This window comes from Rutidosis leptorrhynchoides, chromosome 3, assembly GCF_046630445.1.
Source record: "Rutidosis leptorrhynchoides isolate AG116_Rl617_1_P2 chromosome 3, CSIRO_AGI_Rlap_v1, whole genome shotgun sequence".
Taxonomy (NCBI): domain Eukaryota; kingdom Viridiplantae; phylum Streptophyta; class Magnoliopsida; order Asterales; family Asteraceae; genus Rutidosis; species Rutidosis leptorrhynchoides.
Window position 1 is genome coordinate 91,617,216 of NC_092335.1, and position 72,089 is coordinate 91,689,304.

General features: G+C 32.8%; 2 protein-coding genes across 2 annotated transcripts; both read left to right on the forward strand.

Annotated features, from left to right (window-relative positions):
• Positions 1-32,203: 32,203 nt before the first annotated feature.
• On the forward strand, positions 32,204-32,884 carry LOC139900193 (uncharacterized). The gene has a single exon (XM_071882985.1). The coding sequence runs from the start codon at positions 32,204-32,206 to the stop codon at positions 32,882-32,884; it is 681 nt and encodes a 226-aa protein (XP_071739086.1).
• A 2,039-nt stretch (positions 32,885-34,923) lies between these two features.
• On the forward strand, positions 34,924-35,934 carry LOC139896471 (receptor-like protein 44). Its single transcript, XM_071879113.1, has one exon. The coding sequence runs from the start codon at positions 35,006-35,008 to the stop codon at positions 35,819-35,821; it is 816 nt and encodes a 271-aa protein (XP_071735214.1). The 5' UTR covers positions 34,924-35,005; the 3' UTR covers positions 35,822-35,934.
• The last annotated feature ends 36,155 nt before the right edge of the window (positions 35,935-72,089 follow it).

Below are 72,089 nucleotides of genomic sequence, written 5' to 3' on the forward strand. Positions count from 1 at the left end.
TACGAGTGAAGCTATCACAAAAGAGTGAAATGAATAAATGCAAGTTCGTCTTAACCGATGATGTAGTCACGGTTGATTTTCGGAATTTAAGGGATTTAGAGAGAATCTTTGTAATAAGATTTAGTTCTTTGGTAATTAAGGAATCTAAGATTTTCTTTGATTAAATGCAATAATCTGTTTTGATTGCTCTGTCTGATACTATAAATCCACCCCCTTCGCTTCTTTTATATTTTGGAGTTCCATCCATTTGTTTTCTTTTCCCGACATTAAGTCAAGAGAATAATGGTCCAGAATTTGTAAATATGGAGTTTCGAATGAACATCATGTTCTAAACAAGAAAGAACATATTAGCACGATTTGATTTTTCAAATTACCAGAATCACTGAGAATAGAACTATCAAGAATATATTTTCTTGATATGTTCAGAAGTTAAGCAGAATGAAAGAATTATGTAACATGGCACGTGATGACGTTATGATCTGTGAATCATCACATCCCTTTAGAAACTCAGCATGACTTACTATAATATAATCATGTTGATCAAGTGTCATTATATTATACTAACTCATGCATCAGTTCCCAACATTACTTTAAAAACATTCATATTTTAATTTTGAAGGTTTACAGAATATAGAAACTAAAACCGTTTCCTTTTATGATATAACACAGATATCGCGGAGAGATAATTAATAACTGACGAGAATATTTATGAAGATATCTTCATAAATATCGAAGATATTTATGATGATATTTTAGAATTTCTAAGATCGAAGGCTGATGAAGAAAGATTTTCCACAATATTTAACATGACTTCGGAGCAAGATATTTGCTGATAATTTCATTGGATCCAGAATTACCTAGATTCTTTGAATATAGAGTTTGGTTCTTGTATTTGTCCTCGGTCTCCTTCAGGGTTAGCTCAATCCGTTTTTCAGTACTAAATTTTTTATCGAGCGTTCTCGACCTTCCATTCTTTATTATCAATTTTTTAGCCGTTTAGACCATCTACAATTTTTGCTGTTTCCTCTACATTTAATGCTACCATATCTGAATCATCGGTTATCAATCCGAGGTGGTTTCAAGAGAATTTTGTTTTTAGATGATTAAACGCTGATGGTAATATGGTGGAATATAAAAGGTTCCCTGGTAATAATAAAAGAGCACGCAGATATATCAAGATTATAATAAGGTTGTTTCGAACGAAAAGTCGAAGTTGACTTGCTGGAGTTGTGACAAAATTGGCTAATTTGAAAAAGGATTGCAATATTATTTTCGGTAATAGCAATACCAAAGGAGCTAGAGTAGATACGTGTTAAACGTTTACTCAGTTTTTGAAAGTTTTTCAGGTGCATAACTATATACATTAATCTTTTCTTCCGTAGATGAAGTGCGGTTGGTTCATCCTCTCGATTGAGGTGTTTTCAAGAATCATGAAAGGTTTGAACGCAGATTGTAATCGTCAAGATACAAATGAGGTTTAAGATGAAATCAAGTGGAAAACTTAAAGAAATGTTTAGTTTCATATGTTATAATCAATATTTTAATTCATTTTAATTGTCCAATGTTATTAGTCCACAGTCGATAGTTCACAGTTAACAGTCCAATAATTCATATATAGTTTAATATATAATATTTGAATTAATTAATACGTATCGTGACCTGTGTACATGTCTCAGACTCGATCACAACTAAAAGTATATATATTATTTTAGAATCAACCTCAACCCTGTATAGCTAACTCAATCATTACTGTATATAGAGTGTCTATGGTTATTCCAAATAATATATATAGATGTGTCGATATGATATGTCGAAACATTGTATACGTGTCCCGATATTTAAAATTCGTAAATAACAGTATTTAAATGACGATAAATAAAGTGCGTAAAATAAATAACAGAAATTAAATGACGATATATAAATTTGCGAGAATTAAATTGCGATAAATAAAATGTAAAATGTAATTAGCTAGGAACAGTTAGCTAGGATTTTGTTAGCGTGGATTCTTAACAAAATTTCTCATAGTTAATTTGTTTGTTTCTAACAAATTTTATTTTGTCCAATGTTTTTCTTCATTATGCCACTTGTTGGATTCTGATAGATCAAAATCCAAATATGAAATTGAATGAAAAGGGTTATTCTGCGGTGAACGGATACGTATATCGGTGGTTGTAAATAGGATAGTAAATGAATGTTGAATTAGATTTGAAAGAATGTACAGTGTACTTATTAATGAGAAATCTAAATATTCCTCGGGTATTACCTACCCGTTAAAATATTTTCACCATTAATAGTTTGTACGAAAGAATTTTTAATTACAATCTTTATGAAAATATATATACATATATAATTTCTTCAGATGTAATCATGGATTTAATGAGTCAATATGATATTAAACTCATTTGATTTACCGTTAGAACAAGAATATATAATCTCTAAAACATTAGAGATTACATAATCGCCATGTCGAACGAAGATAAATGATGTAGAACGATTTGCAGATTGATGATTATGCTCGAGGTACATAATGAGATGTTGAGGTATGCGATGTTGAGGCTTATGTTATTGGTGGTACTGGTGTTGCCGGTGCTGTTGCTGAAATTGGTAGGTTTTGCACCATGTTTTCCAAATTGATTACTCGAGAACGAAGCTCGTTGACTTCTTCGATTACTCCGGGATGATAGGTTTAGAATCTGAGTTATGATATAGTCGTGGTGAGATACTCTTGAAATGAGAGAGAAAATGGTGTTTCGAACAGGTTCGCAGGTAAGTGCTTCAGGTTCTTTGCCAAGAGAGCAATTTGGTTGGTGGAAATGATCGCCTTCTTCGCTCTCCATTGATTAAGTCGATTACGAACCCATCAGATGAATTGGGGATGGCTGATTGGTTGATTCATTTTGGTGACGCTGCTTCCGGAGCTTAGGTGAACATTCATGTCGGAATAGCTGTTGGGTTCCGAAGATCTTGAACTAGTGACGAGTTCTATTTCGTACGATTGAGTAAAGGATTTTTTGATATGAAATGATTTTCGGCTATCGAATGGTATCCTAATTACATAGGATATCCGTATATATAGAACAAAAGATTTCGTAGACTATGGAGGAATTTACGACATATGTCAGGCAAGTCTACAGTAACAGATACGCTAAGATATGAATTATCAGATACGCTAAGATATGAATTTTGTCTATACACTATTCATGCAATCAATGTAGTAAGATGTGTCTAGACTAGGAATGATAAGCAGGTAATTTCCTAAGGATGATAAGTAGATGATTTTCGACACGAAATGATAAGCAAAACTTTTGACATGCAGATACGGTCGAAGTCCAGACTCACTAATGCATCTAAATAACTATCAGTTAGACACACTAATGCAAGACCTGGTTCCCTAAGACCACTGCTCTGATACCAACTGAAATGCCCCGTTCATACCGATTATAAACGATTCACAATAGTTGATTTCATTGCGAGGTATTTGTAACGACCCGGATTTTTCCGCTAATATATATAACATTAATATTTACATAATTAAATATTTCCAACATTTTAAGTAATTCAACTTGTTAAGACTTGTCTATTTGAAATGAATTTCATACAAACATTTGGCCACCCAGTTTGTCTGACAATTCACGAACGTCATAACGTGTAATAATTATTTAATGGAATATATATATGGATATATATATTTATGAATTGTTAAAATGATATTTAAGTATTTCATTAAGTATATTAACAATTGGCTATATATATAAAATGAGACTACTAACTTAAATACTTCGAAACAATATACATATATGTAACGTTTTTCGACGTCTTAAACCCTAATTTAAACTAAATGTATATGTATTGTATTAATATGTATTAATACACTTTTGAAAGACTTAAATACATATATCAACATAATTATACTCAACAAAGATAGCTATACTCATAATCTCATTCAATTCTATCAAGAATTCTACTCGTATTCATTCGGTATTTATACTCGTATCATACCCAGCTTCTAAACGTATTTACTATTGGTATATATATACCAAATCATTGATCTTAACGGCCCTCAATCAGTTGTTAGACATGTATGAACATGATGGAGACTTGTGGGAACCATCCTTTGTCATTAACCATGACTTATTTGTAACAAAACAAAACTATACATATCATATATCTATATTCACGTATGTATGTATGTGTATATATACACATCTCATTTCATTTACATCTTCATTTTAACTCACTATTAAACACATACTCAAAGTATTCAGCAACCTTTCATCATATATCTCATAAACCACTTCAAGAACAAGCTTAAAACATCATAACAAGAATCATTCAAGAACATATCAAGATAACCTTCTAACATGAAGAAGTTTACTTCCAATCTTTCAAGCTAACTCAACAACTCTTTAGGATCACTAATTCTACTTTCTTTCCAGTAGCTTTTCATCTTATAATCAAGATAAGAATCATATATAAGCTTTAGTTCAATTCATATACTTATAACTATCTTATTTCAAGATAGAATTCTTATTCGAACTTTTGTTCATTTCATGATTTTACTTCAAGAATTCCAAGCCATCAAGGATATCTTTGAACTCAAGATATTCTCCTTATTTTTTCAGAAACTTTGTTCATTTGATTTGAGGTAGTAGCCTTATTCATAATCTTATTCGATTCATATTCACATAGCTATCTTATTTTGAGTTATAACTAATAACAACAAGAACATAGTTTAGATTATTTCTAAACTTGTTTGCAAATAAACTTAATCCTTCTAACTTGACTTTTAAAATACTTCAACACATGTATTATGACTATATGTCAAGCTAACATAAGGATATAAAACTTGTAAACACGAAGAACACCTTAAAATCGAATATACGCCGTCTTAGTTGAACGGGGGCTGTTTTGGGTTTAATTTTAAAAACCTATCTTAAACTTTGAATTAAAAGATCTCCTTTGGTGAAAAATCTTATTTTATATGGATATGAAATATATCCAAAATCCATGGTTAAAATCTAAGTGGAAGTATGTTTTTCAAAAGGGTCATCAAGATGTCGTTCTTACGACGGATATGACTATCTTCTCTTATTTGACACCTAAGCTGTATTTTCGACTATAAACCTATACTTTTTCTGTTAATATTAATAATGTTGAGTTCGATACGAAACCATGGCAACTCGAATCACTCAAAACGGATTTGTAACGAAGAAATTATGGGTAAAACAAAATTGGATATTTTTCATAATTTTTAGCTACGGACATGATTCATAAAAATGGATGCTAACCTTATCCTAGCTAATTTACCTTGTATCCTACATGTATTTATACATGTCTTGTTCCCGAACTTATGGAAATACAATTTATAATAGTTGTGATTAAGTTCTACGGCAATATATTATAATCTTAATAAAGATCGTAAGGCACCATATATATATATGACTTAATCACCGTGGATCCGTATACAGCGTTTTGACATATCATTTTGATTTCTTCTATATATATTATTGGAATGAACTATAAGACACCATTGGCAGTAATTTCGAGTTAGCTGTGGGTCGAAGTGGATTCCAAACTATTATATACTTTGAGTTGTGATCGAGCCTGAGACATGTATACAATGGGTCGCGGATTGCTTCAGACAATATACATATTATGTGTCTTATTATATTAAGACAATATATTATAGTGTTAGTGAATTCTAACACAATATACGCATTTATATATATATATATATATATATATATATATATATATATATATACTATTGAACTATTGGACTATTGGATTACGAACGTTGGACTACTAACAATGGACAATTAAAATTATCACAAGTATCATAAGTATGGAATATTAATTATATATATATATATCTTGACACAAGAATATTATTATTAGGTTCGTGAATTTGTCAAAGGCCAAGTCTTACCACCATCTATTCGGAAATCATCACAAGTAGTTATAGTCCCATTTTTACTATCTAAATTATTTTGGGATGAGAATACATGCAAAATTTATAAATGTTTTACAAAATAAGCACAAGTTCATGGAACTACATTCTACGATTGTTTTGTTATACCGGATATCTGTACTTATTATTATTATTATGCTTGGTAACCTAAGAATTAGTGAAAAACACTAATTGACGAATCCTAAAGGTAGATCTACGGGCACCAACCACCCCCATTTTTGAATAGTGGAAATGCTTTAGTACTTCGAAGGGTCCTTGTCATACATTTAAATAGTGGAATGTATGATGCCAGATATCTTAAGCGCTCTATGTTAAGGTCGGTTACCAGGCGACTCATCGTATGAATGATTTTTGCAGTTGTAATGATCCTGCGCATTTAATTAAATGAAATCTTGTGGCTTATTAAATATTATGATTATTAATTAAAAATTAAAGCTATGACTCACCAACATTTTTGTTGACATTTTAAGCATGTTTATTCTCAGGTGAATATTAAAAACGCTTCCGCTGTCGTATGCCAACCCAAGGTCAAGATTTGAAGTCGGCATAATTGTTTATATTGTTTAAACTTGTATTCGGAGTGTTGTTGTAATATATTTGATCATATTGTAATGGGTTGTGTAAAAACTTATTTATTTGTGGAGATTGTCTTTGATAGACAATCTAAATTATGTTATTAAGACCTTTATTCAATAATAAAGGTTATGGTTATTTTTAAAAACGAATGCAAGATTTGAAAAATGTCTCATATAGAGGTCAAAACCTCGCAAAGAAACCAATTAATATGAAACGTTTATAATTAATATGAACGGGGCATTTCAGTTGGTATCCGAGCATTGGTCTTAGAGAATCAAAAATTTTTTCATTAGTGTGTCTAACTGATTTTTGATGCATTAGTGAGTCTGGACTTCGACCGTAATTGTTTTAAAAATGATTGCTTAATATAATTGTTGGAAACATAAGATTATTAACATATAAATATTATAAGATATATCATTCTCTTAACGTGCCTGCTATTATGTGATAGATGACTTCATCCGATCATATAAGCATCTCTAGTGATTCAGATTTCATTTACTTATCAAGTGATTCAGAGGCTGAGTCAAAGCATACGACTTATGAACCAACGGAAAAGTTAACTTTTGGTGCTACCATTAAAGTGGAAAATTGTTGGGAAAATTGGGAAGATTCAAAATTGCCAGTAGAGGTTCCAGAAGAGGATCCAGAAGAAGATCCCGAAGAGGAACCCGAAGAAGAGGATCCTGAAGAAGTTGTGGAAATTACCGAACCGCAACATGATTTGGGAAAATCTTTGGCTGTTATACCCGATCCCAAACCCGATGAACCTATTATGATCCAAAATGTTTGTGATCATCCACCTGAACTACCTAAGAGACCAGTTTATAAAATGATCGCTCGTATAACGACTGTTGGTTTTGCTCCCAAACAATTAGCCAAAAGAACCTATTGGGAGGAATTGTAAAAAGAACTATCCAAACGAAAATCCAAACGTTTGGCCGAGAAAGAAACAACGTCAACATCTAAGAAATCTCGCCGTTCTTGAACCATAGGCAGCTATCCTGTATTCCATGCATTGTGAAATATGTATTATATTGTGTGTTTAAGTTTGTAAGAAAATCCGCAATGTAATTTTCCTTATGATTGTATAATAATAAGAATAAGCATGGAAGGTTTATTATTATTATTACAACTTATTATTACGTAGTAACGTAATAACTTACCATAGTTTTTCATATTAGAATTTTAGTAGTTAATTTGTGTGTTAGCTGCAAAATATGAACATTATTACAGTTATAAAACGCTAATATGAAGAAAAGGCATTTATAATAATAAGTTCATATTAAGCTACAAAATACATTTTGGCTACTTCTAAAAATTCTATATGATTAACTCATTCGGCTATTTTTGAAGGAAATGGCTCCTCCAGCTACTAGACAACAACAATTAAACACAGAAGAACTTCAAGCTTTCGCTGCAAATGTGGCTGCAGTGGTGAATGCAATGAACAACAATAACCAATCGGGTTCCAGCAGTGGAGGAAACAATGGCAACCGGATAGGATGTTCCTACAAAGCTTTTATGGCCTGCAAACCTAATGAGTGTGAAGGAACCAAAGGACCCGTTGGACTAAAGCGGTGGACAGAGAAGGTTGAAGCTGTGTTCGCAATCAGCAACTGCTCAGAAGAGGATAAAGTTAAGTATGCCACACATACTTTCAGGGGTACTGCTTTGACATGGTGGAATACCTACATGGATTACATAGGACAGAATACCGCCTACGCACTTCCATGGTCCGCTTTCAAGCACATGATGACGGAAGAGTACCGTCCCAGAACCAAAATCAACAAGCTCAAGTTAGAGCTTAAAGCACTGACAACCCAAGGGTTAGATGTCACTACCTACGAACGACATTTCAATGAACTGGCTTTAATGTGTCATGGAGCATTTGAGGACGAAGAAGCAAAAATTGAAGCATTCATAAAAGGGTTGCCAGAACGAATCCAAGAGCATGTAGGTGCTAACGACCCTGCAATAATGCAGAAAGCAAGCCGTATAGCCCACAAATTGATAGGCCAAATTACAGGAAGGATAAAGAAAGAAGCGGCCGAGGAGGCCATAATGAAACAGGGGAAAAGAAAGTGGGAGGAAAGCGGTGATCAGGGTCACCAGTACAACAACAACAATCAAAACAACAATTACAACAACAATCGCAACCACCCCAACAACAACAATAATCGCCACAACAACCGCCACAATAACCGCAACAACCATCGCAATAATAATAACAACAACAACAACAATCCCAATCACAACAATAACAACAACAAACGTCTCAATAACAATAACCCTAACAACAACAACAACAACAACAACAACAACAACAACAACGACAACAAAAAACAAAGAACTATATGCCTAAGGTGTGATACGTTTCATCCAGAGTGGTTTTGTAGAGAGTTATGTACCAAGTGCAATAGAAATGGCCATATTGCGGCAAAGTGTGACGTCTACGGACCAAATAGAAACAGAGGAGCAAATAATGCCAGAACAAATAATAACGGCGTTGATTGCTATGGATGTGGAAAACCGGGCCATACCATAAACCAGTGCTGGAATGGAAATAAGCAAGGCCGTGGGAGAGCTTTCCACATTAATGGGGAGAAAGCACAGGAAGACCCGGAACTTGTTACGGGTACGTTTCTTATCAACAATACACCTGCTTATGTTTTATTTAATTCGGGTGCCGATAGAAGTTATATGATTAGAGAATTTTGTGCCAAATTAAATTGCCCATTAACGCCTTTGGATAAAAAGTGTATAGTTGAAGTAGTAAACGGTATACTATAAGACACCATTGGCAGTAATTTTGAGTTAGTTGTGGGTCGAAGTGGATTCCAAACTATTATATACTTTGAGTTGTGATCGAGCCTGAGACATGTATACAATGGGTCGCGGATTGCTTCAGACAATATACATATTATGTGTCTTATTACATTAAGACAATATATTATAGTGTTAGTGAATTCTAACACAATATACGCATTTATATTTATATATATATTTATACTATTGGACTATTGGACTAGTGGACTACGAACGTTGGACTACTAACAATGGACAATTAAAATTATCACAAGTATCATAAGTATGGAATATTATATATATATATATATATATATATATATATATATATATATATATATATATATATATATATATATATATATATATATATATATATATATATATATATATCTTGACACAAGAATATTATTATTAGGTTCGTGAATTTGTCAAAGGCCAAGGCTTACCACCATCTATTCGGAAATCATCACAAGTGAGTTATAGTCCCATTTTTACTATCTAAATTATTTTGGGATGAGAATACATGCAAAATTTATAAATGTTTTACAAAATAAGCACAAGTTAATGGAACTACATTCTACGATTGTTTTGTTATACCGGATATCTGTACTTATTATTATTATGCTTGGTAACCTAAGAATTAGTGAAAAACACTAATGGACGCGAATCCTAAAGGTAGATCTACGGGCACCAACCACCCCCATTTTCGAATAGTGGAAATGCTTTAGTACTTCGAAGGGTCCTTGTCATACATTTGAATAGTGGAATGTATGATGCCAGATATCTTAAGCGCTCTATGTTAAGGTCGGTTACCAGGCGACTCATCGTATGAATGATTTTTGCAGTTGTAATGATCCTGCGCATTTAATTAAATGAAATCTTGTGGCTTATTAAATATTATGATTATTAATTAGAAATTAAAGCTATGACTCACCAACATTTTTGTTGACGTTTTAAGCATGTTTATTCTCAGGTGAATATTAAAAATGCTTTCGCTGTCGTATGCCAACCCAAGGTCAAGATTTGGAGTCGGCATAATTGTTTATATTGTTTAAACTTGCATTCGGAGTGTTGTTGTATCATATTTGATCATATTGTAATGGGTTGTGTAAAAACTTATTTATTTGTGGAGATTGTCTTTGATAGACAATCTAAATTATGTTATTAAGACCTTTATTCAATAATAAAGGTTATGGTTGTTTTTAAAAATGAATGAAAGATTTGAAAAACGTCTCATATAGAGGTCAAAACCTCGCAAAGAAACCAATTAATATGAAACGTTTATAATTAATATGAACGGGGCATTTCAGTTGGTATCCGAGCATTGGTCTTAAAGAATCGGAAAATTTTTCATTAGTGTGTCTAACTGATTTTTGATGCATTTGTGAGTCTGGACTTCGACCGTAATTGTTTTAAAAATGATTGCTTAATATAATTGTTGGAAACATAAGATTATTAACATATAAATATTATAAGATATATCATTCTCTTAACGTACCTGCTATTATGTGATAGATGACTTCATCCGATCATATAAGCATCTCTAGTGATTCAGATTTCATTTACTTATCAAGTGATTCGGAGGCTGAGTCAAAGCATACGACTTATGAACCAACGGAAAAGTTAACTTTTGGTGCTACCATTAAAGTGGAAAATTGTTGTAAAAAAATGAAAAGATTCACAATTGCCAGTAGAGGTTCCAGAAGAGGATCCAGAAGAAGATCCCGAAGAGGAACCCGAAGAAGAGGATCCTGAAGAAGTTGTGGAAATTACCGAACCACAACGTGATTTGGGAAAATCTTTGGCTGTTATACCCGATCCCAAACCCGATGAACCTATTATGATCCAAAATGTTTGTGATCATCCACCTCAACCACCTAAGAGACCAGTTTATAAAATGACCGCTCATATAACGACTGTTGGTTTTGCTCCCAAACAATTAGCCAAAAGAACCAATTGGGAAGAATTGGAAAAAGAACTATCCAAACGAAAATCCAAACGTTTGGCCGAGAAAGAAACAACGTCAACATCTAAGAAATCTCGCTGTTCTTGAACCATAGGCAGCTATCCTGTATTCCATGCATTGTGAAATATGTATTATATTGTGTGTTTAAGTTTGTAAGAAAATCCGCAATGTAATTTTCCTTATGATTGTATAATAATAAGAATAAGCATGGAAGGTTTATTATTATTATTACAACTTATTATTACGTAGTAACGTAATAACTTACCATAGTTCTTCATATTAGAATTTTAGTAGTTAATTTGTGTGTTAGCTGCTAAGTATGAACATTATTACAGTTATAAAACGTTAATATGAAGAAAAGGCTATTATAATAATAAGTTCATATTAAGCTACAAAATACTTTTTGGCTACTTCTAAAAATTCTATATGATTAACTCATTCGGCTATTTTTGAAGGAAATGGCTCCTCCAGCTACTAGACAACAACAATTAAACACAGAAGAACTTCAAGCTTTCACTGCAAATGTGGCTGTAGTGGTGAATGCAATGAACAACAATAACCAATCGGGTTCCAGCAGTGGAGGAAACAATGGCAACCGGATAGGATGTTCCTACAAAGCTTTTATGGCCTGCAAACCCAATGAGTTTGAAGGAACCGAAGGACCCGTTGGACTAAAGCGGTGGACAGAGAAGGTTGAAGCTGTGTTCGCAATCAGCAACTGCGCAGAAGAGGATAAAGTTAAGTATGCCACACATACTTTCAGGGGTACTGCTTTGACATGGTGGAATACCTACATGGATTACATAGGACAGAATACCTCCTACGCACTTCCATGGTCCGCTTTCAAGCACATGATGACGGAAGAGTACCGTCCCAGAACCGAAATCAACAAGCTCAAGTTAGAGCTTAAAGCACTGACAACCCAAGGGTTAGATGTCACTACCTACGAACGACGTTTCAATGAACTGGATTTAATGTGTCCTGGAGCATTTGAGGACGAAGAAGCAAAAATTGAAGCATTCATAAAAGGGTTGCCAGAATGAATCCAAGAGCATGTAGGTGCTAACGACCTTGCAATAATGCAGAAAGCAAGCCGTATAGCCCACAAATTTATATGCCAAATTACAGGAAGGATAAAGAAAGAAGCGGCCGAGGAGGCCATAATGAAACAGGGGAAAAGAAAGTGGGAGGAAAGCGGTGATCAGGGTCACCAGTACAACAACAACAACAACAACAACAATAACAACAATAACAACAACAATCAAAACAACAATTACAACAACAATCGCAACCACCCCAACAATAATAATAATCGCAACAACAACCGCAATAATAACCGCAACAACCATCCCAATAATAATAACAACAACAACAATCCCAATCACAACAATAACAACAACAAACGTCTCAACAATAATAACCCTAACAACAACAACAACAACAACAACGACAACAAAAAACAAAGAACTATATGCCCAAGGTGTGATACGTTTCATCCAGAGTGGTTTTATAGAGAGTTATGTACCAAGTGCAATAGGAATGGCCATATTGCGGCAAAGTGTGACGTCTACGGACCAAATAGAAACAGAGGAGCAAATAATGCCGGAACAAATAATAACGGCGTTGATTGCTATGGATGTGGAAAACCGGGCCATACCATAAACCAGTGCCAGAATGAAAATAGGCAAGGCCGTGGGAGATCTTTCCACATTAATGGGGAGAAAGCACAGGAAGACCTGGAACTTGTTACGGGTACGTTTCTTATCAACAATACACATGCTTATGTTTTATTTGATTCGGGTGCCGATAGAAGTTATATGATTAGAGAATTTTGTGCCAAATTAAATTGCCCATTAACGCCTTTGGATAAAAAGTGTATAGTTGAAGTAGCAAATGGTAAACTAATTAAGGTCGATAAAATTTGCCGAAATCGAAAAATTAGTTTAGTTGGCGAAACGTTTGCAATTGATTTAATACCGGTGGAATTGGGAAGCTTCGACGTAATTATTGGAATGGACTGGATGTCCAAGGTGAAAGCCGAAATTGTTTGTCATGAGAAGGCGATTCGTATTCCGAGAGAAGACGAATTACCCTTAATGGTGTACGGGGAAAGGGGTAATGCCAAATTAAATATTATTAGTAGTTTGAAGGCGCGCAAACTAATAAGAAAAGGTTGCTATGTCGTACTAGCACATGTCGAGAAGGTTGAAAAAGAAGAAAAGAAAATCAATGACGTTCCCGTTGCAAGAGAATTACCTGGACTACCTCCACACCGATCCATTGAATTCCAAATAGATCTTGTATCAGGAGCCGTACCAATAGCTCGTGCTCCATATAGACTTGCGCCCACCGAAATGAAAGAATTACAAAGTCAGCTACAAGAATTATTAGAACGTGATTTTATCCGACCGAGTACGTCACCATGGGGAGCTCCAATTTTGTTCGTTAAAAAGAAAGATGGGTCTTTTTACATGTGTATCGATTACTGTGAGCTGAACAAAGTAACCATCAAAAACCGATACCCTTTACCCTGAATCGACGATCTATTTGATCAACACCAAGGTTCGAGCGTATACTCTAAAATTGACTTAAGGTCGGGTTATCATCAACTGAGGGTTAAAGAAGCCGATATACCAAAAACAGCCTTCAGAACTCGTTATGGCCATTATGAATTCATGGTTATGCCATTCGGTCTAACCAATGCACCCGCAGTTTTCATGGATCTCATGCACCGAGTATGTAGTCCATATTTAGATAAGTTTTTTATTGTCTTTATTGATGACATTCTAATCTATTCGAAGAATAACCAATAACACGAACAACACTTGAGACTTGTGTTAGAATTGTTAAGAAAAGAACAGTTTTATGCAAAATTCTCTAAGTGCGCTTTTTGGTTAAATGAAGTACAATTTCTTGGCCACGTAGTCAGTAGTAATGGAATCAAAGTTGATCCGGCCAAGATCGAAGCCATCAAAAATTGGGAAACCCCGAAAACTCCAACGCAAATACGTCAATTTTTGGGTTTAGCCGGTTATTATAGGAGATTTATTCAAGATTTCTCCCTAGTAGCCAAACCTTTAACTGCCTTGACACATAAGGGGAAGAAGTATGAATGGACTTTCGAACAAGAGGATGCCTTCCAATTGTTGAAAAAGAAGTTGACTACGACACCTATTTTATCGTTACCTGACGGAATGAAAGATTTTGTTATCTACTGCGACGCATCAAGAATGGGTTTTGGGTGTGTTCTTATGCAACGGAAGAAGGTGATTGCATATGCTTCTCGACAACTCAAAATTCATGAACAAAACTACACCACACACGATCTGGAATTGGGCGTCGTTATTTTTGCATTAAAGATGTGGAGACATTATCTATATGGGGTCAAGTTTATCGTATACACCGACCACAAAAGTCTCCAACATATTTTAAATCAAAAGCAACTAAACATGAGGCAGCGTAGATGGGTTGAGCTGCTAAATGATTATGATTGTGAAATCCGTTACCACTCGGGAAAAGCAAATGTGGTAGCTGATGCCTTGAGTCGAAAGGAAAGAGAACCTATTCGAGTAAAAGCTATGAACATGATTATTCATACTAATCTTACTACTCGAATAAAAGAGGCACAACAGGAGGTTTTGAAGGAAGGAAGTTTTGAAAGGGAAATACCCAAAGGATTAGAAAAACAGCTTAATATTCTGGAAGACGGAACCATGTATTTAGCTGAAAGAATTTGGGCACCAAAGAATGGGGCTTTGAGGAAAGTGGTACTAGATGAAGCACATAAAACCAGATATTCAATACATCCTGGAGCGGGGAAAATGTACCAAGACCTCAAGAGAAACTTTTGGTGGCCAGGAATGAAGGCCGATATAGCCACATATGTAGGAGCATGTTTAACTTGTTCTAAAGTCAAAGCTGAACATCAGAAACCATCGGGTCTACTCCAACAACCTGAAATCTCAGAATGGAAATGGGAAAACATTACCATGGATTTCATTGCTAAGTTACTGAGAACCGCAGATGGTTATGATATGATTTGGGTAATAGTCGATCATCTTACTAAGTCAGCACACTTTCTGCCAATAAAAGAAGAGGATGGTATAGAGAAATTAGCACGGTTATACCTGAAAGAAGTTGTTTCTAGACATGGTATACCAATCTCTATTATCGCTGATTGTGATAGCAGATTTACTTCCAGATTTTGGCAGGCATTACACGAAGCGTTGGGAACTCGTCTAGATTTAAGTACTGCCTATCATTCACAAACTGATGGGCAGAGTAAAAGGACGATTCAGACACTCGAAGACATGCTACGAGCATGTGTTATTGATTTTGGAAGCAGTTGGGATCGACATCTACCGTTAGCTGAGTTTTCCTACAACAACAGCTATCATTCTAGTATTGAGGCGGCACCATTCGAGGCACTTTATGGTAAGAAGTGCAGGTCTCCGATTTTTTGGAGTGATGTGGGGGATAAACAGATTACAGGTCCAGAAATTATCCAAGAAACCACCGATAAAATCATTCAGATTTAGCAACGATTGAAAACAGCCCGGAGTCGACAAAAGAGCTATGCGGATGTTAGAAGAAAACCTTTAGAGTTTGAGGAAGGTGATATGGTTATGCTTAAGGTATCACCTTGGAAAGGTGTTATTCGTTTTGGAAAGCGGGGGAAATTGAGCCCAAGATACATTGGGCCATTCAAGATTGAAAAACGCATTGGGCCGGTGGCCTATCGACGTGAGCTACTCCACAATTAGAAAAGATTCACAACACCTTTCATGTTTCAAACCTGAAGAAATGCCTAGCTACTGAAGATCTCATTATTCCTTTAGACGAGATTAAAATTGATGAGAAACTAAATTTCATTGAAGAACCCGTCGAAATTATGGATCGTGAGGTCAAACGACTCAAACAAAGTAAGATACCAATCGTTAAGGTTCGATGGAATGCTCGTAGAGGACCTGAATTTACTTGGGAACGAGAAGACCAAATGAAGCTGAAGTACCCACATTTGTTTTCCGATATCGCACGTTAACTAGGTACTATTCTAAATTTCGGGACGAAATTTAATTTAACGGGTGTGTAATGTAATGACCCGGATTTTTCCGCTAATATATATAAGATTAATATTTACATAATTAAATGTTTCCAACATGTTAAGCAATCCAACTTGTTAAGACTTGTCTATTTGAAATGAATTTCATACAAACGTTTGGCCACCCAGTTTGTCTGACGATTCACGAACGTCATAACGTGTAATAATTATTTAATGGAATATATATATATATGGATATATATATATATATATATATATATATATATATATATATATATATATATATATTTATGAATTGTTAAAATGATATTTAAGTATTTCATTAAGTATATTAACAATTGGTTATATATATAAAATGAGACTACTAACTTAAAGACTTCGAAACAATATACATATATGTAACGTTTTTTGACGTCTTAAACCCTAATTTAAACTAAATGTATATGTATTGTATTAAGATGTATTAATACACTTTTGAAAGACTTAAATACATATATCAACATAATTATACTCAACAAAGATAGCTATACCCATAATCTCATTCAATTCTATCAAGAATTCTACTTGTATTCATTCGATATTTATACCCGTATCATACCCAGCTTCTAAACGTATTTACTATTGGTATATACATACCAAATCATTGATCTTAGCAGCCCTAAATCAGTTGTTAGACATGTATAAACATGATGGAGACTTATGGCAACCATCCTTTGTCATTAACCATGGCTTATTTGTAACAAAACAAAACTATACATATCATATATCTATATTCACGTATGTATGTATGTGTATATTTACACATCTCATTTCATTTACATCTTCAATTTAACTCACTCTGAAACATATACTCAAAGTATTCAGCAACCTTTCATCATATATCTCATAAACCACTTCAAGAACAAGCTTAAAACATCATAACAAGAATCATTCAAGAACATATCAAGATAACCTTCCAACATGAAGAAGTTTACTTCCAATCTTTCAAGCTAACTCAACAACTCTTTAGGATCACTAATTCTACTTTCTTTCCAGTAGATTTTCATCTTATAATCAAGGTAAGAATCATATATAAGCTTTAGTTCAATTCATATACTTATAACTATCTTATTTCAAGATAGAATTCTTATTCGAACTTTTGTTCATTTCATGATTTTACTTCAAGAATTCCAAGCCATCAAGGGTATCTTTGAACTCAAGATATTCTCCTTATTTTTTCAGCAACTTTGTTCATTTAATTTGAGGTAGTAGCCTTATTCATAATCTTATTCAATTCATATTCACATAGCTATCTTATTTTGAGTTATAACTAATAACAACAAGAACATAGCTTAGATTATTTCTAAACTTGTTTGCAAATAAACTTAATCCTTCTAACTTGACTTTTAAAATACTTCAACACATGTATTATGACTATATGTCAAGCTAACATAAGGATATAAAACTTGTAAACACGAAGAACACCTTAAAATCGAATATACGCCGTCTTAGTAGAACGGGGGCTGTTTTGGGTTTAATTTTAAAAACCTATCTTAAACTTTGAATTAAAAGATTTTATTTGGTGAAAAATCTTATTTTATATGGATATGAAATATATCCAAAATCCATTGTTAAACTCTAAGTTGAAGTATGTTTTTCAAAAGGGTCATCAAGATGTCGTTCTTACGACGGATATGACTAACTTCACTTATTTGACACCTAAGCTATATTTTCGACTATAAACCTATACTTTTTCTGTTAAGATTAATAATGTTGAGTTCGATATGAAACCATGGCAACTCGAATCACTCAAAACGGATTTGTAACGAAGAAATTATGGGTAAAACAAAATTGGATATTTTTCTTAATTTTTAGCTACGGACATGATTCATAAAAATGGATGCTAACCTTATCCTAGCTAACTTATCTTGTATCCTACATGTATTTATACATGTTTTGTTCCCGAACTTATGGAAATACAATTTATAATAGTCGTGATTAAGTTCTACGACAATATATTATAGTCTTAATAAAGATCGTAAGGCATCATATATATATATGACTTGATCACCGTAGATCTGTATACAGCGTTTTGACATATCATTTTGATTTATTCTATATATATTATTGGAACAAACTATAAGACACCATTGGCAGTAATTTCGAGTTAGCTGTGGGTCAAAGTGGATTCCAAACTATTATATACTTTGAGTTGTGATCGAGCCTGAGACATGTATACAATGGGTCGCGGATTGCTTCAGACAATATACGTATTATGTGTCTTATTATATTAAGACAATATATAGTGTTAGTGAATTCTAATTGACGCGAATCCTAAAGGTAGATCTACGGGCACCAACCACCCCCATTTTCGAATAGTGGAAATGCTTTAGTACTTCGAAGGGTCCTTGTCATACATTTGAATAGTGGAATGTATGATGCCAGATATCTTAAGCGCTCTATGTTAAGGTCGGTTACCAGGCGACTCATCGCATGAATGATTTTTGCAGTTGTAATGATCCTGCGCATTTAATTAAATGAAATCTTGTGGCTTATTAAATATTATGATTATTAATTAGAAATTAAACCTATGACTCACCAACATTTTTGTTGACATTTTAAGCATGTTTATTCTCAGGTGAATATTAAAAATGCTTCCGCTGTCGTATGCCAACCCAAGGTCAAGATTTGGAGTCAGCATAATTGTTTATATTATTTAAACTTGCATTCGGAGTGTTGTTGTAATATATTTGATCATATTGTAATGGGTTGTGTAAAAACTTATTTATTTGTACAGATTGTCTTTGATAGACAATCTAAATTATGTCATTAAGACCTCTATTCAATAATAAAGGTTATGGTTGTTTTTAAAAAACGAATGCAAGATTTGAAAAACGTCTCATGTAGAGGTCAAAACCTCGCAAAGAAACCAATTAATATGAAACGTTTATAATTAATATGAACGGGGCATTTCAGTATTTGACCTCTAAATGATACATTTTACAAACATTGCATTCGTTTTTAAAAGACAAACTTTCATCACATCGAAAGTTGACGGCATGCATACCATTTCATAATACATCCAACTATAATTGAGTTAATAATAATCTTGATGAACTCAACGACTCAAATGCAACGTCTTTTGAAATGTTCCATGAATGACTCCAAGTAATATATCTAAAATGAGCAAATGCACGGCGGAAGATTTCTTTCATACCTGAGAATAAACATGCTTTCAAGTGTCAACCAAAAGGTTGGTGAGTTCATAGGTTTATCATAAAACAATAAAATACATCATTTTAATAGACCACAAGATTTAAATACAGTACACCTATCTCGTGTACAAAACCATATTTCATAATGCTTAGCAGAGTAGGTTCGTATCCTTTTCTTCCCCGTAGGTTGCCTCGCGATTTTTAATATCTCTCATAAACATAATCTCATATCAGGCATTTCGCACGCCATAGAGATAAAAGTCATTCATACAAACTACAAACACCTGGTAATCGATCTTAACAAGATGCATATAGAATATCCCCCGCATACCGGTATTCCGTACGGTCATGCAAAAAGCATACAATCAGGCCACTCTTTTAAATATGATGGTTTTGTACACCTCACAAACAGATCATATCTTTTAAAGCCGGCGGTTGTATACCAATTTCGAAGTACTAAAGTAGTTTAAATTCTCTGACTGGGGCTTGTTAGTGCCCATAGATCTATTTTTAGGATTTGCGTCAATTTGGAGCTCGGTTTCCAAATTCTCAAATTACCAGACTAAAAGGGGTGATATCCGGTGTACTCATAATAACTCATTCGTAGAATGTTTTTAAGTACTTGTGTCTATTTCGTCAAACATTTATAAAAGCATTTCATGCATTCGCAGTTCAAAATATATTTCAAACATTTAATAAAGCAGTTGTAAAAACAGCGCATGTATTCTCAGTCCCAAAAATATAAAGAGTAAAAGGGAATCAAATGAACTCACAATACTGTATTTTGTAGTAAAAATACATATGACGACATTGAATAAGTGTAGGGTTGGCCTCGGATTCACGAACCTATATTATTCATATATATATTAAAACATATAATCGTAGAATCACATAATTTTTTTATTTATTAATATATAATATTTATATATTATTAGTTTTATAGAATTTTTATAATAACTTCCATTTAAAAATGTATGTTTATATTATATATTAGATTATATATTATATATATATTTATTTTATATATTTAGAATAATTAATATCTATACATTTCGTTATGTTAATATATATATATATATATATATATATATATATATATATATATATATATATATATATATATATATATATATATATATATATATATATATATATATATATATATATATATATATATATATATATATATATATATATATATATATATATATATATATATATATATTTATATATATGATTAGTGTTATATTTAAAAAATATCATTAGTTTGTTATATGTAAGTGTTTATATAAGTAATGTTAATATTTGTTGTTATATAATTGTATGAAATATTAATATAATTCTAGTATATGTAATATATATACATGATATCTATTTGTTAAAAAAAAATGATAGTTTTGATAATAATGATTTATCAACAATAATAGTAATAAATTTATTAATTATGATAATACTAATAACCAAAAATGATAATAATATTTTGTAATAATAATGATACTAAAAATGTTATTAATAATACTAATGATAACAATCATAATAATACTAAAATGATAAGATTACTACTAACAATAATATTATTAATACTTATAATGATTATAATACTCATGATATTAATAATAATAATAATAATAATAATAATAATAATAATAAAAATAATAATAATAATAATAATAATAATAATAATAATAATAATAACTTTAATAATAACAATAATACTAATAATAACAATAACAATAACCACAATAACAATAACAATAACAATAACGAAACAATAATAATAATAATAATAATAATAATAATAATAATAATAATAATAATAATAATAATAATAATAATAATGATGATGATGATAATGATAAGATAATAATAATAATAATAATATAAATATAAATACTAATAATAATATACCTATATATAAGCTCATTACGATTCCTGATGAAGCCCGAAATGTTAAGCCCAACGAAACAAAATGTTCAGCCCAGCTTGAATTGGCCCGCTAGTAACCAGTATTTGTTCGATGATTTTCTGGGACTCGATCATAACAGGAAACAAAAGTAGGTGCGTAACCCTACTTCTAATAGAAGAATCTAAACCAGAAAAAAAAATCGAATGGGTCTTGCAGCTTCAGTCGACAGAGAACGAAGATTTATATAGCATCAGAAGTCTGATTGATCAACAGCTCCTCATCTTCTTCCTCCCATCTTAATTTACAGGTTCGTATTAACAAAATTTCCAGTTGATCAAATTTGAACGAATTAACCTTTGAAATCAATCATAATACATTCCTTATGTAGCAATTTACAACTTTGTGAAAGAATCTGGATCCAAAACATCACGAGATTCAAAGAAAATTGAAGAATAGTAGCGACAGTGATGTTGAACATGAAATTCAGAAACTAAAATTTAATGCGTATCAGGTATAGATTTCTTCTTGAGAAGTGTTTAGAATCTCCCATAGAACACTCATGATTTTTAATTTGTTCCAGGAACAGTTTATTTATCATGAATTTAAAGTTTGACCGAAAACGATTTATTTGTTGACTTGGATCTGCAATTTAGGAGTGTAAATTAATTAAGGTTAATACCTTACAAGGCACAAATAAGCATCCAGAATTTGAAATAAGTCATTAATTTAATTTGATATTAAATCATTTGTCTTTTGGGGTTTGTATAGAAACAGGTGCACTAGCAGCTACTGTTGCAGCAGTAGTAGTTGATGATGGTTTTGGTGAAGAAGGGTGGCGATGGTTGATGAGAATGGTGGTTGTTATTGTTTGTCGATGGGGGTGATGTTGGTGTTCAAACAAATCAGAAGACATAAATTAAATGATAGCAACTTGTGAGGGTTTCGAGTTTAGTAGCAGAAGAGATTGAAGATGTGATGTTGGCTTTCGATGGTGAGGTTATAAGATGATGGTTGTTTGAGTTGGATACTTAAGATAAAAATAGCAAACATTAGAAAATAAATTGTGGAGTGGGTAGTTTGATGCAGGGATATGTATATGTGTATATAATGTGCCAGCGAAATTTATGTACAATGGAATCAAATGCAGTTGTTTGTAGTGGATGTAATGGTCGACACATTCCATCAGGAGCAGAGAAGAAAACAAATTAAGGAAGAAAAGAAAATTAAAAAAAATTATATGTCAACCAAAATGAGAAATCGATGGGTAACTAATTCTTGTCTTGTAACTGGGATTTGATTCAATTAAGTAGACAAATTAGATAGATTAGATAACGACATCAAACAAAATTCTGATCCTAAATCTAATTGTGCGATTTTATATGAATATTATAAATAATTAATAATTATAATTATATTAATAATAACTCAATACTAATATTACTAATAATAATAATAATAATAATAATAATTATATTGATAATAATATTTATATATATCAAATTTCATATTTATTTTTAACATAATAATATTAATAATATTTAATAATAGTAATGATAAACATAATAATAAGAATTATAATTTTAAAGATAATAATAACTAACAATTTATTTAAATCACAACCAATTTGTAATTTCAATCTTTCTCATAAAAATAAATAAAAATCTTTATTATGATAACCCTAAAACTATTAGAATTTATTAATTACAATCATAACAATAATAATAATAATATAATTAATACTAGTATTGATATTAGTATTATTAATAATAATGAAAGTAATAATAATTTTATGATACTATATCCTTAACTTGTAATTATATCTAATATATAATATTTCATATTGTTAATTATGTACTATTAAATAATTATATAATATTTATTAACTATTATATATATTCCAATATACATCTAATATTTATGTATAAAATTCATATATATCTATACATAGATTTATTTTAATAACAATTTCCTTATCTTATATTTTGTTTTACATATTGAGTTCTAATGATTATTTTATATTTTGATAGTCCGAGTTGATACATATACCCTTATATTTATATTTATATATATTTATATATTTATTTTCAACAATTGTTCGTGAATCGTCGAGATTAGTCAAAGGTTAAATGAATCCATTTAAACTGTTCAAAAAATTTTGAGACTCAACATTACAGACTTTGCTTATCACGTCGGAATCATATAAAGATTAAGTTTAAATTTGGTCGGAAATTTTCGGGTTGTCACAGTACCTCCCCGTTAAAGAAATTTCGTCCTGAAATTTGATTAGGATGGTCATGGCTGACAAATAGTATATTTTTATGACGCATACGAGCTAGAAATTAGAATTTTTATCATCAGTGAGTAATATGGATAAAACAATTTGATTTCGTTAAGAGTACGAGTGAAGCTATCACAAAAGAGTGAAATGAATAAATGCAAGTTCATCTTAACCGATGATGTAGTCACGGTTGATTTTCGGAATTTAAGGAATTTAGAGAGAATCTTTGTAATAAGATTTAGTTCTTCGGTAATTAAGGAATCTAAGATCTTCTTTGATTAAATGCAATAATCTGTTTTGATTGCTCTGTCTGATACTATAAATCCACCCCCTTCGCTTCTTTTATATTTTGGAGTTTCATCCATTTGTTTTCTTTTCCCGACATTAAGTCAAGCGAATAATGGTCCAGAATTTGTAAATATGGAGTTTCGAATGAACATCATGTTCTAAACAAGAAAGAACGTATTAGCACGATTTGATTTGTCAAATTACCAGAATCATTGAGAATAGAACTATCAAGAATATATTTTCTTGATATGTTCATAAGTTAAGCAGAATGAAAGAATTATGTAACATGGCACGTGATGACGTTATGATCTGTGAATCATCACGTCCCATTAGAAACTCAGCATGACTTACTGTAATATAATCACGTTGATCAAGTGTCATTATATTATACTAACTCATGCATCAGTTCCCAACATTACTTTAAAAACATTCATATTTTAATTTTGAAGGTTTATAGAATATAGAAACTAAAATCGTTTCCTTTTATGATATAACACAGATAGCGCGGAGAGATAATTAATATCGGACGAGAATATTTATGAAGATATCTTCAGAAATATCGAAGATATTTATGATGATATTTTAGAATTTCTAAGATCGAAGACTGATGAAAAAAGATTTTCCACAAGATTTAACATAACTTCGGAGCAAGATATTTGCTGAAGATTTCATTGGATCCAGAATTACCTAGATTCTTTGAATATAGAGTTTGGTTCTTGTATTTGTTCTCGGTCTCCTTCAGGGTTAGCTCAATCCGTTTTTCAGTACTAAATTTTCTATCGAGCGTTCCCGACCTTCCATTCTTTATTATCAAACTTTTGGCCGTTTAGACCATCTACAATTTTTGCTGTTTCCTCTGCATTTAATGCTACCATATCTGAATCATCGGTTATCAATCCGAGGTGGTTTCAAGAGAATTTTATTTTTAGATGATTAAACGCTGATGGTAATATGGTGGAATATAAAAGGTTCCCTGGTAACAATAAAAGAGCACGCAGATATATCAAGATTATAATAAGGTTGTTTCGAACGAAAAGTCGAAGTTGACTTGCTGGAGATGTGACAAAATTGGCTAATTTGAAAAAGAATTGCAATATTATTTTCGGTAATAGAAATACCAAAGGAGCTAGAGTAGATACGTGTTAAACGTTTACTCAGTTTTCGAAAGTTTTTCAGGTGCATAACTATATACATCAATCTTTTCTTCCGTAGATGAAATGCGGTTGGTTCATCCTCTCGATTGAGGTGTTTTCAAGAATCATGAAAGGTTTGAACGCAGATTGTAATCGTCAAGATACAAATGAGGTTTAAGATGAAATCAAGTGGCAAACTTAAAGAAATGTTTAGTTTTATATGTTATAATCAATATTTTAATTCATTTTAATTGTCCAATATTATTAGTCCACAGTCGATAGTTCACAGTTAACAGTCCAATAATTCATATATAGTTTAATATATAATATTCGAATTAATTAATACGTATCGTGACCCGTGTACATGTCTCAGACTCGATCACAACTCAAAGTATATATATTATTTTAGAATCAACCTCAACCCTGTATAGCTAACTCAAATATTACTGCATATAGAGTGTCTATGGTTATTCCAAATAATATATATAGATGTGTCGATATGATATGTCAAAACATTGTATACGTGTCCCGATATTTAAAATGCGTAAATAACAGTATTTAAATGACGATAAATAAAGTGCGTAAAATAAATAACAGAAATTAAATGACCATATATAAAATTGCGAGAATTAAATTGCGATAAATAAAATGTAATAATGAATTAACAGTTAGCTAGGAATAGTTAGCTAGGATTTTGTTAGCGTGGATTCTTAACAAAATTTCTCATAGTTAATTTGTTTGTTTCTAACAAATTTTATTTTGTCCAATGTTTTTCTTCATTATGCCACTTGTTGGATTCTGATATATCAAAATCCAAATATGAAATTGAATGAAAAGGGTTATTCTGCGGTGAACGGATACGTATATCGGTGGTTGTAAATAGGATAGTAAATGAATGTTGAATTAGATTTGAAAGAATGTACAGTGTACTTATTAATGAGAAATCTAAATATTCCTCGGGTATTACCTACCCGTTAAAATATTTTCACCATTAACAGTTTGTACGAAAGAATTTTTAATTACAATCTTTATGAAAATATATATACATATATAATTTCTTCAGATGTAATCATGGATTTAATGAGTCAATAGGATATTAAACTCATTTGATTTACTATTAGAACAAGAATATATAATCTCTAAAATATTAGAGATTACATAATCGCCATGTCGAACGAAGATAAATGATGTAGAACGATTTGCGGATTGATGATTATGCTCGAGGTACATAATGAGATGTTGAGGTGTGCGATGTTGAGGCTTATGTTATTGGTGGTACTGGTGTTGACGGTGCTGTCGCTGAAACTGGTAGGTTTTGCACCATGTTTTCCAAATTGATTACTCGAGAGCGAAGCTCGTTGACTTCTTCGATTACTCCGGGATGATTGTCGGTAGGAACGAGCGAATGAATAAGGTTTAGAATCTAAGTTATGATATAGTCGTGGCTAGATACTCTGGAAATGAGAGAGAAAATGGTGTTTCGAACAGGTTCACAGGTAAGTGCTTCAGGTTCTTTGCCAAGAGGGCAATTTGGTTGGTGGAAAGGATCGCCTTCTTCACTCTCCATTGATTAAGTCGATTACAAACCCATCAGATGAATTGGGGATGGCTGACTGGTTGATTCATTCTGGTGATGCTGCTTCCGGAGCTTAGGTGAACATCCATGTCGGAATAGCTGTTGGGTTCCGAAGATCTTGAACTAGTGACGAGTTCCATTTCGTACGATTGAGTAAAGGATTTTTCGATATGAAATGATTTTTGGCTATCGAATGGTATCCTAATTACATAGGATATCCGTATATATAGAACAAAAGATTTCGTAGACTATGGAGGAATTTACGACATATGTCAGGCAAGTCTATAGTAACAGATACGCTAAGATATGAATTATCAGATACGCTAATATGTGAATTTTGTCTATACACTATTCATGCAATCAATGTAGTAAGATGTGTCTAGACTAGGAATGATAAGCAGGTAATTTCCTAAGGATGATAAGTAGATGATTTTCGACACGAAATGATAAGCAAAACTTTTGACATGCAGATACGGTCGAAGTCCAGACTCACTAATGCATCTAAATAACTATCAGTTAGACACACTAATGCAAGACCTGGTGTGCTAAGACCACCGCTCTGATACCAACTGAAATGCCCCGTTCATACCGATTATAAACGATTCACAATAGTTGATTTCATTGTGAGGTATTTGACCTCTAAATGATACATTTTATAAATATTGCATTCGTTTTTAAAAGACAAACTTTCATCACATCGAAAGTTGACGGCATGCATACCATTTCATAATACATCCAACTATAATTGACTTAATAATAATCTTGATGAACTCAACGACACGAATGCAATGTCTTTTGAAATGTGCCATGAATGACTCCAAGTAATATCTCTAAAATGAGCAAATGCACAGCGAAAGATTTCTTTCATACCTGAGAATAAACATGCTTTCAAGTGTCAACCAAAAGGTTGGTGAGTTCATAGGTTTATCATAAAATAATAAAATTCATCATTTTAATAGACCACAAAATTTAAATACAGTACACCTATCTCGTGTACAAAACCATATTTCATAATGCTTAGCAGAGTAGGTTCGTATCCTTTTCTCCCCCGTAAGTTGCCTCGCGATTTTTAATATCTTTCATAAACATAATCTCATATCAGGCATTTCGCACGGCATAGAGATAAAAGTCATTCATATTAACTACAAACACCTGGTAATCGACCTTAACAAGATGCATATAGAATATCCCCCGTATACCGGCATTCCGCACGGTCATGCAAAAAGCATACAATCAGGCCACTCTTTTAAATATGATGGTTGTGTACACCTCACAAACAGATCATATCTTTTAAAGCTGGCGGTTGTATACCTATTTCGAAGTACTAAAGCAGTTCAAATTCTCTGAATGGGGCTTGTTAGTGCCCATAGATCTATCTTTAGGATTCACGTCAATTTGGAACTCGGTTTCCAAATTCTCAGATTACCAGACTAAAAGGTGTGATATCCGGTGTACTCATAATAACTCATTCGTAGAATGTTTTTAAGTACTTGTGTCTATTTCGTCAAACATTTATAAAAGCATTTCATGCATTCACAGTTCAAAATATATTTCAAACATTTAATAAAGCAGTTGTAAAAACAGCGCATGTATTCTCAGTCCCAAAAATATAAAGAGTAAAAGGGAATCAAATGAACTCACAATACTGTATTTTGTAGTAAAAATACATATGACGGCATTGAATAAGTGTAGGGTTGGCCTCGGATTCACGAACCTATATTATTCATATATATATTAAAACATATAAGCGTAGAATCGCATAATTTTTTATTTATTAATATATAATATTTATATATTATTAGTTTTATAGAATTTTTATAATAACAAAATGTATATGTATATTATATCTTAGATTATATTATATTATATTATATTATATATATATATATATATATATATATATATATATATATATATATATATATATATAAAATATAATCTAAGATATAATATAAACATACATTTTGTTATTATAAAAATTCTATAAAACTAATAATATATAAATATTATAAATTATTTATAATATTATTAGTTTTATATTATATCTTAGATTATATTATATATATATATATATATATATATATATATATATATATATATATATATATATATATATATATATATTATATGTTTAGAATAATTAATATCTATGCATTTCGTTATGTTAATAAATCTATATATATATATATATATATATATATATATATATATATATATATATATATATATATATATATATATATATATATATATATATATGATTAGTATTATATTTAAAAAATATCATTAGTTTGTTCTATGTAAGTATTTATATAAGTAATGTTAATATTTGTTGTTATATAATTGTATGAAATATTAATATAATCCTAGTATATGTAATATATGTACAAGATATCTATTTGTTAAAAAAAAATGATAGTTTTGATAATAATGATTTAACAACAATAATAGTAATAACTTTATTAATTATGATAATACTAATAACCAAAAATGATAATAATATTTTGTAATAATAATGATACTAATACTGTTATTAATAATACTAATGATAACAATCATAATAATACTAAAATGATAAGATTACTACTAACAATAATATTATTAATACTTATAATGATTATAATACTCATGATAATAATAATAATAATAATAATAATAATAATAATAATAATAATAATAATAATAATAATAATAATAATAATAATAATAATAATAATAATAATAATAATAATAATAATAATAATAATAATAATTATAACTTTAATAATAACAATAATACTAATAATAACAATAACCACAATAACAATAACAATAACAATAACGAAACAATAATAATAATAATAATAATAATAATAATAATAATAATAATAATAATAATAATAATAATAATAATAATAATAATAATAATAATAATAATAATAATAATAATGATGATGATGATAATGATAAGATAATAATATAATAATAATAATAATATAAATATAAATACTAATAATAATATACCTATATATAAGCTCATTAAAATTCCTGATGAAGCCCGAAATGTTAAGCCCAACGAAACAAAATGTTCAGCCCAGCTTGAATTGGCCCGCTAGTAACCAGTATTTGTTCGATGATTTTCTGGGACTCGATCATAACAGGAAACAAAAGTAGGTGCGTAACCCTACTTCTAATCGAAGAATCTAAACCAGAAAAAAAAAGAAATCGAATGGGTCTTGCAGCTTCAGTCGACAGAGAACGAAGATTTATATAGCATCAGAAGTCTGATTGATCAACAGCTCCTCATCTTCATCCTCCCATCTTAATTTACAGGTTCGTATTAACAAAATTTCCAGTTGATCAAATTTGAACGAATTAACCTTTGAAATCAATCATAATACATTCCTTATGTAGCGATTTACAACTTTGAGAAAGAATCTGGATCCAAAACATCACGAGATTCAAAGAAAATTGAAGAATAGTAGTGGCAGTGATGTTGAACATGAAATTCAGAAACTAAAATTTAATGCGTATCAGGTATATATTTCTTCATGAGAAGTGTTTAGAATCTCCCATAGAACACTCATGATTTTTAATTTGTTCCAGGAACACTTTATTTTTCATGAATTTAAAGTTTGAACGAAAACGATTTATTTGTTGACTTGGATCTGTAATTTAGGAGTTTAAATTAATTAAGGTTAATACCTTACAAGGCACAAATAAGCATTCAGGATTTGAAATAAGTCATTAATTTAATTTGATATTAAATCGTTTGTCTTTTGGGGTTTGTATAGAAACAGGTGTACTAGCAGCTGCTGTTGCAGCAGTAGTAGTTGATGATGGTTTTGGTGGAGAAGGGTGGCAGTGGTTGATGAGAATGGTGGTTGTTATTGTTTGTCGATGGGGGTGATGTTGGTGTTCAAACAAATCAGAAGACAGAAATTAAATGATAGCAGCTTGTGAGGGTTTCGAGTTTAGTAGCAGAAGAGATTGAAGATGTGATGTTGGCTTTCGATGGTGAGGTTGTAAGATGATGGTTGTTTGAGTTGGATACTTAAGATAAAAATAGCAAACATTAGAAAATAAATTGTGGAGTGGGTGGTTTGATACAGGGATATGTATATGTGTATATAATGTGCCAGCGAAATTTATGTACAATGGAATCAAATGCAGTTGTTTGTAGTGGATGTAATGGTCGACACATTCCATCAGGAGCAGAGAAGAAAACAAATTAAAGAAGAAAAGAAAATTAAAAAAATTATATATCAACCAAAATGAGAAATCGATGGGTAACTAATTCTTGTCTTGTAACTGGGATTTGATTCAATTAAGTAGACAAATTAGATAGATTAGATAAAGACATCAAACAAAAATCTGATCCTAAATCTAATTGTGCGATTTTATATGAATATTATAAATAATTAATAATTATAATTATATTAATAATAACTCAATACTAATATTACTAATAATAATAATAATAATAATAATAATAATAATAATAATATTGATAATAATATTTATATATATCAAATTTCATATTTATTTTTAACATAATAATATTAATAATATTTAATAATAATAATGATAAACATAATAATAAGAATTATAATTTTAAAGATAATAATAACTAACAATTTATTTAAATCACAACCAATTTGTAATTTCAATCTTTCTCATAAAAATAAATAAAAATCTTTATTATGATAACCCTAAAACTATTAGAATTTATTAATTACAATCATAACAATAATAATAATATAATTAATGCTAGTATTGATATTAGTATTATTAATAATAATGAAAGTAATAATAATTTTATGATACTATATCCTTAACTTGTAATTATATCTAATATATAATATTTCATATTGTTAATTATGTACTATTAAATAATTATATAATATTTATTAACTATTATATATATTCCAATAAACATCTAATATTTATGTATAGAATTCATATATATCTATACATAGATTTATTTTAATAACAATTTCCTTATCTTGTATTTTGTTTTACATATTGAGTTCTAATGATTATTTTATATTTTGATAGTCCGAGTTGATACATATACGCTTATATTTATATTTATATTTATATATATATTTATATATTTATTTTCAACAATTGTTCGTGAATCGTCGAGATTAGTCAAAGGTTAAATGAATCCATGTAAACTGTTCAAAAAATTTTGAGACTCAACATTACAGACTTTGCTTATTATGTCGGAATCATATAAAGATTAAGTTTAAATTTGGTCGAAAATTTTCGGGTCGTCACAGTAATACACCAGATGCGTTCGATGAGTATTTGCAAATTTCGGAGAGTGTCACGGGACACTCTACATAATTTCTGTAGTTGTATAATTGATTTGTATACAAATGTGTACATGAGAGAGCCTACGTATCGTGACATTGTACGTTTGTACGAAGCTCATGAAAGACTCCATGGATTTTCGGAATGGGGAACATTGATTGTATGCATTGGGCTTGGGAAAAATGTCCACTCGCATGGAGAGGCCAATATACACGTGGTGATCACGGGTATCCAACTATAATGCTTGAAGCCGTTGCCTCTTGTGACAATTGGATTTGGCATGCTTACTTTGGTGTGACGGGCTCAAACAACGACATTAATATTTTAGACAGTAGAGATTTATTCAAGTCAATGCTTAATGAGGAGATGCCAGACGTTCCTTATATTGTAAACAACTTAGAATACAAAAGAGGATACTATTTAGCTGACGGGATTTACCCAACATGGTCGGCATTCGTTAAGTCGTATTCAAGTGTAGTTGATCCAAAGCGTACTTACTTTTCAATGAAACAAGCTGGTGCTCGAAAGGATGTCGAGAGGACTTTCGGAATTCTACAAGGACGGTGGCATATTCTTCAACAACCTGTAAGAGCCTACGAAGTAGTTATTATGCGACGATTAATGTACACGTGCATCATATTACACAACATAATTGTCAAAGACAACGGTTATAACATAGCAGATAATGAGTTAATGTATGAACCAGTTCATAATATGCAACGCACTTGGATCGATAGGTGTGATGCATACAATCGGAGAAACAAGGAACTACGTGATCGAGAAGTACACGAAGAATTGCGGCATGATTTGGTTGAGCATTTTTAGTCTCTTCGAGAAGCAGATGATTTATGATTTGTATTTTAAGTTTTATGTAATTGTAGTTTAATTAATGTAAGCGTAATTTTAAATTAATGTAAGCCTAATTTAATTTAGTTACATATGTATTCCGGTATCATATTGCTTTATTAAAACTAACTCAAAATATTTATAATTAAAAATTGAATAAAAATGAAGTAAATATTAAAATAGACACTTGGAATTAGGGATGGCAAAATGACCCGTACCCGATGGGGAAATCCGAATTCCGTTATAATTGGGTCAGGTCTGACCCGATTCCGTCGGGTCATGGCCGGGTATGGGGATAGTTATAAAAAAATTTCCGGGTTCGGGTTCGGGTTCGAGTATGGTTTTGGATACAAACCCGTTTACCCGACCCGCATATCCGTATACCCGGTTCGAGGAATTTTAGTAATAATATTTATGTAAAATTTTAGTATTAGTATTTAATGTATGAAAGAGTTCTCTAATTTTTTTTTAAATGAGTATAATTTTATTCAATATAATCATATACAACAAGTTTTCGAGATGTGATATTTTATATATTTTGTGTATTTGAGTATTTTAGAAATTTTTCAATCAACATTTTGTATGTGATATTTTATATTACTTTAAACATAAAGTAATTAAGTTATTTTTCGATATTTTGATTTGGTAACTTATTGAAAAATAGATACAGAATGACTAATCGGGTATACCCGTTTACCCGTGGAGAAACCCGAAACCCGATAGTATGTAAGTAAATGGGGACCCGACGGGTTTCGGGCCGGGTTTGGGGCGGGGTTTCTTAATCCGGTTCGGGTCCGGGATTAACTAAACCCGACCCAAACCCGACCCGATGTCATCCCTACTTGAAATGAACACTGAACGACACCCCATGTTTCTTTCTCCTCGATCACTTTCAGTGTCTTTCAAAGACACTGAAAATAAACACCGAACGGCACCATGTGCTCTGTAGTACTTTTATATATGGTACAATTCACAATATTAGTAAATTCATGGTCGTCCTGATAATTTTATGGGTCCTGTTCGAAAAATAAAAATGGACCCTTTTTATATACATGTAAGTGTAATTTTTAAATTATTACCTATAAATTTATGGAATCGATGTCGGAGAATTGGAGCCAAACGAGGAGTATTGGATTAAGGAGTATTCGATATTGATTACATGTACTATCTTTTCTAATTATTAGTTAATAAATGGACCTGTGTATGCAAAATGAGCCTAGGTATGTAGTATTAAGATATAATTTTTAGGCCCCTATAGATATTGAGCCATGTGCGACTGCACGTCTTACACACCCCAATTTCCGACCCTGAGTAAATTTGTGAGAATAATTCTTAATTGTTATCTAGAACTAGAAAACTATACGGCCGTAATAAAGTTTAGTTTGATACTCCTACAAGCCATCTTTCCACATGACTCTAAATACCCAATTTTATTTTTATAATTTTTAATTTTAATTTTAATTTTAATTTTAATTTTTACTCTCGTATTACCTCTATATACTAATAAGTAAAGTGGATACTCCCTTCCTATCTCTATATACTAATAAGCAAAGTGGATACTCCATTCCTATTGGTCGGTCACTATTCATCAATAGTAGCCGACTACTATTCCTCATTTTTTTTCCAGGCTTTTTTTTTCGTTCTTTCTTTTATTCTTTTTTTTTTCTCCGTTTCTTACTTTACTTTTCATTATTTCTTTCAACACATTTTTTCCGTTACCATGCCTTTACCATTATAGGCAAGCGAGTGCCATAACATAACATATCATTTGGAGAAAGTTGATAGGATAGTGTACATGAATACATACACTACCTATTACACGGTTTAAAATATATAATATTTTTTAATTTTTTTTAGTTAAATCGCTAGCACTTTTCAAGCAGTAGCGCGCGAACCGCACTTTTTTTTTTTTTTTTAATCAAAAATCAAAACTTTACCAAACATTTACTCATTTTCCATTTTACATCATTACATGCGCACGCCACTCCCCCACCCCCACCTCCCCTTTCAAACCCAAAATTCATACCAATTTTACACACTTTTGCTTCATCCCCAAATCAACCAACTCCTAATTTCATCCCAAATTCTTTCAATTTTGTCATGAAGTTTCCAACACTTACAATGTTAATACTAATATCTTCATTTTCAATACCTCCATCTTCATCAGATCCCAATGACCAATCTTGTTTGACCAAACTATTTGAATCCATATCCGACCCGAATCATAACCTCATGAACTGGACCAAACCCACTTTCTCAAACCCATGTTCCGGCATGTTATCAAACCTCGCCGGAGCAACATGCAACAACGGCCGGATCTATAAACTCTCACTTCCCAACCTCAATCTTCACGGTTCAATCTCACCCTTCATTTCAAACTGCACAAATCTTCAATCTTTAGACCTCTCAAACAACTCACTCACCGGAAAAATCCCACCGGAGATTCAATACTTAGTCAACCTCGCCGTACTCAACCTCTCATCCAACCGTATCTCCGGCAACATCCCGCCGGAGCTCTCCATGTGTGCGTACCTCAACGTAATTGATTTGCACGACAACGAAATTAGTGGTTCGATTCCGCCGCAGGTTGGGGGGTTGGTGAGATTGTCGGTTTTTGATGTTTCGAATAACAAATTGTCCGGTCCAATACCTGGGAGTTTATCGAACCGGACCGGGACCTTGAACCGGTTTAATGCGAGTTCGTATTTGGGTAATAAAGGTCTGTACGGGTACCCGTTGGGTCCGATGAAAAGTAAAGGGTTATCGGTTGTAGTAATTGTGGGAATTGGGTTAGGAAGTGGGTTGTTAAGTTTGTTATTGAGTTTTACGATTGTTTGTGTTTGGTTAAGAGTTGCGGAACATAAAATGGCTATTGAACAACAAGGCAAAATCAGTCAGTTAATGCCTGAATATTAGTACGTAATTCGTTAACAACATGTGTTTTTGTAATGTAAATGTAACCTTAGGGGAATGTATATTTGATTGTGAGTGGTTAATGTATGTTTATTAATTAAATTTAGTCATATGAATTCAGCTAAATTTTATGAATATGTACGTTTTGATTTGACCACCATCACTATCATATGTTCTCAAACAAAACCATTAATTTGTGGCTGTTATAATTCAGTAGGCTTATAACTACCTTTAGTGGTTTGATTCTTGATTAAGAATGCTAATAATGAAGTGTAAGAACAAAGATGATAATGGAGAGAAAGAAAGAAACACTTTGTAAGTGTGAGAAAATGGTGCAAGTTTAATGCTTGCATTCATGGCTATTTATAGCAAAAATATCACAAGTTTAGGTAATACAATAATATTACTTTTGTGTATCAATAATTGACTATCCATTTATATATATATATATATATATATATATATATATATATATATATATATATATATATATATATATATATATATATATATATATATATATATATATTATAACACTCCCCCTTGGATAGCAATTTTGTTTGTTGAAGATCAACTGTAAGTTACTGCCTCGTTAAAAACCTTGCTAAAGAAAACCAGTGGGAAAAAAACTTTAGCTAAGGGAAAAAGAGTGCAGCATGGAGTTGACTCCCCCTCAAGTAGACATCGCTTCAGTTGTTACATCTTTTGAACATGTCTCATACCAATGTTATGAACGTGTGTTCTGAAAATAGCAGTTGGAAGTGCTTTCGTGAAAAGATCAGCAGAGTTTTTGCTGGATTGAACATATCTCATTTCAATCTCGTTGTCCTTAATGAGATTTTGAGTGTATGAGAAGAATCTAGGAGGTATGTGTTTGGTTCGGTCACTTTTGATATACCCTTCTTTCATCTGTGCTATGCAAGCTGCATTATCTTCATAGATAATTGTTGGACTTTTATCGCGTTCTAGTCCACAAGAATCAGTAATGATTTGTGTCATTGATCTCAACCAAAAACATTCCCGAGTAGCTTCATGTAATGCAATCACTTCGGCATGATTTGATGATGTAGCAACAAGTGTTTGTCTTTGAGAACGCCATGATATTGCAGTACCTCCATTTAGGAATACATATCCAGTTTGAGATTTAGCTTTATGTGGATCAGATAAATAACCTGCATCAGCATAACCAACCAAATCTTGTTTTGATTCGTTAGAATAAAATAATCCTAAATCAGTAGTTCCTCGAAGGTATCGAAATATGTATTTGATCCCATTCCAGTGTCTTTTGGTAGGAGCAGAGCTGAACCTTGCCAACAAATTAACTGCAAAAGAAATGTCAGGTCTTGTACAATTTGTAAGATACATAAGAGCTCCAATTGCACTAAGATATGGTACTTCTGGTCCTAGAATATCTTCATGATCTTCACATGGACGAAATGGATCAGTTTTAACATTGAGTGATCTAACAACCATAGGAGTACTTAATGGTTTTGCCTTGTCCATATTGAAACGTTTCAGAATCTTTTCAGTATATGTTGTTTGATGTACAAGTAAACCATTAGGCATATGCTCAATTTGTAAACCAAGGCAATACTTGATTTTTCCGAGATCTTTCATTTCAAATTCTTTCTTTAGAAGTTGAATGGCTTCATGGATCTCTTTATTTGTACCTATGATGTTAAGATCATCAACATAAACAGCTATGATCACATATCCGGATGTTGTTTTCTTAATGAAAACACAAGGACAAGTAAGGTTATTTGCTTATCAAGTAATCACTTAATCGGTTATACCACATACGTCCCGATTGTTTTAACCCATATAAAGATCTTTGTAATTTAATCGAATACATTTCTTTGGGTTTTGCATTTGATGCTTCTGGTACCTTAAATCCTTCAGGTATCTTCATATATATATCACTATCAAGTGATCCATATAGATAAGCAGTCACAACATCCATGAGATGCATTTCTAAATTTTTAGAAACTGCCAGGCTGATTAAGTACCTAAAAGTAATTGCATCCATAACAGGGGAATAAGTTTCTTCATAATCAATTCCCGGTCTTTGAGAAAAACCTTGAGCTACAAGTCTAGCTTTATACCTTGTAACTTCATTTTTCTCATTTCTTTTTCGGACAAAAATTCATCTATATCCTACAGGTTTCACATCTTTAGGAGTGAGAATGATGGATCCGAAAACTTTTCTTTTATTGAGTGATTCTAATTCAGCTCGTATTGCTTCTTTCCATTGAGCCCAATCATATCTATTTTGACATTCAACCATAGATGTTGGTTCTAGATCATCATCATTATTCATGATGTCATATGCAACATTAAATGAAAATTTCTCATCAAGATTTTTCATTTCATTTCGGTTCCATAATATTTTTGAATGTGCATAATTGATTGCAATTTCTGTATTGACATCATCAATCTCCTCTGCAGTAGGAGTACTAATTTGTGGTTCTTCTTGAACACTTTCTTTTACCTTATTATCAGCTGATTTTCTTTTTCGAGGATTTTTATCTTTGGAACCAACTGGTCTCCCACGTTTCAGACGTGACATAGATTCTTGAGTGACTACATTATCAGTTTTCCGATTTGGAATCTCAACTCGAGCTGGAGTATTAACTGCTGGTATATATGATTTAGTCACCCTTTTTGTATCTGTGAATGCATCAGGCAATTGATTTGCAAGTTTCCTGTATATGCATTATCTTTTGAACTTCTATCTCGCATTCTTTTGTGCGAGGATCAAGATACTTTAATTGAGGTTCACACCATGAAACATCATTTTCTTTATTTTTTATTTCTCCCCCTAATCTAGGAAACAATGTTTCATTAAAATGACAATCAGCAAAACGTGCTGTAAAAACATCACCTGTCATAGGTTCAATATACCTTATGATTGAAGATGTTTCATATCCAACATATATTCCCAACCTCCTTTGAGGACCCATTTTTGTACGTTGTGGTGGCGCAATTGGAACATATACTGCACAACCAAATGTTCTAAGGTGGGAAATATTTGGCTCTTGACCAAAAGCAAGTTGTAGGGGGGAATATTTATGACTTGCACTTGGTCTGATGCGAATCAATGCAGCAACATGTAAAATTGCATGACCCCATATAGATACAGGGAGTTTTGTTCTCATTATCAATGGTCTAGCGATTAACTGTAAACATTTAATCAGTGACTCGGCTAAACCATTTTGTGTATGCACATGAGCAACAGAATGTTCAACAACAATTCCTAGAGACATGCAATAGTCATTAAATGCTTGAGATGTAAACTCACCAGCATTATCAAGTCTCACCTTTTTAATGATGTAATCAGGAAAATGTGCTCTCAATTTAATAATTTCGGCAAGAAATTTTGCAAATGCCACATTACGGCTTGATAACAGACAAACATGAGACCATCTACTAGATGCGTCTATTAGGACCATGAAATATCTAAATGGTCCACATGGTGGATGAATTGGTCCACAAATATCACCTTGAATTCTTTCAAGAAACATTGGTGATTCTTTCTCAACCTTAAGTGGTGAGGGTCTAGTTATCAATTTTCCAAGAGAGCAAGATATACATGGAACCATTGTATCATGAAGGATTTTTCTATCCTTCAGTGGATGTCCATGTGTACATTCAATAATTCTTTTCATCATTGTTGATCCTGGATGGCCCAATCTGTTATGCCATAAATTAAATACACCAGGATCAATATACTTTTCTTTAATCACCATATGTGCTTCTGGTACATTTATATGTGTATAATGTAATCCAGAATTAAGTCTTGGCAGTTTTTCAATCACGTGATTCTTGTTAGTGATACTTAAATATTTCTCATTTTCTGCCGTTACTGAATGATAATCATATCCATTAAGGTATATGTCAGAAAAACTCAATAAATTTCTGCTTGACTTAGGAGAGAATAAGGCATTATTAATTAAAAATGTTGTACCGTTTGGTAATATGAATTTTGCCTTTCCTATCCCTTCTATCAAGTTAGCAGCACCTGATATTGTATGTATAGTTCCTTCCGTTGGTTTCAAATCAATGAAATATTTTTCAGATTTAAGTATAGTGTGTGTAGTACCACTATCTGCTATACAGAGATCTCCACTACTTGATTGATGTTGTCTTCCAGCAGAATTCATATTAAACTTTATATATAAGAAACAAACAGTAAGTATATAAATGTTACACAAAATGTTTATTACACACAAATAGATAAAACTGAAACATTTGACATACATAGAATTGAAACATCAAACATAGAACTGGAACATTTGATAAAACATATAGAACTGAAACATTTGAGAAAACATGATGACAAAGGTTAAATCGTTTTATTTATAAAAGAAACATATTAATTTAATTCAAGAAATCTTCATATAAATCAGATGGTTGCTCAGTGACTGTTGGATCAATATTATCCACAAAATTTACTTCCTTTTCTTTACCTTTCAGCGAATCCTGATACATCTTAACAAGATGTTTAGATGTTCGGCAAGTATTAGCCCAATGGCCCATTCTACCACATATGTAACAAGATTCTTCAGAATTTTTAGAAGAATTTTCTTCAACATCTTGTTTAGTGGGCTTGTTTTGTGGTTGATATTTATATTTTCGTGGATTATTATTTCTTTGACCACCACGGCCACGACCACGGCCACGTCCACGCCCATTTCCATTACCATAAGGATGGTTTCTACCATAGTTATGGCTTTTGGCATGATGATGGCGATGGTTATTATAACCACGACCTTGTCCGCGTCCTTGTCCCTGTTTATAATTATTTGCAGTATTTGCTTCAGGGATTGCAAGTGTACCAGTAGGACGGGATTGCTGATTTTTCATTAATAGCTCATCATTTTGCTCTGCAACCAAGAGATATGAATTAAGTTCAGGATATGTGTTGAACTTTAGCATTCTCAAATTTTTTTGCACTGTGATGTTGGCAGCATTCATTGTGGAGAAAGTTTTCTCCAACATGTCTGCATCACTTATTTCATGTCCACAGAATTTAAGTTGTGAGACTGTATTATACATAGCTGAGCTGTATTCATTTACTTTCTTAAAGTTTTGGAACCTTAATGTTCTCCATTGATCCATAGGAGCTGGAAGTAAAATTTCTCTTTGATTATTGAATCTGCTTTTGAGACCTTCCCATAAAACATGGGGATCTTCTACAGTCACATAATTATTTTGTAAGCATTCATCAATATGTTGATGAATAAAGCAACATGCCGTTGCTTGTTCTTTTTCAGAACAAGTGTTGTTTTCATTTATGGTTTCAAGAATGCCCATTGATTTAAGATGCATTTTTACTTTTATAACCCATGGCATGTAGTTGTTTCCCGTTAATTCTAAAGGAGTAAATTTAAGCTTTTTCAGATTCGACATTTTCTATTATCAAAAATTAAAACAAACAACATGATAAATTAGAGTCAATTTATATTCATAAGTATATAAACATTAAACATAAATTTAATATAACATAAATGATAAGTAGGCGACAGTGTCGACCATATGTAAGCAATCATAAATAAATGTTATATAACATAAATGATAATTAGGTGACAGTGTCGGCCATATAAATGTTAGATAATAGAAATATAAATGTTAGTAACATAAATGATAATTAGGCGACAGTGTCGACCATATATTATTCAGGTGGTATAACCGACCATATATCATTTAGGTGGCAGAGCCAACCATAATTAGTATTAAGATTATCTTGCTGATAACGTGTTATAATTCAGTAGGCTTATAACTACCTTTAGTGGTTTGATTTTTGATGTTATAATTCAGTAGGCTTATAACTACCTTTAGTGGTTTGATTCTTGATTAAGAATGCTAATAATGAAGTGTAAGAACAAAGATGATAATGGAGAGAAAGAAAGAAACACTTTGTAAGTGTGAGAAAATGGTGCAAGTTTAATGCTTGCATTCATGACTATTTACAGCAAAAATATCACAAGTTTAGGTAATACAATAATATTACTTTTGTGTATCAATAATTGACTATCCATTTATATATATATATTTATATATTATAACAGTCGCAAGTTTTTTTACGAGTATTATTTTTGTTTTTGGCTGTTTTAAAAATGTTGTGAATTGTGTTAGAGTTGTTATCACTCTTTGTTTAATTGAAATAGGACTGTTTTAAATGATATATATAAGCAATATAAGCAATAGCATTAGGACAGCATGAGATTAGTTAGACTTAAATTATTGTTGGTGTCGTGCAGAAATAGAATAAGTCCATGGTGAAGAATGAAGATACAGATACTAACGAGCAAGGTTGCGAAATTCGCTATTCGGGGATTAATTGCCCGGGACTTTAGAAAGATTAATCGTTAATTCGAGGATTAATCGAGTTGTACTTTATACATTTAAATATTAAATTTTTAAAAATTATACGTGTAAATATAGAAAAAAACCATAATTATAAAAATAAACTTTAACATAATTGAGTCGACAACAATCGTCGATTTATTAGTGACTTGACTGACTCTTATATCCTAAATTAAATTCCAGACAGGATTTAAAACCCATGAAAATTTTGATTCTACCATTTTCATTACGTCTATTATTTATTTTTATTCTGTATTTTTAAGAGTTACGGAACATAAAATGGCTCTTGAACAACAAGGCAAAATCAGTCAGTTAATGCCTGAATATTAGTTAATTCGTTTACAACATGTGTTTTTGTAATGTAAATGTAACTTTAGGGGAATGTATATTTGATTGTTTGAGTGGTTAATGTATGTTTATTACGGAGTAATTTAATTTAATATATATTCATATTCATATGAATTCAGCTAAATTTTATGAATATGTACGTTTTGATTTGACTACCATCACTATCATATGTTCTCAAAACAAAACCATTTTTTTACAAGTATTATTTTTGTTTTTGGCTGTTTTGAAAATGTCGTAATTGTGTTGAGTTGTTATCACTACTTGGTTTAATTGAAATAGGTACTGTTTTAAATATAATAAGCAAATAGCATGATGACAGCAATCACAGCATGAGATTGTTAGGAAGAGGGGATCGTCTGGACGTTGGGAGATATAAATTTGAGAGAAAACAACTCTATTACTCACAAGAATAGATTTACAGAGTATTACAAAACTCTTAAAAAAACTCTCAAACTCACACACACTCTCTAGGTTGTGATTACACTTCTCTGAGTGATTTTTGGATGATTTACAATGAAAGTTTGCATCTCTATTTATAGCAAAAATTCTATGGCGGTGAATGGTGTGAACGAAGAAGGTTGGCGGAAGTTGGCGGCCGTCATCGTGTTCAAGTTTGCTACTTCCGTATGAGTTGTTCAAAGCTGAAAACGTTGAACATCTAGATGGCAGCTGGAACAGAGCCATCTAGATGACGGCTGGAAACCACTGGAAACCATCAATTCTCCCCCTCCAGCCGAATCCACGAACATTCCAGTTATGTCTCTGCATAACTTCAACTTTTCTCGAGTCACCACCTTTGTTAACATATCCGCAGGATTCTCCTTTGTATGGATACTCACTAGTCTCAACAATTGTCGATCAATTACCTCGCGTATCCAATGATAGCGAATATCAATATGTTTTGTACGAGAATGGCACATGGAGTTCTTGCTCAAATCTATAGCACTTTGACTGTCACAATATACCTTGTACTCCTTTTGCTTGATTCCAAATTCTTGAAGATAACGCTTTAACCACAACATTTCTTTTCCAGCTTCTGCGGCAGCAATATACTCTGCTTCAGTTGTGGATAATGCAACACACCTCTGTAGTCTTGACTGCCATGAAACAGCTCCCCCTGCAAAAGTGTAAATGAATCTTGAAGTAGATTTCCTACTATCAAGATCTCCGGCCATATCCGCATCTGTATAGCCTTCCAAGATTGGATCAGCTCTCCCGTAACAAAGACATAGATTCTTTGTACCTTTAAGATATCTGACAATCCATTTTACCGCCTCACAATGCTCTTTCCCGGGGTTCGAGAGAAAACGACTCACTGTTCCCACTGCGTGAGCAATATCGGGCCTTGTACACACCATTGCATACATCAAACTTCCAACTGCTGAAGAATATGGTACTGTCGACATCTCCCTGATCTCTTCCTTGGATGAGGGACAAGAACTTTTGCTTAACTTGAAATGGTTGGCTAATGGAATGCTAACAGGTTTGGCATTGTTCATATTGAAACGTGAAAGCACTCGTTCAATATACTTCTCCTGAGATAGCCATAACCTTTTATTCTTCCTGTCTCGGGTTATCTGCATTCCCAAAATCTGTTGAGCCTGTCCTAAGTCTTTCATGTCAAAAGACTTAGAGAGTTCCTTCTTCAGCTGGTTGATCTTCGTTGTATCTTTCCCTACGATCAAAATATCGTCTACATATAGTAGAAGAGCAACGAAATCTCCTCCAGAAAACTTCTGAATGTAGACACACTCATCTGCTGCAGTTTTCTTGTACCCGTGACTCACCATGCACGAGTCAAACTTCTTGTACCACTGCCTAGGTGTCTGCTTTAAACCGTACAAACTTTTCTTCAGCTTGCATACGAGGTTATCTCCTGAAACCTCAAAACCTTCTGGCTGCTCCATGTAAATTTCTTCATGTAAATCTCCATGAAGAAAAGCTGTCTTTACATCCATCTGTTCAAGCTCCAAGTTCATACTTGCGACCAATCCAAGTATGACTCTAATTGAAGTCATCTTGACTACTGGTGAAAATATCTCGTCAAAATCAATCCCTTTCTTCTGTTGGAATCCTTTGACTACAAGTCGTGCTTTGTATTTCACCACTTTTCCACTACCTTCCTTTTTCAGCTTGAACACCCATTTATTTTTCAGTGCCTTCTTCCCGCGTGGAAGTTCTACAATCTCATAAGTTTGATTTTTATACAGAGAATCCATCTCATCCTGCATTGCGAGCAACCATTTTTCTTTATCCTTATGAGTTACTGCTTCATGAAAACTCTCCGGTTCTCCATCTTCAGTAAGTAGAAGGTACTCGGATTCTGAATATCTACTCGATGGAATCCAACCTCGTTCAGATCTACGAACTTCTGGAACATTCTGAGGAGATCCACCATCATCTTGACCTTGTGATGGTGCTGGAACGTCTGGCATATGGGGTTGTGGCTCCCCCTGCTCAGCACCGTCATTTTCCTCATTATCTTCTACTTCTGGCATTTCTTCTTGTACTGAAAATTCATTTCTCATGAATGATTTCGTTGTTGCCTCTGGCACCTGAGCAGCAACATTTCACTTCTGAGATATTGTGGGCTTTTCAATATCTTCTATTGTCTGGCTTTCATGGAACACCACGTCCCTACTTCTGATCACCTTTTTCTCTTTTGGATCCCATAATCTGTATCCAAATTCTTCATCTCCATAGCCTATGAATATGCATGGAGTGGTCTTTGCATCCAGCTTCTGCCTGAGCTCCTTGGATACATGTGCGTACGCCAAACATCCAAATACTCTTAAGTGAGAATATGATGGATCCTTTCCAGACCAAAGTTTCTCCGGAACTTCAAAATTCAATGGTACTGATGGAGATCGGTTGATCAAATAACAAGCGGCTCTGACTGCTTCTCCCCAGAATGGCTTTGGCAGCTTAGCCATACTGAGCATGCTCCGAACACGTTCCATGATTGTTCGGTTCATTCTTTCTGCTATACCATTATGTTGAGGGGTACGTGGGACCGTCTTCTCATGTCGGATGCCATATGATCTGCAATAGGCATCGAACTGCCTGAAAGAGTATTCACCGCCGTTGTCGGATCGAAGACACTTTAACTTCTTTCCTGTCTCACGTTCTACCATGACATGGAACTGTTTGAAGTAATCGAACACCTGGTCCTTCGTCCGCAAGAAATATACCCACACCTTTCGAGAAGCATCATCGATAAACGTTAGAAAGTATCGGTTGCCGCCAATTGATTCAACCTCTAAGGGACCGCAAACATCAGAGTGTACCAGACTGAGTAACTCTGATCTTCTCGTTGAAGAGGAATTAAACGAGACTCTATGTTGCTTACCAAACAGACAATGATTGCAAGGATCTAGTGCAGCGTCCTTGTCTACATTGATAAGCTCCTTCTTCATTAGGGTAGACAACCCTTTCTCACTCATGTGACCGAGTCTCTGGTGCCATAAATTTTGTGAAGCCTCCTTTTCTGCAACATTAATGCTGTCTGTGCAGATCTTCACATGAGTCTTGTACAGTGTGCCACAAATGTGTCCTCGAGCGACTATCATAGCGCCTCTTGACAATTTCCATGTGCCTCTACTGAAATGACTATCATAGCCCTGTTTATCGAGAGCTACTCTGAAAAGTAGATTCAGCCGAAGATCTGGCACATGGCGGACATCCTTCAGAGTGATTGTGCTCCCGGAACTTGTCTTTATCTTGACATCACCAATTCTGACAATCTCAGCGGAACTGGAATTTCCCATCTTCACAGCTCCAAAGTCACCAGCTTTGTATGTTGTGAAGTATTCTTTGTATGGAGTCATGTGGTAGGAAGCTGCAGTATCTACCACCCATTCTGTGTCTTCTCGTGAGACGTGAAGGCATGTCTCATCATGGGTTGAACAATAAGTTACATCACCAGGGATAGTCACTAATGTTTCTTGTGACGACCCAGAAATTTCCGACCAAATTTAAACTTAACCTTTATATGTTTCTGACACGATAAGCAGAATTTGTAATGTTGAATCTCAAAAAGTTTGGAACTACATTCATGTAATCAATTACCCTTTGACCGTGTTCGACGATTCACGAACAATTATGTGTATATAGATATGTATATATAATATATAATATTAACTGAAAACATTAACAAAGTATTAGATATATGATAATTTACATAAACATATTTGTTTCGATATATTTATCGACATAATTAAGAGATAATATCAAATGATTGAATTATCAGATACATTATGATATGATTACGGGCCTATGTTATGAGGTCCACTGTGATTTAAGAAATCTATTTTTTTTTTGACAACTCATTACTTAACCAGTATGATAAAGATAACGATATTTATATTTCATTTTATTAAATATATATATATATATATATATATATATATATATATATATATATATATATATATATATAACGATTTAAATTAATATTATATATATTTTTATACGCGTATTATACGTACATAGTTTTATACTTTTACTATACTTTAACTTTACCTTTACTTTACTTTTACTTTACTTTAACTATAATAATTCACTTTAATAATTCATACTTTAATAATTCACTTTAATAATTCATACTTTAATAATTCACTTTAATAATTCATACTTTAATAATTCACTTTAATAATTCATACTTTAATAATTCACTTTAATAATTCATACTTTAATAATTCACTTTAATAATTCAAAAATCTATTATAAATAGAATTCAATAGGTTTCATTATTTCATAGAAACTTGAAAATATATTTCTCTAAACTCTCTCAATCGAATTACACACACACACACACACACACATATATATATATATATATATATATATATATATATATATATATATATATATATATATATATATATATACACTTAGTATTATTTCAAGATATTATTAGTATACATAAAATACTACGACGGAGTTATATTCAGACGATTTCAAAATAAGTTTTCAAATGGGATAGAGCTAAGGAAATTATGGGTTATAGCTATGAAGGTTATGGGTATTGATCGAGGGTATTGCTCGTGAGGTCAACCTAACGTTTATCATTTTCATTGCGTCTACGTACTTTCCTGCAATATTGAATCACAATATTGATACGTGAGCATTCATATCTTATCTTTTATATATTAATAGTGTATCCCTGACTAGTGCTCGAGTATATATGATTATGCATGTTTGTATGCTTAGTTTCGTCGTTAAATAGTTTATGATAAATCACGAATTTGATACATATGCTACTGAGATAAGTTATATGATATGCATGTCGTTGAAAATCTGAAGAAAAAATTAATAACTTTTCATTTAGAAATCGTGTGGTTTCGATGAACGGATTAAAAGATATGGTCAACTGAATTATTATTAATTTTAATATTATTATTAAAACGATTATTATAACTGTTATCAGTTGATGTTATTACTAAAATTATCTTTATTACTAAAAATTAATATTTTTATTGAAACTATCATTTTATTATTTTTATCATTGTTATTATTATCAATATTATTTTATCAAATAAATATGCGTACAAAGATATTTTTACCACACGTAATGTAATTACATTAATAATACATACCACTATATTTTTATGATATTAAGTTAATTTTATAAATTTTATTATTTGAGATATATAAAAGTATATTTTTATCATATATGAATTTTAATATAAATTTTTATTTATTAATAAATGACTTGTATTATTTAGTATAATAAGATCTGATAAATATATTTAAATATATAAAACTACTATATATAAGTTATATAATAAACATGTATAGATTTTGGAAGTCATTTTGGGTCAAGTTGACTTTGTTGACTTTTGCATGTCGGTCTCGAGCATTAGGATTGTGATACACTACGACTTGACCTAAATTGTTAGACAGATATTGACCAACATATAAATATATATACTTAATATAGGTTCGTGAATCCGAGACAAACACTGCACTTGTTCAGTGCCGTCATATACATAATTGCTACGAAATACAGTATTGTGAGTTTCATTTGCTCCCTTTTTAATTGCTTTTGCAATATATATTTTTGGGCTGAGAATACATGCGATGTTTTATAAATGTTTTACGAAATAGGCACAAGTACTAAAACTAATTCTATGTGGGTTTAAACCAGAAATATACCCTTAGCTTGGTAACATTAAACTACTTGTCTATGTACGGTAGGCGCGAATCCTAAAGATAGATCTATTGGGCCTGACAAACCCCATCCTGACTATGGGATGCTTTAGTACTTCGAGGTTATTTTAAACACACCTGATCTGGTGTACTTCAGAGGGTAAAACACGAACGTTAAGGCTTGTTACCGGGTGCCTACAACTTATAGAATACTTTTATACACTCGCGAGTGTACGGATATTTATAGAAACTGAAATCTTGTGGTCTATTACTATTACGGAAATGATTGATTATGATAAACTAATGAACTCACCAACCTTTTGGTTGACACTTTAAAGCATGTTTATTCTCAGGTATTAAAGAAATCTTCCGCTGTGCATTAGCTCATTTTAAGGATATTACTTGGAGTCATTCATGACATACTTTGAAAGACGTTGCATTCGAGTCGTTGAGTTCATCAAGATTAACATTAAGTCAATTATAGTTGGATGTAATATGAAATGGTATGCATGCCGTCAATTTTTGATGTAAAGAAAGTTTGTCTTTTAAAAATGAATGCAATGTTTGTAAAACGTATCATATAGAGGTTAAATACCTCGCGATGTAATCAACTATTGTGAATCGTTTATAATGTATATGAACGGGTCCTTTCAGTTGGTATCAGAGCGGTGGTCTTAGCGAACCAGGTCTTGCATTAGTGTGTCTAACTGATAGTTGTTAAGATGCATCAGTGAGTCTGGACTTCGACCGTGTCTGCATGTCAAAAGTTTTGCTTATCATTTTTAGTCTGAAATTATCTACTTACCACCCTTAGGAAATTACCTGCTTATCATTCTTAAGTCTAGACGCGTTTTCCTACATTTATTGCATAATAGTGTATAGACGAATTCTTATCTTAGCATATCTGTTACTGTGAACTTTGACTGACATCTTTCAAAGATTCCTCCGTAATTTATGGGATTTTGGTATTATATATACATATGTAAATTATGTATTGAAGAATACCAAATCTAAATTCTACAATCTATTTCATACAAAAAAAAATTCTTTCCCTGATCATACAAGATGGATCCCTCAACCAGTTTGAGTTCCTCGGATTCCGACAGCTATGCCGATATGGATTTCCACATGAGCTCCGAAAGCAGCGTGACCGGAATGGATCAATCAATTAGCCATCATCTATTCTGGATGAATTGGGGATGGGTTCGTAATCTACTTAACCATTGGAGACAAGAAGAAGGTGATCCCTTTCATCCACCACATTGCCCTCTTGGCAATGAACCTGAAGCACTTATTGGCGAACCTGTCCGAAACACCATTTTCTCTCTCATTTCCAGAGTATCTCGTCATGATTATATACTACACCAAATTCTAGATCTTATTTATCCGCTCGTCCGAACCGACAATCACCCCGGTGTAATAGAAGAAGTCAACGAGCTTCGCGCTCGGGTAGTGGCTTTGGAGAATATGGTGCAAAGGTTACAAACACCAGCAGCAACACCAGCAGCATAACCAGTACCACCATCAACAACATCAACAGTACCATTACCACCACCAACAACAACCGCATTGCAAACCTCAACTTCACAATCTGTCCCACGAGCATCGACGTCATACGCCATGTAGATACCAAGGAATACCACAACGATTAAGTATTGATTCATAACTTCATTGGGGAAACATTCTACGGCGATTATGTAATTTCTAAAGTTTAGAAATTATCTATCCTAGCCTTAACCATAAATCAAATGAGTTTAATTTAATATTAACTCATTAAATCTATATTACATCTGAAGAAATATACACATATATATTTCCATAAAGACTGTAATAAAATTCTTTTGTACAAAATATTAATTGTGAATTTTTTTTTTAACGGGTAGGTAATACCCGAGAGATATATAAATTCACAATTAATATGTTACATTCTTCGAATCTGATTCAGCAAGTCATCCATTATACTCCCTACTTTCACAACAATATACATTCTTTTATAGAAATCAAAACAACCATACTCATTCAAAATCTAATTACATATTCTGATTTTAAAATCTCGGAATTCGATTCAAGATATAACCGAAATCATCACTCTTAGATTCCTACATCTTTCAAAACTATACTTTGACTTCAAAACTGTCCTAGAACCTCATTTCTATTCATGGAACTCACAAAAATATTTGTATCATTCAAAATCTTAGAACATCATATGTATATTAACAATTACAATATGTGTTCAAACACTTCGAAATTCCTAAAGACATGCGAGATGATTATCCAACCACACATTACCCACTTTCATGCACCTGAAAAGCTCTCGAAACCAAAGTTATAGTTTAACATGTATCCATGTCAGATCCTTTAATATTTATTACCAAATATAATTTTTCAATCTCTTTCCAAAATAGACAGTTGTCACAGCTCCAGCAAATCACCTTTGTTTGTTTATACGAATAAACCCTTCATCATGGTTACTGGGGAACCTTTCATATCTCGTCACATTAGCAGTAAACTTATGAACAACTTCATTAACCTTCGACTTAAGCCTCTCCGAAAATCCACTATACTTATTCATTAAAACCCCATCATGTACTCATCTACATCCTGTAACAATAATTGTCACACCAACTACTGGGAATTAGCAATCAGTATTTTGAATTTCGCGACGATTTTACGTTAAAAGTTATATGTATACATATAACGTCTATCTCCTAGACTTACATACTTCGAATGTGAATTTTCTGGAAAACATCCCAAACTATGAACTAGTTCTCCGAAATTGGAAAAATGCTGATGAAGCAGCAAAAACTGTAAACGACTTTAACAGTCAAAAGTTTGATGATAAAGAATAGTATGGTGGTAAAGCTGAGAAAAAGAGAAGGTTTGAAACTGGAAAATGGATTGAGCAGACCATGAAGGAGGCTGTGGACAAATTACAAAGACTAAACCTGCCTTCAAAGGATCCAAATGTTTCAGTGTCTACTGAAATCGTTAGCAAACACCTTACTTCTTATTCTAAACCTTCACAGACAAATCTTCTTCATCATCCATCTATGTTAAGAATTCTAAGATATTATCGTATCTTTTATTATAAATATCTTCGATATTCCTGAAGATATTTTCACAACTATTCTTATCCGAAATCTTTTATCTCTTCGCAATATCTGCGTTACAACATAAAAAGAAACTGTGTTAGTTTCTAAATTCTGAAGAAAAAAAAAATTCGAATTTAAAATAGGAATGTTTTTAAAGCAGTGTTGGGAACTGAAACATGAGTTAGTATAATATAATGACACTTGATCAACGTGATTATATTACAGTAAGTCATGCTGAGTTTCTAATGGAACGTGATGATTCATAGAACATACCGTCATCATGTACTATTTACACGACTCTTACATTCTACCCAATTTCCAAACATATTAAGAACATATCATCTTGATAGCTCTATATTTTCAGATATTCTGGTAAGTTGCCAAATTAAGATCGTGCCATTACGATTTTCTTCTTGGAACATTAACTATGTTCATCCAAAAATTCATATCTACGAATTCTGGACCATTATCCGCTTGACTTAAGGCTTGGAAGAGAAAATGAAAGCATGAAGCTCCGAAATATAATGGAGAATATAAAGCCCGATAACAACCTCGAAATTACAAACCGTGTATATCAATGCGTATAGCAATATAAAGACACGGGAGAATGAAAAATACAATAACCCCAAGGTAATGGTAGAAGAAAATAACTTCCTCCGGTGGTAGATGAAAAAGAAGAATGACAGATATGAAAGTTAAGAGTATATCAAGAATCAATAATGGATGAAGCATATTAACGAATGCTTTAAAGTATGAATTGGGGAGAAAGACTAGAAGGTGTGAGCTGTGGAAATAAAGAAACGAAGGGGGTGGAATTATAGTAAAATATCAGACAGAGAAATCGAGACAGATTATCGCATTTAATCAAAGAAGATCCTGATTTCCTTAATCGCCGAAGAACCAAATATTATTGCAAAGATTTTCTTTAAATCCCATGAATTTCGGAAATCAATCATAACTACGTCATCGGTTAAAACGAATATACGTTTACTCATTTCACTCTCTTGCGATAGCTTCACTTATACTCTTCGCGTAATCAAATTGTTTTATCTATATTACTCAATGATGATAAAACTCTATTTATCAACTCATATTCGTCATGAAAACATTTTTATAGTTAGCCATGACGACCTCGATCAAATTTCGGGACGAAATTTCTTTAACGGGTAGGTACTGTGACGACCCGAAAATTTCCGACCAAATTTAAACTTAACCTTTATATGTTTCTGACACGATAAGCAGAATTTGTAATGTTGAATCTCAAAAAGTTTGGAACTACATTCATGTAATCAATTACCCTTTGACCGTGTTCGACGATTCACGAACAATTATGTGTATATAGATATGTATATATAATATATAATATTAACTGAAAACATTAACAAAGTATTAGATATATGATAAATTACATAAACATATTTGTTTCGATATATTTATCGACATAATTAAGAGATAATATAAAATGACTGAATTATCAGATACATTATGATATGATTACGGGTCTATGTTATGAGGTCCACTGTGATTTAAGAAATCTATTTTTTTTTTTTTGACAACTCATTACTTAACCAGTATGATAAAGATAACGATATTTATATTTCATTTTATTAATATATATATATATATATATATATAACGATTTAAATTAATATTATATATATTTTTATACGCGTATTATACGTACATAGTTTTATACTTTTACTATACTTTAACTTTACTTTACTTTACTTTTACTTTACTTTAACTTTAATAATTCACTTTAATAATTCATACTTTAATAATTCACTTTGATAATTCATACTTTAATAATTCACTTTAATAATTCATACTTTAATAATTCACTTTAATAATTCATACTTTAATAATTCACTTTAATAATTCATACTTTAATAATTCACTTTAATAATTCAAAAATCTATTATAAATAGAATTCAATAGGTTTCATTATTTCATAGAAACTTGAAAATATATTTCTCTAAACTCTCTCAATCGAATTACACACACACACACACACACACACACACACACACACACACACACATATATATATATATATATATATATATATATATATATATATATATATATATATATATATATATATATATATATATATATATATATATATACACTTAGTATTATTTCAAGATATTATTAGTATACATAAAATACTACGACGGAGTTATATTCAGATGATTTCAAAATAAGTTTTCAAATGGGATAGAGCTAAGGAAATTATGGGTTATAGCTATGAAGGTTATGGGTATTGATCGAGGGTATTGCTCGTAAGGTCAACCTAACGTTTATCATTTTCGTTGCGTCTACGTACTTTCCTGCAATATTGAATCACAATATTGATACGTGAGCATTCATATCTTATCTTTTATATATTAATAGTGTATCCCTGACTAGTGCTCGAGTATATATGATTATGCATGTTTGTATGCTTAGTTTCGTCGTTAAATAGTTTATGATAAATCACGAATTTGATACATATGCTACTGAGATAAGTTATATGATATGCATGTCGTTGAAAATCTGAAGAAAAAATTAATAACTTTTCATTTAGAAATCGTGTGGTTTCGATGAACGGATTAAAAGATATGGTCAACTGAATTATTATTAATTTTAATATTATTATTAAAACGATTATTATAACTGTTATCAGTTGATGTTATTACTAAAATTATCTTTATTACTAAAAATTAATATTTTTATTGAAACTATCATTTTATTATTTTTATCATTATTATTATTATCAATATTATTTTATCAAATAAATATGCGTACAAAGATATTTTTACCACACGTAATGTAATTACATTAATAATACATACCACTATATTTTTATGATATTAAGTTAATTTTATAAATTTTATTATTTGAGATATATAAAAGTATATTTTTATCATATATGAATTTTAATATAAATTTTTATTTATTAATAAATGACTTGTATTATTTAGTATAATAAGATCTGATAAATATATTTAAATATATAAAACTACTATATATAAGTTATATAATAAACATGTATAGATTTTGGAAGTCATTTTGGGTCAAGTTGACTTTGTTGACTTTTGCATGTCGGTCTCGAGCATTAGGATTGTGATACACTATGACTTGACCTAAATTGTTAGACATATATTGACCAACATATAAATATATATACTTAATATAGGTTCGTGAATCCGAGACAAACACTGCACTTGTTCAGTGCCGTCATATACATAATTGCTACGAAATACAGTATTGTGAGTTTCATTTGCTCCCTTTTTAATTGCTTTTGCAATATATATTTTTGGGCTGAGAATACATGCGATGTTTTATAAATGTTTTACGAAATAGGCACAAGTACTAAAACTAATTCTATGTGGGTTTAAACCAGAAATATACCCTTAGCTTGGTAACATTAAACTACTTGTCTATGTACGGTAGGCGCGAATCCTAAAGATAGATCTATTGGGCCTGACAAACCCCATCCTGACTATGGGATGCTTTAGTACTTCGAGGTTATTTTAAACACACCTGATCTGGTGTACTTCAGAGGGTAAAACACGAACGTTAAGGCTTGTTACCGGGTGCCTACAACTTATAGAATACTTTTATACACTCGCGAGTGTACGGATATTTATAGAAACTGAAATCTTGTGGTCTATTACTATTACGGAAATGATTGATTATGATAAACTAATGAACTCACCAACCTTTTGGTTGACACTTTAAAGCATGTTTATTCTCAGGTATTAAAGAAATCTTCCGCTGTGCATTAGCTCATTTTAAGGATATTACTTGGAGTCATTCATGACATACTTTAAAAGACGTTGCATTCGAGTCGTTGAGTTCATCAAGATTAACATTAAGTCAATTATAGTTGGATGTAATATGAAATGGTATGCATGCCGTCAATTTTTGATGTAAATAAAGTTTGTCTTTTAAAAACGAATGCAATGTTTGTAAAACGTATCATATAGAGGTCAAATACCTCGCGATGTAATCAACTATTGTGAATCGTTTATAATGTATATGAACGGATCCTTTCATTTCTTCACCCTTATTCTTCGGCTGTGAACTGCTTTGACTTTGTTCCTCTTTTAATCTATAGCAGTTCTTCTTCATATGTCCCTCTAATCCACAATAATGACATTTATATGTTGGTTTTCTGCCATCAGCTGACCTGCCCCTGCTCTTGCTTCTGCCTCTCCATTTATTTTTGCTACTCATTCGCTGTCTCCCCCGATTCTCTGTGACAAAGGCATGGGTCTGATCTGTGCCCATGTCTTTTCTCCTTGCCTCTTCACTGAATAGGGCATCCTTGACCATTGACACGGTAAGTTTGCCATTCGGGGCTGAGTTGCTGAGTGTTACTACCAGCGTTTCCCAACTATCGGGAAGGGAACTTAGTAGCAGTAGCGCCTGAACTTCATCGCCAAGCGGCATCTCTACAGACGATAACTGGTTGACCAAGCTCTGGAACTCACTGGTATGCTCGGCAACCGAAGTTCCACTTTTGAGCTTCATGTTGACTAAACGCCTCATCAGCAGGGCTTTATTCCGAGCAGTCTTGGCCTGATACATGTCCTCCAACTTTTTCCAGAGGACATATGCGTCTGTCTCTTGTGCAACATGGTGGAAGACACTATGATCAATCCATTGACGGATCTGACCAATAGTTTTTCGATTTGATTTCTTTTACTCTTTCTCTTTGGCGGAATCAGGGTTTATACCCTTCAATTCAATAGGATCGAACAAATCCTTACAGCTGAGGAAATCTTCCATCCGAGGTTTCCACAGCGTGTAGTTTGTGGCTGTGAGCATAATCATAGCTCCGGAAGATGATGTTGACTCTTCTGTGGACATTATCACCTTAGAAATAATTTTTTAACACAAACGGGGTTGAATTGTAGAAAACAGAGATCACCGTTACGTCCGGAATGGTTGAAAATGGTGGAATAGACACTTCGCGGCTTAAATTTCACTTACCGGGCAAAATTATAATTTTTATAAACTTTAGGGACCAAAAATGAAATTCTGAAAATTTCAGGGACCAAATTGTAAAATTTCAGAATTGCTACAGTACCGCTACAGTACCGTTACAGTACTGCTACAGTGACTTGCTACAGTGCCGCCAGCTGCTACAGTGATCGTCTTCTCCGGCGAAAATTCCGGCACCGGTCGTCTTCTCCGGCGAGATTCCGGCGAGTTGACCAAACTTTGACCGCGTTTTCTGGGCTCGTTATAACTCCGTTTAAGTCGCCATTTTTTGCGTTGGACTCGGTTCGACGAGACGAATCCAATAGTACACTCAAAATTGAATTTTGAGAAAACTTCAGAAGACCCAAAAACTCAACCAACGTCTCTAACCAAGCTCTTGATACCACTTGTTAGGAAGAGGGGATCGCCTGGACGTTGGGAGATATAAATTTGAGAGAAAAACAACTCTATTACTCACAAGAATAGATTTACAGAGTATTACAAAACTCTTAAAAAAACTCTCAAACTCACACACACTCTCTAGGTTGTGATTACACTTCTCTGAGTGATTTTTGGATGATTTACAATGAAAGTTTGCATCTCTATTTATAGCAAAAATTCTATGGCGGTGAATGGTGTGAACGAAGAAGGTTGGCGGAAGTTGGCGGCCGTCATCGTGTTCAAGTTTGCTACTTCCGTATGAGTTGTTCAAAGCTGAAAACGTTGAACATCTAGATGGCAGCTGGAACAGAGCCATCTAGATGACGGCTGGAAACCACTGGAAACCATCAGAGATTAGTTAGACTTAAATTATTGTTGGTGTCGTGCAGAACTAGAATAAGTCCATGGTGAAGATACAGATGCTAACGAGTATAAATCATATCTTTAATTGAAGCGATTCAATCAAGAATACGTAAAAAGATTATCTATAAGCGATTCAATAATCACATAAGTTACGAATACAAGTGATTCAGATTTTACCAAGTCCGCTTGAAATAATCCAACGATTTACAAGTCATAACATAACAAGTGAAAGAACTAAACAAACACTGAAACAATATACAACCAATAATCAAAACTCACCGACCCATAAAAAAACCCCGGGTCTTCATGTGTAACTCGGCAACTAAAACATCGAAAGTTGAACCCACATTAATGGTTCAGTGGTTCACCTCAATACTTAGGTGTTGGGAGGGGGGAAAGGTCTAGAGTTCAAGTCTCCCTTTCATTAAAAATACACGTGAAATTTATTCCGATAAGCCAGGTTGCCCCGTGGGAGGTTTTACCGACCATATTCAGGATCCAGGTCCGAACCGCCTGCCCCTCGGGATGGTTTAAGGGTCGGATCCCTGTAATATGGTTCGGGTTTCCGCCCAAAATCGCATGCGTGCGTGGCAAATGAGAGTATTCAATGCCAACTATTGTCTTTAAAAAAAACATCGAAAGTTGTTGCCATAGACCAATTGAAGATGAACCATGTAAAACTCCCAAAATGTCCGGGAACCTCACAAAAACACATGAAATATGCAATGCAAAAGTGCACCTTCTAAATGACTAACCAAACTCACTGAAGGCTCAAGTCACCCTGCCATCACCCTACATCAATTATCAAACAACCACAAATATTCTTGCAAATAAAGCCCGTTAACAATAGTCTACCTAACCCAAACTACATTATCACCTAGTAAATTACCCAAAATCACCACCAACCAAGACTCGATGCCGGAAATTCAAAAACACCAATCCCGAATCTAATATCAAACAACAACCAAACACTTAAAAACCACACGTATAATTAAATATAAAATATTAAAGTCGGTTGAACGTTCAATCTCACTGGCTCAATCAAAACGTGTCATGTGGCACAAATGCCCGTATGAGAGTCCGTTGTTTTAATGCTCCTCACTCCTCCACTTTCATAACGTCCTGTAACAGACGTGAGCGTGGTGGAGCTCCAGCTCAAATGTCCACCACCTTACAATGGGCACATAACAGATGAGTTTTATAGAGTAACTTGTTTGATTCTTACGAACTTTTGGGTAAAAATTTGAAATGGTAGGGCAGTTTAGTTCACAATGATGACTATAACGACAACGAGATTCTCAAAAAAGCTATTATTGGAGATTGGAGAAGCCAAAGATATCGAGGTGTTAGGGCAGATTCAAAATTTGTCCTTGAATAAAATTCAATATAAATATAAATAATTGTTGTAAATTTTTATTTACATCATCGCGTTGCGGGGTAGCGGAGAGGGCGTTTTAACGCTCATGCATTCGTTTGGTCCAGGTTTCTTCTAAGGCAGCTGTTGGGAGCGAATTAAGCAACTGCATGTGGGAAATGCTCGCGTGAGTAATTTAGTCTCCTGAGCATTACCAAACTGATGTGGTAAAAAAAAAAAAGACACATAAAATCCCTTCAATATATGCATGTGACATGATAATTCATTCATTTGCCTACCTATCATCAATATATATATATATATATATATATATATATATATATATATATATATACATACATATACATATATATATATATATATATATATATATATATATATATATATATATATATATATATATATATATATATATATATTTGGCGAAAAAACGAAAATTTATATAGAAACAAAAACGTTTTCCAAAAGAAAACGTCTTCAACAAAAAGATACAAAACGAAACCAGATGAGGCTCACACATAGAAAACGACATAACAAACTATCTAAAACTGAGCCACACCTACCGGAAACCAACCGAATCAAATACAACAGTATAAAAGAAAACCTACGAACAAAGGCGTATAATCCGCAAACTTACCAAAACACCTAACAATCTTTGGGTCCCGCTTTTTTCAACTTAACATTAACAATCTCTCGACAAATTTGTTGGGAGGTTTAAAGGTTTTTTCAAGAGGTATCAATTATTGTTTCGAAAATAAAACTTTTGTCCCCTGTTTAGTGACATATTACTCCTTTTTTTATTACTGTACGAAAAATATAATAAATAATAAATAAAATGATAGATCAATATACAAAGATATGGTACGAGTTTCATAGTTTTTTGCTATAACGATACATTATTCCATTTTCTTATATATGAGAAATTGAAGATTGGATTTTGAAGATATGCTGTACTATATACTATCACTAAACTATGTAAACAAACTAGTTGAAGGACCCGTGACATCACGTGTTTATTGAATGAAAACAATTAAATGATGTTGTAGTTAACAAATGTTGTTGAACTAACATGTGAATGTTATATAAATGCAGTGTATATTCCACATATGTTTGTAACTGTATATTCCATATATGTTTGTAACTGTAAAATAAGCACATGTGTAAAACTGTTTTTCAAACCTTGATATTCAATGAAAAGAACAAAAATTCAAGTATGCAATATAATTAACATGTAAATACAAGAAAAGTAATAATAACATATTAAAAAAGATCATCCCTAAATGCTTTAAGTTTGAGACATGAACTATATCAACTGAATGACAATGAATACAGTACAAACTAAACGACAACGAAACATGTTGTTCGAACATTACCACAATATGTTCTCAAGTTGATGAAGAAGTACCCATAAGCTTTAGGAGCTTATGTGCTACTTGTTGTAACACATATTTTTTCCCACGACCAAGTTGCACAATCGCCAAGAATATCCAAATCTCATAAAATTTCAGGTGCTTGCAAGACCACTTGAAATTGGATTAGTTTAAACATACTGATGTTAGGTTGTAAAACTTAAGCTAATGTTATACGATTTTGGCTAGGCTTTACCAATTCGACCCATTTATCAAGTTCTAGAAGAAAAAAAATATATAAAGGGCATGCACTACCAACATCCAGTTACTTATTTATCATATGTATAAAGAATGATAAGGTAATTTTTCATCTAATCATTAGCTATAACCAAATAAAATATAGACACAAAAATACTAAAGCCTAAATTTTTATTTTTTATAAGAAAATAAATAAATAGATAATACAACCTAACCAAATTAGTAAAGGTCACACATATATACTAATTTTCTTCATTTCTAAACAAAATAAATAGATATACAGCCGAACCATATTGATTGTGATTTTTTACAAACAAAACACACTTCAATTAAACATATAGGATTATACCTTGAAGAAAGTCAAAGAACGGAACTTGACATCCTAAAGAAAAAAAAGTTTTGAAGCTTAGTTAATGCTAGGTAAGAACTTCAGAAAAAAGAGATGAGTCAAATCAATATATCTTAACACAACTTATAAAGACCCTTCAGACCATTCACATTAACTAAATCGATATTTTCACTCCCATCAGGACATTAAATCAGGACACTAAATCAATATTTTCAATCCCTTTAATAAATGCCATCAACGAAGCCAAAAAAATTAATATGATAAATGGATGAACAAATGCAGACATGCGTTTGTAATTTGATCTTTACCACGTTGAAAGGACTTATAAAGAAACCCAATGTAGATCCAGTTAATCTCCGCTATATAATACCCATAAAAATGCAATAATTAAATAAAAATAGTGCATGTAAATGTTACTGAAATAAAGAATAAATGCATGAAGAAACTATGTAGAATGCCTTTTGAATACAATGTGATCATGAAAAGCTTTTTTAATACTCTGTACAATGTCTTATGTATACCAATATACATGATAGAATGCTAAAAGATTATGTGCCAAACTGCATAAACAAATAAGATAATCAAACACAATACTAAAAAAATTCATTTACATTCAAGCATTTCATCAAACATCTAATATGCAAGAAGTATAAGATCATATTAAAGACTACATGATGAAGTGAGAAACCTCATGAAGAAGATTTTGACGCCATATTAAGCAATAAACACATACCTAGATTGGAAACTTGGAGATACTTGGGCTATGATGATGATTTCTTCTTTAGGCTTTTGATGTAGATCTTTAGAACACCACTTTCTTTCAAAAATCAAAAGACAGATCATGTTTTCCATTTCCCTAAATTACATGACATTGAGTACAAACTAAATTCAACATACTATCTTCTTTCAGACAATTTCACAAACACCTTATGAGCATCAACACTTGAAACCGAATCCAATGAATTCAGACTCCCTTACTTTTCAACACATCAAGTTTTCTTCTTTATCAACAGTCAATCACTATTTGTATGCAAAGCCAAATGTATGTAAGCATTTGACAATAACATACAAAAAAAGTAATTGTGTTCTAATGTAACATTGTGTGTCATCAAATTAATTAAAACCGCCCGGTGAGCATAACCTGTAATCAGGATCTCAAGTTGGAACACACAAGGAAATCGCCAACATATGAAACTCACAATTTAAAACATGCCATCAAATTCCTATACATCATTTAAAACAATAAGATAAGATATTCAGATTAAATAACGAACCACATTAGTCCGACCTTCATTTTGCAGCGTATGAATTTTCTGATTGTGAAGTATCTAATCTATCTATCTATCTATCTATTCTATATATAATAACAAAAGTAAAAATAGGTCATTTTAACTAGCAAAAACTAATCTTAGCCATCCATTAAATTAATCATCCATGATCTAGACCTTTAATTTTTTCATAATCTTGCTTATGACTTCATAATCCTAGCCTTGAATTGTTTAATTACAAAATACCCATCTAATTAAATTTTGAACGGTATCTTAAAGGGAAAATAGGGTTCTGTATCATCCACGCCATTCACTATCCATCCATCCATCCATCCATCCATCCATCCATCCATCCATCTACTTCTGGAAGGAAAAAAAAAACCTAAATTCCTCTCAAACTCACACGAAACCATCACGCTCGAGAATCAATTCTTCCTTCACCTTCATCGAATTCGCTTACGGTAATACACCACAATAACTGGTTGATTTCAACATCATTATCGCGTTCGATCGGTCCGACATTATATCATTATCGGTTCGATCGTCGTGTTACACCAGGTATTTTAAAGAATTCAATGTTTTGATTTAGTTTATACACTCAATTAAACATTTTACCTTTCATTATCGATTGTTATTTTGATCATTATACAATTAGGGTTTTGTATTTTTATTTTTTTAAACAAGTTTGTAAATTTTTGTGTGTAGGAATTGTTGTTGTTGATGATGATCCAAATCGTGTTACACCAGGTATTTTAACGAATTCAATGTTTTTATTTAGTTTATACACTCAATTAGACATTTTACCTTTCATTATCGATTGTTATTTTGATCATTATACAATTAGGGTTTTGTATTTTTATTTTCTTAAACAAGTTTGTAAATTTTTGTGTGTAGGAATTGTTGTTGTTGATGAATATCCAAATAAATGGAACCTGAGTATCTTCTGATTGTCACTTTTATACATGTTCTTTTTTTTCGTAATACAGTTGGCATCAATCACCTAAGGATTCACTCACAATTCTTACATTCAAATGCCACCGATCACAACTGGTATTAGGAGATAACAATTAATTGTGACTAAAATTTGTTATCAAATGATCTGTATGTTTTTTATGACAGAAATTTGTGGTTGTGGATTGAGTAGCACAATGTAGTAGAAGAGATGTGACGCCCCGTACAAAACCGTCGTGTACGATTCGTTAACAACAGGATCTTTACACGGTCGAATACTACATGCTATTTGAAAACCAATTTTGCATTCATAAAAGATAGCGTTTACAAAAGATAACGTGACACAAAGGTCGTTACAAAGTCATTATTTGAAAATAACATAAGTTACGAATGCAAGATAAAAGTTCCATGATTGAGACATCTCTAAGTAATGCAGCGGAAATCTAACACATCAGGTCCATAACAGCAAGTCTAAAACACCAAGATAGCAAGTCTAACAGCGGAAGCAACATCGTCTAAGCACCTGAGAAATACACGCTTAAAAGTCAACACGAATGTTGGTGAGCTATAGTTTATAAACAGTAAAGTAATGTAGACCACGAGTTATCGTATTCAAAACAGTATGAAAAGTATATGCTTATCCGTGGGCACTCGGTAACTAACTTAACGTAATAGTAATACCCCCTAAAAGTACACTTGGCGAGTGCGTATGTCCTCGAAGTATCAAACACCCGTTAAATACTAGCGCGACTAGCACGAGTGGGGATGTCAAACCCTATGGATCCATATCTAATATTCGCGTTCACCGGTTCAAAACCAATGATTAAACGTTACTGTGCTAAGGGGAATGTTTATGCAGTTATATAACCCACACATATGTAAAATTTAAGTACTCGTGTCAAGTAAGTAAAACATAAAAAGCGCATGTATTCTCAGTCGTAAAAATAGTAAAAAGTAGTAAGGGATGCTATAACTCACAGTGAATAAGCAGTAAAAGTCGATATGAAACGTATGCAGGTAGTAAGTCGGTCCGAAAAGTCGTCAGCCTAAGTCAAAGGTCACTAGGTCAGTATGTTGTCCCAATAAGTTTAAAAGTGAATAAATTAAGTTTAAGTGTCATCATCATCATCATTCATCATCATAAAAGCTAAGTAAGTTTGACAAGAATAGAGATCGAAACAATAAGCTAACTTCGGTCAGCCGCTACGACCTCTATACAAAACGAAAAGACGCGTAGTCAGTGGATATGGCTCCGTATATGAGTCCTCTAACCCCTTACCAATTTTCAGAACCTAACTCGTCTTGTTTGACCGTGGAGACGGTTTAAGTGCGAGTATGTCATAAATTTCAGCACAACGTTACAACGGCGTAGTGACTTTCGGAGGGCTATAAATCCTAAACCGTATATCGGATTAAGACGAGGCCTAAACGAAAAGTCATCTACTCAAAACGAACTAACTGAAGATTAGTTTTCTAGAAGTCCAAGAATCTGATCAGATCTCAAAAAACAGTAAACAAGTGCTCTGGTGGGGTTCTTGGTGCTTGATGCTCATCACGGTTCTCATCCTTGATACTTGTAGCTTCAAGTGTACAACTCATTGATGGGTTAGCATCACCTTGACCAATATTCTACCATAAACACACAATATGTTAAGACCAAGTAAGAACACAACTCATTTAAGAGTCTTAGATGGATGATGAACCAAGGTTACATCATATCCTTAGTCTTAACACAATTACAAGTTCTATTTACAATGAAAGCTACAAACTTTACTTCAATCAAACAAGTATGAACATAATCTAAATCAAATAAAGTGATGGAACCCTAAGCTCGAGAGCTTGGATCCTTTTCACACAAGTTATAAGATTACAAAGCTAGAAAGCTTGAACCTTTACAAGATTAATGAGACCATAAGCTATAAAGCTAAGATCTTTAACAAAATAATGAAAGTAATGAGACCATAAGCTAAAAAGCTAAGATCTTTAACATAATAATGAGACCCTAAGCTAAAAATCTTGGATCTTTAGTGTTCTTGAAGATCTTGAAGCATAAATCTTGGATCTTTAAGATACATGAAGATTACAAACACAAGTTTGAATCTTTATAACAAAATAACAAGATTAAAGCTAAAAGATTTAGATCTACAAAGTAGGTGAAGATTCAAAGCTAGAAAGCTTGAATCTTCCATGTTTTTAAAGGATTCAAATCCATGTTTGAATCTACAAGATGTACTCAAGATCAAAAGCTAAAAAGCTAGACCCATGATGATGATGATGATGATGATGATGATTTCGTGAGAGAGAGAGGAAGAAGAAGAAAAAAAATCAAATACTTACACTTTTTAGAGAGAGAAAGGACTAGAGAAAGAATTAGAGAGTAAGTGTGTGTAAATTACAAATGGAAGCAAGTGTAAAATGGATGGAATAAGGCTTGTATTTATAGGTGGTGAGGTGAGGGAGGGGGTGGGTTGGCCGTGGGTTTAGTGGGGGATAAGGGGGACAACTTTTTGCTTTTTGGTTAATGGTTGTCTAAAGTTGGTGCTTATGTTAGGTTCCCATGCAACATTAAGGATAATACTTGACAAAAATGCTAGTATGTTCCCTCTAATAAATGGGCATTTGTCTTACATATTAATGGGTCACTAGTTACTTATAATTGGGCTAATTAAATAGTCCACTAACTAGTGTAGGGTGGGCTAAGGTCCAACAAGGTAGAAAGTCCAACAAGACTAACTAGTATGCTCTAGTAAATTACTAAGCGTAATTAAGCATCCAAAAACCCAAGTAATTGTTATTATAAAATAACAATTAGTATTTCGTAGTCATAATATTCCGATTACGACAAAAGTTAAACGTGTACGCAGTTCGTTAAAAACGTCAAGTGGCACTAACGGTCATAAAGGCTTCCGGGGTTCAAGTTAAGTATCCTACGTACTTAATGATACGTTTTAACATATAAACGAAAGTAATCAACATGTAATCAACGCGCAAATGCGCAGTTTCGTGAAAACACAAAGCACAAAAGCAAGTCGAAAAAGTCGGTCGTTACATTACCCACCTGTTAATGAAAATTTCGTCCCGAAATTTTAGGCTGAGGTAGACGGTAGAGTCGAGAAGAGGTGAGGATACTTCTACATCATTTGATCCTCTCGTTCCCAAGTAAACTCTGGTCCTCATTTTGCATTCCATCGTACTCGGACGATCGGAATCTTGTTGCGTTTCAAGGTTTTGACCCCACGGTCCATAATTCCAACAGGTTCTTCCACGAAATGAATTTGCCATCAATCGTAAGCTCCTCAAGTGGTATGACGAGTTCTGGTTCCGCAAGACACTTCTTCATATTCGATATATGGAAGGTAGGATGAACGGAGCTCAATTGAGTCGGAAGATCCAAACGGTAAGCAACGGGTCCAACACGTTCCAAAACTTCAAAAGGATCAATGTATCGCGGGTTCAAATTTTCACGCTCTCCGAAACGGATTACACCTTCCCAAGGTGCGACTTTCAACATAACGCAGTCACCGATTTGAAATTCGCGATCCCCGTGTTTAAGGTCGGCATAACTCTTCTGACGATCACGGGCCGTCTTGAGCCTCGCTTGAATTTGAAAAATCTTCTCCGTTGTCTCATGGACTAACTCGGGTCCGGTGATTTGCTTCTCACCTACTTCGGCCCAACAAATAGGAGAACGGCATTTGCGGCCATACAATGCTTTGAAAGGTGCGACATTAATACTCGAATGATAGCTGTTGTTGTAAGAAAATTCGGCTAGTGGCAAATGCTTTTCCCAAGCTTTTCTGAAATCAATAATGCAAGCACGCAACATGTCCTCCAAAGTCTGAATCGTTTGTTCACTTTGTCCATCAGTTTGCGGGTGATATACAGTGCTCATGTCGAGACGAGTTCCCAAGGCTTCTTGTAAAGAACGCCAAAATCTAGAAGCAAAACGGGTGTCGCGATCTGAGATAATAGATAAGGGTACACCGTGGTGAGATACAACTTCCTTTATGTATAGCTGCGCCAGTCTCTCCATCGTATCAGTTTCCTTCATGGCTAAGAAGTGAGCAGATTTGGTAAGACGATCAACGATAACCCAGATGGTATCATAACCTCCTACCATCTTCGGTAGCTTCGTGATGAAATCCATTGTTATTCCTTCCCACTTCCATTACGGGATTTCGGGTTGTTGGAGTAATCTAGATGGCTTCTGACATTCGGCTTTGACCTTGGAACAATTCAAACACTTTCCAACATAAGTCGCAACATCCTTCTTCAGGTTCGGCCACCAATATTGAACCTTGAGGTCGTGGTATATCTTACCCGCTCCTGGATGAATTGAATACCTTGACTTATGAGCTTCGTCTAAAATAAGGCTCCGTAAATCTCCATATTTAGGCTCCCAAATTCTTTCGGAAAAGTATCGAAGTCCAGTCTCCTTCACCTCGAATCGAGAAACGAGAATGTTCAAGTGCTCTTGAGAAATATTCTCCTCCTTGAGAGCCTCATCTTGAGCTACGCGGACCTGGTTATTGAGATTCATCTGAATGGTGATGTTCAAGGCACAGACACGAAGTGGTACCATTCTCTCCTTTCGGCTCAAGGCATCAGCTACAATATTTGCCTTGCCAAGGTGGTAACGAAGTTCACAATCATAGTCGTTCAACGTCTCAATCCATCGTCGATGTCTCATATTCAGCTGCTTCTGGTCGAATATGTGTTGGAGGCTTTTGTGATCGGTGAAGATGGTACTCTTGGTTCCATAAAGATAGTGTCTCCACAGTTTTAGTGCAAAGACAACGGCTCCAAGTTCAAGATCATGCGTTGTGTAATTTCGCTCGTGAATCTTCGGTTGTCGAGAGGCGTAAGCAATAACCTTCATTCTTTGCATCAATACGCAACCAAAACTATTTTTTGAGGTATCACAGTACACAACGAAATCATCACTACCTTCGAGAAGAGATAGGATAGGTACGGTGGTTAACTTCTGCTTCAAGGTTTGAAATGCTGACTCTTGCTAGGTTGCCCAAACGAACTTCTTCCCTTTGTGAGTCAGTGTGGTTAATGGGCGTGTAATCAGAGAGAAACCTTCAATGAATCTTCGGTAATAACCGGTGAGGCCTAAAAATTGGCGGATATGAGTACGAGTAGTGGGAGTTTCCCATTTGCTGATAGCTTCGATCTTTGCGGGATCAACTTTGATACCCTGGTTGCTCACAATATGACCCAGAAATTGGACTTCCTTCAACCAAAACTCACACTTTGAGAATTTGGCATAAAGTTGCTCTTGTCTCAAAAGTTCCAACACTAGTCGAAGATGTTGTTCATGTTCTTCTTCACTTCTGGAATAGATGAGGATATCATCTATGAAGACGATAACGAACTTGTCCAGGTAGGGTTTGCATACTCGATTCATAAGATCCATGAATACAGCAGATGCTTTGGTTAAACTGAATGGCATCACAAGAAACTCATAATGACCATAACAGGTTCTGAATGCAGTCTTCATCACATTGCTCTCCTTCACCCTCAACTGGTGATATCTTGATCACAAATTGATCTTAGAGTAAACGCTTGATCCTTGTAGCTGATCGAAAAGATCGTCAATTCTGGGAAGAGGATATCGATTCTTAATCGTCAGCTTATTCAGTTCACAATAATCGATACACATGCAGAAAGATCCGTCCTTCTTCTTCACAAACAAAACAGGTGCGCCCAAGGCGATGAACTTGGTTGGATAAATCCACGGTCTAGCAATTCCTGCAGTTGACTTTGCAACTCTTCCAGTTCGGAAGGTGCTAGTCGATAAAGTGCGCGGGCTACAAGTGCAGCTCCTGGTACTAGGTCAATCTGAAACTCCACTGATCTCAGCGGGGGTAATCCCGGCAACTCTTCTGGAAAGACGTCGGGAAATTCGTTCACAATTCGCACTTCATCCACGCTTTTCTCCTCAGTTTCTAGTTTCTTAACATGTGCTAAAATAGTAAAACGCCCCTTTTTCATAACCTTTTGTGCCTTCATGCAACTAATAAGGTTCAGCTTCGGGCTACATCTATCTCCGTAAACAATCAGTAGCTCACCATCTTCGCGAGGTATACGAAGAATCTTCTCACCACAGATAACTTCGGCTCTTACTTTGGACAACCAGTCCATGCCAACTATCACATCAAAGCTTCCCAATTTGATGGGTATCAAATCAATCTCAAAGTCCACACCGGCTAGGTTTATTATGCCTCCTCGGCGAATTTGGTCAAATTTCTCAAGTTTCCCATTGGATACTTCAACAAGCATACTCTCCTCCAAGGGTACTAACGACCAATCTATCTTAGAACAAAAATGTCTACATACGTAACTCCTATCGGCACCCGTATCAAATAAGACAGAAGCAAGTAGATTATTGACAATGAATGTACCTGTGACCAAATCAGGATCCTCACGGGCATCCCTGGCGTTCATGTTGAAAACTCTCCCACATGCTGGTCCGGCATCCTTCTTCTTGTTCGGGCACTCATTCTTGAAGTGGCCCTATTGACCGCACTCAAAACACTTTCTTGGTCCAGCAGGGTTTGTCTTCACAGCTGGGGTGGTAATCTTGCAGTCCCTGCCAATGTGTCCAGTCCTTTTACACTTTTCACGGACCACGTTGCAGTACCCTGTTGTAGTGACCCAAACTTTTCCATGTTATATAGTAAATGAAAACTATATTTGTATGATTAAATGTTTCTAACATGTTAAGCAATCAAACTTGTTAATACTTGATTATTTGAAATGTGCTTCATATAGACAATTGACCACCCAAGTTGACCGGCGATTCACGAACGTTAAAAATTTGTAAAAACTACATGATGATATATATATGGATATATATATATATATATATATATATATATATATGGTTAACATGAGACTATGATAAGTAAGTATCTCACTAAGTATATTAACAATGAGTGATATACATAAAAATGAGTTTATTGAATTAAGAAACTCGAAACGATATATATAACGATTATCGTTATAACAACGTCTTACTAAATACATATGAACCATATTAAGATATTGATACACTATGTTTAACATGATAAAATGATAATTAAGTATATCATTAAGTGTGTTAACAATGAACTACATATGTAAAACAAGACTACTAACTTAAGAATTTCGAAATGAGGCATATATGTAACGATTATCATTGTAACGACATTTTAATGTATATATATCATATTAAGATATATTCATACATTATAATATCATGATAATGTAATAATTTAACATCTAATTTAAGTATAATAACAATGAATTAATTACATTTAACAAGATCATTAACTTAAAGGTCTTAAAACAACACTTACATGTAATGACTAACGGTGACTTAACGACTCAGTTAAAATGTATATACATGTAGTGTATTAAGATGTATTAATACACTTTTGAAAGACTTCAAGACATATATCAAAGTATTTATACTTAGCAAAAATGCTCAAAATTACATTCTCATTCGTTTCCATCAACAATTCTACTCGTGTACACCCGTATTTGTACTCGTACAATACACAGCTTCTAGATGTATTTACTATTGGTATATACACCTTTAATCATTCATTTTTAGCAGCCATCTTAGAGTCAAAAACATGTGGAACCATTATTTAACAACTTGTATGACTAATGAGATGAAAACAAACTTAAGGATTTTTTTTTCTTTATAACAAGTAATTTCGTTTTTATGATTTCACTCTATTTTTCCATTCCATTTTCTCATACTTACACTCCAAATTCTCTCTCAAAATATTCCTAACATCATACTTGATCATCTTCAAGCATTTTTACCATCTTTTAGCTTCAATTACAAGCTTTAATCATCATAAAAACAACCATTCAAGAACACTTCAAGAAATCTTTCTAGCTTACTTCCAATCTTGCAAATCCATTTCAAGTGATCATCCAATCTCAAGAAATCTTTCTTATTTACAGTAAGATATCTTTCTAATTCAAGGAAGTACTCATATTCAAACTTTGATTCAATTTCTATAACTATAACAATCTTATTTATAGTGGAAACCTTACTTGAACTTGTTTTCGTGTCATGATTCTGCTTCAAGAACTTTCAAGCCATCCAAGGATCCTTTGAAGCTAGATCCATTTTTCTCTTTTCCAGGAGGTTTATCCACAAAATTTGAGGTAGTAATGATGTTCATAACATCATTTGATTCATACATATAAAGCTATCTTATTCGAAGGTTTAAACTTGTAATCACTAGAACATAGTTTAGTTAATTCTAAACTTGTTCACAAACAGAAATTAATCCTTCTAACTTGACTTTTAAAATCTACTAAACACATGTTCTATATCTATATGATATGCTAACTTAATGATTTAAAACCTGGAAACACGAAAAACACCGTAAAATCGGACATACGCTGTCGTAGTAACACCGCGGGCTATTTTGGGTTTGATAATTAAAAACTATGATAAACTTTGATTTAAAAGTTGTTCTTATGGGAAAATGATTTTTCTTATGAACATGAAACTATATCCAAAAATCATGGTTAAACTCAAAGTGGAAGTATGTTTTTCAAAATGGTCATCAAGACGTCGTTCTTTCGACTAAAATGACTACCTCTTACAAAAATGACTTGTAACTTATATTTCCGACTATAAACCTATACTTTTTCTGTTTAGATTCATAAAATAGAGTTCAATGTGAAACCATATCAATTTGATTCACTCAAAACGGATTTAAAACGAAGAAGTTATGGGTAAAACAAGATTGGATATTTTTTTTATTGTTGTAGCTACGGGAAATATTGTAACAAATCTATATTAATCATATCCTAGCTAACTCATATTGTATTATACATGTATTCTAATATATTATGTAATCTTGGGATACCATAGACACGTATGCAAATGTTTTGACATATCATATCGACCCATGTATATATATTATTTGGAACAACCATAGACACTCTATATGCAGTAATGTTGGAGTTAG

What these genes read in the sequence shown, in the direction of transcription:
- LOC139896471 (XM_071879113.1), top strand. Translation starts at nt 35,006, where the DNA reads ATGAAGTTTCCAACACTTACAATGTTAATACTAATATCTTCATTTTCA.
- LOC139900193 (XM_071882985.1), top strand. Translation starts at nt 32,204, where the DNA reads ATGGGGAACATTGATTGTATGCATTGGGCTTGGGAAAAATGTCCACTC.